The sequence below is a fragment of the Centropristis striata genome, chromosome 15, assembly GCF_030273125.1.
Source record: "Centropristis striata isolate RG_2023a ecotype Rhode Island chromosome 15, C.striata_1.0, whole genome shotgun sequence".
Classification (NCBI taxonomy): domain Eukaryota; kingdom Metazoa; phylum Chordata; class Actinopteri; order Perciformes; family Serranidae; genus Centropristis; species Centropristis striata.
Genome location: NC_081531.1, coordinates 25,290,533 through 25,362,621, shown reverse-complemented (window position 1 = coordinate 25,362,621; position 72,089 = coordinate 25,290,533). Strand labels below are relative to the sequence as shown.

The window sequence follows — 72,089 nt, the reverse complement described above, 5'->3', positions numbered from 1 at the left end:
TGTTCATAATTTATTCTTAGTATTTAACAAAATACAAAGTGAGTGAAAAGAAGAAAACCTTGATCAACTCAATATTTGGTGTGACCATCCTTTGCCTTCAAACCAGCATCAATTCTTCTTGGGGTTTTTTCACACCTGCCTAAGACTTTTACACTCTGTCTACTTTGTGTATAATGTTCCTAAAAATAATTTAGTTTTAGTTTTTATTGTTAATACTTTTTATATTTCTCCTTTTTTCATATTGTGAATTGTTAATACTTGATTTTATTTTTGATTTGCTTATATTTCTAGTTTATACTGCTGTTCACTATTTATTGTTTTTTGCTATCCACTTTGCTGCTGTAACTCTTGAGATTCTCCCGTTGTGGGACGAATAAAGGTAATCTTAATCTTAAATACTGTATATTCAAATGAAATTTTGCTGAAAGAGTCAGAGAGAAGCAAAACACAACTGGGGAGACATTAAAGTTCAACAAGTCAAACAAACACAAGAATAAATGTTACTGTAGAGAAGAAGAAACATAGTGGCCCTCATTTATCAAACAAGCGTACGACAGAAAGTGAGCGCAAAGTGGGCGTACGATCATTTCTACTCAAGGCTCGGCATTTATCAATGTGGACGTGATCGGAGAGTACGATCAGATCTCAGTCTGCTCTCAGCTCGTGTACGCAAATTGGAGTCAATATTCACCGAACTTGTTTGAGTATATAACTATATATACTATATAATATAAGTACTTTTTGTTTTATAAACCTCCGTCACTGCGTATTTCTGTAATATGTCTATTTCCCCCTGGTGCACTTTGCTAATAAAGCGACTTTAGGGTGAAAAATCCTCTTTTTGTCCGTATTGTGTCCTTCGGTGTCGTAAACTCTGGAGGCGAACCTTCTGAATCAGGTATATATTATAAATATATTATATATATTAGGGCGTGACATTTAGATGACGCTTGTTTCGAGCCACCACATTTATCAACAGCCGATCATTCTCACGATGTGATTGGAGAGATACGATCGTTTGATAAATCACACATGAAAAAATGATATTGTAAGAAATATAAAAAGTATACGCTCAGATTTGCGCTGGTTTCTACGCTCCTTTGATAAATGAGGGCCAAGAAGAGGAAGAAAAGACCGGAAAGAAGTGGAGTGAAGATGACAGAGTCAGACTGCGGATCAGTTTCCATCCTCTGTCTGTTTATTGAAGTGTAATCATGAATAATACCCCCCGTATGCAACACGTTGCTGGATTTCCTCCAGAACGCTGCAGCAGCCGGGAGTCTGCCTTCGCTCAAGCCCTCGCTGTGTTGAGGTTAATAAACATGTCTGCCTGTACATCCTGGAGAATCACACAGAGTGTTTGGATGGGAGAGATCACTCGGTTGCCAGCCGACGATCTGAAACAACACACACGTGGATAAAGTGTGCCAAGAAGAAGAGGGGCTCAGTGGTGGGCACAGAGCTGGACTCTGGTGACAGTGTCAGAAAGAAGGAGCCTGGACAGCTGTCCATACTGGACAACAGCCTCCACCCTCTGCACCACACCTTCACAAGGCAGAGGAGTGTGTTCATGGTAGACTCTTGTTCTAATCCAGCTCCACCAATACACTCTAGAACTCTGGTCCCCCTGGCCATCAGACTGTACAACAGCTCTCAGTCAGTCAGGACAGGAGGACAGTAGACAATGGAAAATTTCATTCTCTGATTTGCACTGTTTCCCTGCCTCCAATCCCATTCCCAATTCTCTGCAAATTTCTAAATATTGGACCAATGGTTTTAATTTTAATTCATTTATTTTCTAGTTCTAGTATCTACTTTAATTTTAATGTATGTACAGTGTGTTCAATGTATGTTTCATTGCTGCTACTACTGCTACTATCTACTATCTATCTATCTATCTATCTATCTATCTATCTATCTATCTATCTATCTATCTATCTATCTATCTATCTATCTATCTATCTATCTATCTATCTATCATCCATCCATCCATCCATCCATCCATCCATCTACCCACCCTTCCTTCCTTCATCCATCCATCCATTTATCTATCTATCTATCTATCTATCTATCTATCTATCTATCTATCTATCTATCTATCTATCTATCTATCTATCTATCTATCTATCTATCTATCTATCTATCTATCTATCTATCTATTTATTTAAATCACTGTGGCACATATTTTCCTGTTGAACACACTGCTGCTTAGAATCAACTATTAAACCTGTATAACTTGTACTTCAACTGAGTACCAAGGTCTAAATAATGAAAGTGAATGGGATGACTGAATTTTTAACAAACTTTTACCCAGGAGACCCTTTTATAAACAGACACTGTCCTGCCCCGAAAATGACCTTACGTACCATTTGTCACCATTGTTATTTGGAATTAACCTGTAAATAAATAACTAATGTAGGTAGATACATCATTTTCTGTGTTGTCAACCCCAACACTCTTCATTTTTCTTTCCTAAAGATAAGATAAGATTTCCCTTCATTTGTCCCACAACAGAGAAATTTCCAGTAGTAAAGCAGCAAAGTGGATAGCAAGACAGAGAAAAAAATTAAAGCTGCAAGCAGCAGCAGAGATAAGAAAAAGATAAAAAAGATTAAAGTGTGAGATAATTTATCTTGTTTTAAGAGTTAACTTTCTTATTTTAAGCGTTCAACATGCTTATTTCTAGATTTAATCATCTTAATTTAAGAAATCTTGTCAAGTGAAATGATCTGTCCATGCAGCAAGATCATTTCTCTCAGATTTAGTGTTTTTATCTGGTTTTAGACACACCTTTTTTACAGTGTAGGCCTCACTGGGAAATGTAGGGCCACTGAGCAGGCAGAATTAGTATACACTGCAAAAAACATGAAGCTTACCAAGTACTTTCTTCTTATATCTATCAAAAGTATCTTAATTATCTTGTTTTGACTTTATAATTTAGCTACAGACCATAGCTTCATGCGCTTATTTTGAGAACATGTGTCTTTTTTGTCTTGTATAATTAACAATTGTAACAAAAATGAGTGAATAACCCTTCACAGGGATTTCAGTCTTGTTCTGCTTTTTCATGTTTTTCAATCTATTCAACTGTTTAATATGGTGAGTTGTAACCTAAAATATTGTTCAAATTCAGAGTTTTAGTTGCATGTAGTTTAAATGCTATTTCAAAATTTGCATTTTCTACCACCAGCATCTACCCACAGATACTGGAATGAGAAAAAAACATGCTAGTTTCAAGTATTGCTGGCTTATTTTAATGTCACTACAGTTGGGCTATTCAAGCCATAATTGCTCAAAATAAGTATTTTTGGACTTATTTTTAAGACATCATTGTTTTTTTACATTGCTTAATTCTAGTTATTTATTTCTTATTTTTTGTCAGTTGATTTTTGCTGTAGAACCTGAGAGTATACAAGTATCCATTCAGAAACAGCTGACTGGACCCAATCAAGCTTTCGTGGCAGCAGATTCCAAACATTTCAACTTTTAATGTACATGCAATTAAAAAGTGACGTCACAGAGAAGAACAAGAGGGAATCCTCCTCCTCCTCCTCCTCTGCTCGAGGTTATCATCAGTGCCGGGGTTGTTTCAGCCGTGGCATACGTCCCAAATACTTCAAAGAGGGACGTGTTCACACACACACACACACACACACACACACACACACACACACATACACACACACATACAGGCAGTCAGCCAGCCAAACAAATAATTAACAAAGTCAGTGAGATTAATTAAAGCAGCGGGGTTCAGGCAGGGTTCAGCCTTCTGTGTGTGTGAGGGGGGACAGGGACTCCCCTGCTGGATGTGATTAGAGATCCAAAGAAGAAAGGGAGAAGAGGCGAGGGAAAACACTGGCTGTCATTGATATCCATCTTCATGTAAACAGCTGTGTGTGTGTGTGTGTGTGTGTGTGTGTGTGTGTAGGTGTAGGTGTGTGTGTGTGGGAGTTACTTCATGTCCTACTGAGCTTCGAATAAGAGTTAAGTGACAAAAATTAAAATCAATACAGCCAGCAGTTGAAGAAGTATTCAGATCCTTTCATTCAGTAAAAGTACTAATTGATGATTGATTAATATTACTGCTGCATTGACGTTTATGTTGCATTTTACAACTGTAGATGTTTAAGGTTCTGCTCATTTTAACTCCTTTATATACTGTTGGGCAGCTTAATCTAAGGCAACCAGTGGTGAAAGAAGTATTCAGATCCTTTACTTCAGTAAAAGTACTAATACCACATTGTGAAATGACTCCACTCCAAGTTAAAGTCCTGTATTCAACACTATCAGAACAAAAGCATCACGATGTACCAAAGTATCAAAAGTAAAAGTAGTTGTTATGCAGAATGGCCCCATTCAGATTGTTTTATATATTCTAAATATATTATTAGATTGTTATTATTGATGCATTTATGTAAGCTTTTATAAACTGCTGTCAATGTAGGGCTCATTTTAACTACTTAATATACTGTTAGGTGGTTTATTTTTATAAACATGCATAATCACTTTAAATTGATCATGTTTTTATTTTAAATCTTGAACTGAAAAGTAACTAAAGCTGTCAGATAAATGGAGTTAACCCTCTGGGGTCTGAGCCTATTTACCCTTTATATACCACATACAAAATGTTTACGATACCCATGTTTGGTATCCATTTTTTCAGCACAAATTCACCACAATCTGACTTTTTTTCTCCACTTTAACCTACTTTATTAGCATATTGAACCCAAAAATACACAAAAATCATGAAATCTGAAATAAAATTATACTATTAATCACAATAAAAACCTCAAATATACTCAATGAACTGTTTTGGACCTGTAAATGTAAATGTAGGTTGCAAATATGAACATATAAAGATGACATTCAAATATAATACAACTATATACAATAAATTCCCATAAAAACATGTATATTTATAGGAATAGTGTTAGCTGATTCAACCACTTTTTTTCCATTTTCTCATCCCATCCTACTTTTACGCTTGAATAAATATTTTTGTACTATCAGATTTAAACTATCATATCTTTGGTTTTACATGACTGAGAAGCATCAAACAAAAACTGATGAAAGTTTCAAGTCTCCACGTGACTTTTTTTTCTTTCTTTTTTTACAGCGCTTTGAAAGTACCTCAAAATTGTACTTAAGTACAGTACTTGAGTAAATGTACTTAGTTAGTACTATGGTTACATTCCACCACTGACGGCAACACATCATATTATATGAGGTCATCATATGTTTGTAGTGTGGCTGTCTAAAAAAGTCAGAAAAACAGCCCTGTTTTCAGCTCTGTGGCATTGCATTTTCTTTAGCTTAAGAAGTAGGAGAGTTTTCTCGAAACATAAAGGAACACTTCCTCCTACAGTTTTTCACAAACTTTAGAATAAACACATGTGGAGATACATGGTTTTCTCTGGACAGGACCAGGATAAAGGAAATCTGTCCTCTGGAATGAAACTGAAGCTGTTAGACAAATGTAGAGCAGTAAAAGGTACAAAATTTACCTCTGAGATGTGATAGAGTAAAAGTATAAAGTTGCATAAAATGTGAATAATCAAGTAAAGTAAAAGTACCTTGAATCTGACCCGTGCAGTACTTGATGAAATGTACCACTGTGGGAAAAAATTACCATACTCTTAAGTCATTAGAGACAAAAAAGCACAATTCCAAAAATCTGCTATTAAAACTGGCGCTGACTTAAGATAGTAGTTAAATCTGATGCTACTGATGTCAATATTTTGACTCATCTTTGACATATCCAAGACTGTTTTATGGAAAATAACTACTTTTATATATTTTAACAAAAGTGACATGTTGTGCTGAAGTTGTTTAAGAGGTGTATGCAGAAAAAATATGAATCTATAAAGTTTTGATAGCAGTTTATTGGAAGTGGACATTTTTGTCCCTAATGACTTCAGAGGGTAATAAATGAAAGTGATGCCTGAGGGTTAAGCAGCTTTAACTCTATGGAGTTTTGGGCTATTTTGTCCATTTTTGAATCCTTTTCATCCTGCCTGTATACACCACTTAAAAATGTTTAAATGCCATGTTGGTATTTTTTTTCCAGCACAACCTCACCTATATGACCTGATAATAATTGATTTTTTATTCTGACCTACTGGATCAGCATTTTGAACCAAAAAGAAACAAAAAAAAACCCCAACATAAATGTGATCTTGTGATTGTGTGTGATCCTGTCATCCAACTCTGGTTTTTATTCTAGTGGGACTCTATTTTATTTGTGTCTTGTGTGTTTAGCGTAACAATTTTGGTTATTTTGTGTATTTTTTTGTCATTTTGTGTCTTTGTGAGTCGTTTGTGTCTTTTTTGTTGTGTTTTTGGGGCATTTTGTGTCTTTTGTTGACTCTTTTTTAGTTATTTTTTGTCTTTTTTTTTAATCATTTTGTGTCTTTTTGTATCTTTTTTGGTCATTTTGTGTCTTTTTTTGGACATTTTGTGTCTTTTTTTGGTCATTTTGTGTCTTTTTTTAGTCCTTTAGTCCAACATAAAATGTGATTTTGAAATTTTTTTTACTTTCAAAACACTATCATGCTCAATAAAGAATTTTAAATGTTGCAAATTTGAACAAATGTTGCAAATCTAACATATAAGAGGGTTACATCCAGTTCTATCATTTGATACTAAATATATTTGAGCTTGTCTCCAGTTTTACTTGGTATATCATCATCAAACTGAAACTGGCCTCATGGAGTTTACAGCCAGAACTTTAGAGGTAAATTTACAGTAGGGCTCCACGCTGCTTTGTTTTCTAGTCTAGATGTCATCAAGAAGTCTGGATTTGGAGCTTTTGGAGACTCAGACAGTGTCATGTATACATTATTTCTGACTTATCTTATCTTATTAATAATGTTCCAACTCTTTGCACCAAAGCTTTACAATGAAACTAAACTAATTTTGTAAATTTTTTCAAACTTATTCAAACCTTATCAGACATTTTTGGTATATTTGCACACTTTGTGATCTACAATGCAACAACTGAGAATAAAGTCTGGCTGCCCAGCATGTGTGGTAGTGACAGGAGCAGCAGTACGTCAGATGACATGTTTTAATAGCAGGCGTCTTGCTGTGGAGCCTCCTCCTCTCTCTCTGTTCCTTTCTCTCCCCCCTCCCTCCCCCCTCTCCCTCTCGGCTCTCTGTCTCTTTCAGCTCAGTGTTTTGGCAGCAGCGCTCTCCTGCATCACAAAGCCTGCACTCCCAGCTTGTTACATTGTGTTGCGAACATCGCAGGTAATGATTAACACAAACACACAACAATGGGAGCTTCAGCAGCCAGCCAGTGTGGGAGTGGATGGGCCTGAAGGTTCAGGACGAGCAGACGGAGCTGCTGACCTGAAGCGACAACATGCCACGGATACTTACCACTTTCCTCCTCCGTCTGGTTCACCTTGCAAAGGAGACTCGTAGTGCATTGACACCTAACTAAGAGGCCTGTAGAACCTGATAATGTAATAAATTCCCGATAATGTAATAACCCCGATAATGTAATAACCCCGATAATGTAATAAAAATCTGCACTTGAGTCCTTTAAAAATGTAATAAACAACCTGGTCTCACAGGAATCCGTGAAATAGCCACGGATTTGCTTAACTCAAAATCCGTGGAATAGCCACGGAATCACTCAAATACAACTACAATGCAAGTTAATGACAGTCATATCACGTGGCTATTCCAACATACAAAGTGATTATGTACATTCACTGAGTGAATATTTAGAAAATAAAACATATATTTCTCGCTAGAAATATGATCAAAATCCATTTTTATGCAGAAACTAAGTCAATATATTGAACTGTCCGCCATGTTTTTTGTTCTGACCTGATATATACATATATATATATATATATACATATATATATATATATATATATATATATATATATATATATATACAGCTGACGTTTTTTTACCATAAAAACAACAGGGTTTTTTTCCACAGTGTACATAATCTAACACTGATCAGTAATTTGAAATATTTAACGCAATTAGCGCAAATTAAAAGGTTTATTTACCACAACACTGCCAGTGAATGGCAGGAGATCAGGCTCAAACACGCCACAAATTCTGACCTCCACTTTATCTGATGGGATTTGTGGCTCCTGGCAGATAAACACATGAGAGAGACTATGCTTTAAATTAAGATGCACTGAAATTAAAATTTAAATGGGACCTGATGTTTCAAGATTGTACCCCTGCTGTGAAGTGGACTAATGAGGGAATGGCCACACCTCGCACATTCCTCTGACCTTTATTCCACCTCACTTTCCCTCCACACACACACACACACACACACACACACCGATCATTATCATTCACCCCAACATCACCCCTCCTCCTCCCCAATCTGTTATCAGCTGTCAGGCACCAACCAGCCCTGCTCTCCTCCCCATTAGCATTAGCATCAGTATGCAGCAGGCTATCAATGCTATCTGGAGCTCGGGGCAGCGGGAGGGTCAGGAGGAACCACCATATCACTGATGTCATCAGATAAAGATGTGGGAGGGATGGAGGGTCTGGTCCTGGTCCAGGAGGGCTCTCAGGTTTAGGTCATTGATTCTATCATGCATCTGTAGTAATAGTAGTAATATCTGGAATTTGAATACAGATTGGAAACACTCCATTTTATTAAGTCTTCTTTTCGAACCGAAAAAATAAATAACATAAACTACAACAGCGTAGGCTAGATGCATATACATATTCATACACATACTCACATTAAACAGATGTACATAAATATATAACTAACATTTACACACATACAGTATATATAGCCCTATACAGATACATGCATCTGCCCCGTCTAAGTAATAAGATAGAAATAAGAACCAGTTAACTTAATATTCAATACGCATTTCCGTACATCATTTTGGTCCGAAAAAAAAGGGACTAGGCTGAAGTAAAAAATACTTATCTAGGCCTATCCCCTGATACTCAACACTTCAAATCAGGAAATTTCTCTTCAAATGAGAAAATTTCTCTTCAAATAAGAACATTTCTCTAAGTGATCTACAATGTTGTAATTGATGTAATTTGCCCAAACTTTGTCTGTTTCCTTTACCTCAATAGGCCTCAGACCCCTGCTTATTTAGCTACTTTATTGACTCTATTGTGACACTGTAGCAAAAAACATTTTAGACACCTAAAAGATCAATATCAGTTTATAAGTTTACATTATAATTAGAATATTTTTATGACAGCATTTCCAGACACCAGGCCCTTCACTGCAAAAAAGGTGTGTCTAAAAACAAGATAAAAACACTAAATCTTAGTGAGATTTCTTAAATTAAGATTGTTAAATCTAGAAGTATTATGTTGAACACTTAAAATAAGAAAATAACTCTTAAAACAAAAATAAATAAATTATGTAACACTTCGAAATCTAAAGTTTTTTTTTTTTATCTAGGTAAGAAACAAATAATTGTCAGGTCACTCTGCTCGGGCCAGTTCATCGCTGCTTTCAGCTTTAATTTATCTTGTTTTAAGAGTTAATTTATTATTTTAAGCGTTCAACGTGCTTATTTCTAGATTTAATAAATTTTAATCTAAGAAATCTTGTCAAGTGAAATGATCTGTCAATGCAGCAAGATCATTTCCCTCAGATTTGTGTTTTTATCTGGTTTTTAACAACACTTTTTTGCAGTGTTCATTTTAAGTCACAGAACACAGGAGTCGCTAGTTTACCGCTGCCTCGATCAGTTAGTGTGTTTGTTTGTTACCCACCCTTTAAAAACACAAAAGTCACAAAGTAACACAAAACTAACAGATTGAGACAGCAGTAGAACAGCAAGTGCTGTGTTCTGTGGGTTACAATCACTGATTTTGTCAATGAAGTCTGGTGCCTTTGAAGGACAGCTGGAAAGTAGTGAAAACATACTAAATACTAGTGTTGGTTGTCCTTCCTTAATTTCCAGTAGGTAACACACTGACTATGGATAAAGAGCCCTCACAACCCAATTCAAAATTCAAACAACCCATTTATATACATGTTAAAAAAACAGTATTTGCTAAATTCAAGGCGAATTGCTTTCCCCATTGGGCAGTTAGGCACCATGGTCAGCCACTGTGACTCACTGGAAGTTACACCCATAAAAGACTCTACAGTAGCACCCTGAGAACAAGGTGGACACAGTCTGGGTCTGAGATTTTGGATATTAGTTGATGACACACTCACGTAAAGTTGGCTCCTAAAAACATGGTCTTTTTTTCTTTTAGTGCTCAATGGGCTTTGAATATAAAGTGTGTGTGTGTGTGTGTGTGTGTGTGTGTGTATGTGTGTTTGTGTGTGTGTGTGTGTGTGTGTGTGTGTGTGTGTGTGTGTGTGTGAAGCAATTGAGGTGGCTGCAATCCCACCTGTATCTCATTAGCACAACAACAAGCTGTAATAACATTAACACTGCTGTCCCCTCCCCAAAACACAGGTATCTTAGGCCGCGTTCAGACTGCAGGCGAATCTGATTCAAACCAGATTCCTACTCAAATCCAATTTTAAGGGCTGACTGTCCACACTGTTTTTAGCAAGTGTCCAAATCGGATATGGCTCTGTTCAGACTGGGTCACATTATTGACGGATCTGACAGGTTGCTGTAGTAACGGCGTCAGAGCGTCTGACATCATATAATTGCGACAGCGACAAGAACAACAACAACAAACATGATGGCGGCAGGTCACCTCAGTATATTGGCCTTATTACTGTCCAGTAGAGCTGCAGAACATCTCAGACGTCTCCGTGCCACGTAGAGTGACGTCACGGACAGTCAAAACCGATCTGAGTGTTTGGAGCGGTTCAGACTGAGACGCATCTGTCCAAATGCGGTTTGAAACTACCTCCCGATGGTGGTTCGGATTTCATTTGATTTGTGACTGTTCAGACTTCAAAAGAGCCATCCAGTTCCAATCTGGATGGGCTAAAAATGGGATTTTGGCTGGCAGTCTGAACGCGGCCTATATAAACTAAATCTATCAGGCCAAACACACACACACACACACCACACACACACACACACACACACACACACACACACACACACACACACACACACACACACACACACACACACACACACATTCTTGTACTTCTATCTTTGTGAGGGCCCTCATTGTAATAGTGAATTCCCTTGCAAGGTGAACACACACACACACACACACACACACACACACACACACACACACACACACACACACACACCTATACCTACACACATACACACACACGCAAGCCAACACTTACACACACACACACACACACGCTCAGGTATGACTCACACACACACTGGCTGGCCAGCAGTCCAGCAGGCAGCGCCGGCTGGCATTAGCCCAGCTCTTATCTGCTTTATGACTTCCACTCTGCCTCGTTTATTTGTGTACTTTGCCTTTCGCTGTAAAGCCCAGTCTGACCCGCAGTAGCACCGCAAAGTGTCAAAGGTCAAATCTGGAATTTATTTCAACACATAAATTTCATGTAAACACACTCACGCTGACAGGAGTCTGACCCACAGGTAAAAGTAAACGGAGCAAGCAGCTTCTTTGCCTGATTTATTTGGAACTCCTATTTTGACGTTGGCAGAGCTTTTTTTTGCTATCGTCAAACATTTCTCGCTCGTTAACGCAGGTATCACGTAGCCATGACTGAATCCGGGCCAGGACCTTTGTGGCTTGTGATTACCCTCTTGCTCCACAGCGCTTCCTGTCTCTCTTCACAATAAAAACTGTCCTGTAGAGGAAAAAACGATCCTCCTGAGGGATTTCTCAGAGGCTGAAATTAATTTACTGGCGGAGTTTAACCATTAGGGCATTTATAGCAAGTTAACTGGTAAACCTGAATGGCTTCAGATCAACTCTGGTTTAAATATGTTTGTATATATATATATTAGAGCTGCAACAATTTTTCAATAAATCGAATAATAATCGATTATTAAATTAATCGTCAACTACTTTGATAATCAATAATTGGTTTGAGCAGTTTTTTTTAAAGACAAAAAGTCCAAATTCTCTGATTTCAGCTTCTTCAATGTGAATATTTTTAGTTTCTTTGTTCCTATATGACAATAAACTGAATATCTCTTTGGTTTGTGGACAAAACAAGAGATTTGAGGACGTCATCTTGTGGTTTGGGAAACACTGATTGATATTTTTCAACATTTTATTGACCAAACAACTAATCGACTAATCGTTTAAATAATCTACAGATGAATCGATAATGAAAATAATCGTTAGTTGCAGCCCTAAGGATAACCAAATTTAATTTTAACCATATATTATCGTTGTATTAGTCAAATGTAGCCTGGTTTATATTACATATCCTAAAATTGTATGAGTTATTTTGTTGTTTTACAACAATATTGTAGAAAAAAAAGAATATATGTAGCCAGTCATATGACCTGAGAAATGTAGAGCTGGAATTATGGAGCTGACTTGCACTGGGACTTCTTTAGACTAAAATGCTTGTAAGACTTCCCTTCATTAGACATCTACAAGCCAACCCTATCCCCCCAAAAATGACATTCCCATACAACAAAACTGCACTCTCAGTCATGTTTCGAGGAAAACATTACTTGCTTTTTTGGGGATATGGTTGCAGTTTCAAATACATTGTCACAGTTTCTATAAAAGACCTCCTGTATGTCTCTGATTTGCTCATTGTTGCAAAGTGGAGATATGGATTCAATTATCCTCTGAATGTCAAAATAACATGTGACCAGCCTAAATTAAATGAATGCACACCAAATCCTTTAACCCTTTGATGCACAACATGGGTCTAAAGTGACCCGACTAAGTTTGTATATTCTATATCTTTGCAATAAATTAATTTCATCATTCAGTAATCCAGGTTTTCCTCAATCAACTTGTTTTTGATCATCATACATCCTAATTTTTTGTTTTCATTTCTTACTTTTTGAATAAAAACCCTTTTTGTATCATTACGCTTCTAATGCACAAGGTCATTTTTGACCCATGTGTGTAAACTTGATGTAATAATACAAAAACTATTTTTCTTCATAAAGTTTGAAAGGAAAAATGGATATAATGATCTGTTGTAATTAAAAAAAAGGATCTGAATACTTCTTCTATTGCTGGCTGTATTGTACTCACACACACACACACACACACACATACACACACACACACACACACACACACACACACACACACAGCTGTCTACATGAAGATAGATGGATATAATGATCTGTTGCAATAAAAAAAAGATATTCAAACACACAGCCAGCATGAAGATGGGAAATTAATTTTTGACCAATGTTCGTGCATTAGAAGGTGTTTATATGTTGTGCATCAAAGGGTTAAAAAAAGTGAAGACAGTAAAGAAGTTTAAAAGCATAGATAGGTCGCCCCGTTTCAACAGAAACCTGTAATGTTGCTGATGTAGAACCTAAATTCTTTACTCTTCTCTTAAAGATCACAGTTCATGCTAAAGAGATTTATTTCTTCTGCATTTGTTTCTTGCTTCTCTGTGAGATACAGACACATTCCTTTTTCTTTCAACTGTACAGATAAAACACCAGCAGACTGAAGTTAATGACTTAGTGAGTGAATTCATGTGATCTCATGGTCACATTTTTTATCACTTTATTGTCTGAATCCTGATCACAAGCGATACGTCTAGCTCTTATTTACCATAATAAACTGCTTTTCATATTCCTTTTTTGTGGCTTGTAGTGTTAAGCTGATAAATTCAAACAGGGCTGATCTTGATTCTGTGCTGCAGCTAATGGGATTACTCCTGTTCTTTTACTGATGCAATTAAAACATTCACAACATTCACTCACTAAAAGACCCCGTAATGCTCTGTTTGCATAAAGGACAATTAACCCGCAATAAATTATGAGCCAAGGGAAAAGGTGATTTATGTGCTTCATTTGGCACGTGCTTGGTGGCTGAAGGAGACGATTTAAAATGTGGATTTTGCGCACAAAATAAAAAAGCGTTAGGTTAGTTGTGTGAGCGAGCTGTGCCCTGTGGAGAGAAGGGAGAGGCTGAGGGGTTTATTTGCCAGCTTTGTGGAGGGATGGGGGGGCTGTTATTTAGTGTGGGGGTAACAGAAGCGCCCCCCCTCCCCTCTTTCTCTCTCCCCCCCCCTCGTCCCTCTGCGCCCTCCCTCCTCCTCCTCCTGCTCTCCTGGCCGCTCTCTCGGACCATTGTTGTTGTGACTGCCGTCCGGAGAGCAGCAGAGTGTTGGTGGACGACGCAGTCTCTCTCTTGAGTAGCAGAGAAACGGACCGACGAGACTTGAGCTCCGATCTGAGCTGGATACACTCACACAGCAGCGGAGAGCTCACAGAAGCGCTGCGTAAAGACGCGCGTAAAGACCTCAGATCAACCAAGAGGACACGTTTTATTTATTGATCACACTATCATTCTCTTTCTGTCGCCACAAAGGGATCTTTTCAAACGTTTTCACCTCGCTCCGTGTTTGGTTTTCTTCCTCTTCGTGGATTTAGCCCTCTGAGCCGCGGTGGACTTTGCCCAGGAGGGATCGCAGCTCCTTCCCCCGGTCACCAGCAGAGCCCGACAGCTGTCGTTCATGTTTCAGGGGGCTGTTTTTGATGGATTTATAAGCTCGACTTGTTTTTCAGTCGGATACACAGCACTAAAGAGCCGCTCACAGACTGCTTTTTGGAAAGGATACAGCGGCGACACCACAGCTCCAAATGAGGATTTCAATATTGAGTCATATCGACCGGGACAAGGAGTGATTTCCCCCCTGGTGCCAGTCATCCCTGCGCGGACACACCGGTAGAAAAGGTATGTGCTGTTGTTTCATTCATTCCAGCGGCGCAAAGTTGGTCCACAAGTCTCAAATCTCGATATTAGACTGAGTTCACTGTACTTTTTCAATCGTTTTCATAAAACAGAGAACAGATCTTGGAGTAAGACAGAAGCACTGGTTCTCATGGGACCAGGATCATTTGCATTGTAAATCCACGTTTTGTCATTTTAAACAGGGACTTAGGAAAGAAACTGTAGCATTCATATTGAGGTGAGGTTGTTTTGCAACGCAAAGCCAAACAAGTTAGTAGACATTGAACCTTCCACACGGACTATTTTTCTCAGAGCGGAGTTTGAACCCTGTCACATCACAAATCCGCCACGCTGAAGTGTTAAAACTGACACTTTTAATTACGTTTTCATCAAGTTAATACATTCACGCCATGCATGGTGACAGTCCCAATGAGACACATCTGCAAGAAAACATTATTTTCTGCGACTTTTTAAATGAAAAATCTTTTATTGATCTCAGAATGACTTGATCAAACTCTTTGACTGACAGCACTGCAACACAAATAGTAACACGTCTAATGTAAATGTTAACAGTGCATATGACGGATTTATTAAGTGTGATTTATGCGACATATAGATGCAGCACATTCAAAGTGTTCCAGGGCTGAAAAGCAGAATACAGTACAAGTGTTTTGCTTGCAACAGCAGCGTGCCAGCGGAGGAAAAACTTTTTTTCCAATCCTTAATTGAGAAAGAATACGTTTCATTCAGCAGGCTGGTTCTTTAAACGGTTTGTGTGTGTGTGTGTGTGTGTGCGTGTGTGTGTGTGTGTGTGTGTGTGTGTGTGTGTGTGTGTACGTGTGTGTGTGGGCGCGGCCTGCATGCATGGAGCGCACGCACCAGGGTCTGGCGCCTGTGCGCAGTTGGCCCGACTCGCAGCAGAAAAATCACTGCATTATTCCTTTAGTGTTCTTGTTGTAGGCTGCTGGAGTTTACAGTTTGTGTGCAGAATGTGTTAATGTAAGCATTTCTGTACTTATGTAGTGTTTTATTGTAACATTTTCAGCACTAACAAGAGTGGAATCATATTTTGAGGTATTCGATGCATCGTGGAGCTTTTTTAAAAGGTGCACATTTGTGGAATTTGGAAGTTTGCATATTATTTTTGCTTTTAATATTTTATTTGGGAAACTAAACATTGATGCGTTGCAGCAGTGGAGAATGTTTTGTGAAGTTTAAAAGTCTGAGTGGTGTTAGAGCTGAAATAGAAAAGGATTTTGAGGGTTTTTTTCTGGCAAAAATGTAAAAATTTACCCATGTCTTGGTTCTAACTTCATTATTGTGAGAAATCAAGTGTTTGTCTTTGTCTTCCTTAATATTAAATACAAATATTGGGGGTTTTGATAGTTGGTGAGACAGAAGTAGAACAGCTGAGGGGCTTCTGGACACTGTGATGGGCATTTATTTGACTATTTTCTGACAATTATGGACTAGATAGGAACTCATAATATCATAAAATATAATTTGATATTTGTTAGAGCTGAAATAGAAAAGGATTTTGAGGGTTTTTTTCTGGCAAAAATGTAAAAATTTACCCATGTCTTGGTTCTAACTTCATTATTGTGAGAAATCAAGTGTTTGTCTTTGTCTTCCTTAATATTAAATACAAATATTGGGGGTTTTGATAGTTGGTGAGACAGAAGTAGAACAGCTGAGGGGCTTCTGGACACTGTGATGGGCATTTATTTGACTATTTTCTGACAATTATGGACTAGATAGGAACTCATAATATCATAAAATATAATTTGATATAATATACTGTATGTATAATTTTATTATTTTTTTTATTAAATAATTTGTTTAAGAAAGCAGTGATTTTCCTCTCAAAAGCTCTCAAGTTTTTATCTATGTTTTTTTAATTATTCATTACAATTTTTGAGTCATTTGAGTGAGAGTACAAACAGAAAGCGACACTTTTAATTGTAACTATCTGGTGCCTCTGCAGAAAGGCAGAACAGATAATATGGCAAAGTTCAGCAAAGTTATGACATATTTTCCTCATTGTGCAGTGATCCTTCAGAATTATAATGTTAGTGCTCAGATTTGAAGATGCCAGAGTCAGAGTCACCTGTTTCACCTGAAGTCTCATCAACTGCCAGTCGAGTCTCTGCTGCTCCTTCACATCCTGCAGCTTCCTGGCAAGTTTCAAGTGTTTTTTCCCAGAGAGGGCCCATTATCCCGGTGCAAACCGAGCCGGGCCGTCCACTGACAAACAACAGGCGCTAACAGCCCTGCTCCTTATTCATGACACAGGAGAGCCTGGACAATGTAAGGCAGACGAGCAGGACAGTCAGGAGGACATCTGGTTAAGAATACAGCTGCTCACAGTCACAACACTCTCTGACAACAACAGTCTTTAACTAATTGTTTGTGTTTTTTTGCCACCTGGTTTAAAACGGAGCAGAGAAGTTTGTTCTGCTCTCCAGACAGCAAGTCTGATCAGCAAATAACCCTCTCCCATTGTGTTTGTTTGTGTCTACAGGGTCCAGATTTAGAGACTTTGTGGGTTTTCTGAAGTTTCCAATGCCAGGGGCCGGAGTGTAAGGCCAACTCCAGGCTTACATTTCTACCTTTTAACCAAAAGACACACAAAAAGATGGCGAGGATCTGCACACTCTGCATTCTGCTACTCTGTTTGATGCACAGAGTGTCAGCCAGGGCTTTGGATGAAGGAAGGACTAAAGGTAAGACATGATCTGTTTTTTTCTGTAAGTGATGATGCCTGAAACATATCACATCATTTTAACCCTTTATCGGGCAACTTCAGTAGGTACCAAAATGGGGTCCCCATCTCTCTGTTTGGTTGTAGAACTACATGGATTTCTTCCAGCTAATCAGCAATATTAATAGTAATATTTCGAGAAAAAAGTTAAATTACTAGATTAAAGTGGCAAATCTACAAGAAAAAAGTTGCAGATTTAAGAGATTTAAAGTGGCAAATCTGCGTGAAAAAAGTCACAGATTTACGAGAAAAAAGTGGGGGGGAAAGCAACTTTTTTCTTGCAGATTCACCACTTTAAATCTCATAAATCTGCACATTATTTTTTAGATTTGCCACTTTAATCTTGTAAACTTATTTCTCAAAATATTACCCCCCTCCCCCGGGTCTGTATGTTTTTTTACACATTCTGGCTGTATGTAATATCCTCCAATATTCTCTAGGCTTGAAATTTGGAATTTGCAAGTATTTAAATGAGTGCCTTATTAAGGGTTAAGATGCTTGACAGTTGGTTCCCTTCCTTACTTTTGGGGGTTTGGGCCACATAAAGCGTGTGTCTGAAAGGTCAGATCGTAACACAGTTTAGTCAGAAAAAGTGTCTAAACGTAGACAGTGTGAATGAATCTGTAAAGGTTTCGATCAGCACACTTTCCCTTCTTAGAAAGCGTCAGTTTCTTGGCAGCTATGACCACAGAGGAAGTCAAGGTGACAGGAAAAATGACAGAGGCTGCAGTCGAGTCTTGGAGAGAGGAAAAAAAAAAGCTCTCAGTATTTTTGCTGCCGTAAACGAAGCTACCTGATCCGTCCTAGGCCCCAGGGCTCGGAAGTGTAAATCTGCCTGGCTGTGTGCCAGCTGTAGAGGATGAGGAGGGGTGCAGGGCCTTTTTCATTCATGCTTTACAAACAGAAGTCAATGCAATAAGTCAGCCATTGCAGCTCCGTTTAAAATGTTTCTACTGAGTGGTAATCAGTAGAAAATCAGTTGTTTCTCATTTGTGTGAAGATGTTTTTAAGTCACATTTATGGACCAGGTGACATTTTTCTGTAGGTTGATGAAAGACAAAATGGGTTGTTGCCCCAGAGGCATCGAGAACAGAAGCTGTCTCTTCTCTGTCTCTGTGGCCCCCACTTTGTACTTCAGGGCCCCGCAAGGCCAGCCGGGGCTTGCTGGTTCAGACGACAATGTGCAGAAAAAAACCCCTCTCAGGTTTATTCATAAGATTGATGAGTGGAGCCAGGATTGATGATACAAAGATCTTTAGGTTGTTAAAACATGCAGGTTGCACCTGTGGAGGCAGAATCACAACTTTTATGTTGGAGTTGCAAACAGTTTTGAGTGACTGCAAGAATTAACTCAAATCAAACGGAAGAAATGTGTCTCAGTTCTCTACAGCTGTTCTACAATTATCAGTTAAAGTTCAGTTAAGGTACTTCAGTTCATTATGGTCTGTGTTTAAGACCTGCTAAGTTGAGACAAATCAGTCCACTGACACCTTTTGGAAAGTATGACCCATCGATCATCAACTTTTTGGAGATAAAATAATGTCCCCAGAATTAAATTTTGACTCTGATCCCTGCAGCTGAAATGCAATCAGTTCCTTAAAAGGGTCCTTGTTTTCTGGGGAAAGTCCTATCAGTTAAAATTTCAGACCGAATAATTGATTATAATTCTCAGAATGTAATTTAACAATTTAAGTTTGCTCTTTGCCGTCACTCTTTAGATAAGAGACAAGCCTCAAAGTGAAAAGTGTGAAGAAAGAAGATTATAAGAACTGACAGGAGAGGTGGCATCAAAAAGAAAAAGATAAACTCTCCCTTGATGTCAGTTAAAAAAGTGAAAAGAGACCCCCACCTCTGTAAAGAAGAGTCCAGCTGAGGAGAGGTGGCGAGGGATCAGAGCCTCCTGACAGGGTCCCTCTGATTTAGTCTCTCTGTGTCCGACACCAAGAGAATAGCTCAAATCTAGAATAAAAAACAAGGAAAATATCTTTTTAAAGTATCCTCAGCCCCCTAGGCGTTTTCTGCCATGATGCTAAATATAATTATACATCTAATGTTACTAACCACATGCTGCTAAACGCAGGGATCTGAATTTTCCAATGTTTTTTCTCCCCTCCCCCCGGAAAAAACTTATTTCAGTCATGTTGTCAGCCACATCATTACAGACTATAGAAAACTCTGAGTATAGCTTTTGTCTGGATTCTTTGGCTGCTCTTCATAGTTCCACCAACGTGGATTTAAAAGCTAGAAATGTACTAAGACAATGTTTACAGAATGGTTGGAAACTTAAATCCTTGGCTGTTTTTTATTTTTTATGTGAGACTGAAAAAAACATTTCCTGCAAAATAAAACAGAATAGCCATTCATTGTACTTTACAGGCACGTCTGTGAGCTAAGATACATGAGATAAAACCATAAATAAGAAAAAGCAGTGGCTGTTCTAGATAGATAGATAGATATACTTTATTTATCCCAAGCTGGGAAATTACAGACCAGTTTTACTGTGGGGGCCAAGCAGGGGCCAGTGTTTAAACAGGGGGGCACATTAAAAACAGCAAAGATGATATTTAAGCATTCAAAACCTTTATTTTAGCTTATTTAAAAATCTCATTTAAGTATATTTGGAAGATACAAACAAATTGATTGAAACAATGAGACTTTCCAACTATTTTTGTACGACAATGACATTTCTCATTTTTGTGCACAATTCCTTTTTTTAATTTGAAAGTGCAGTACAGTGAGAATGATCTTTTTTTATATATACACAAGCTTTTATTGCACAATTAAACTATTATACAATGTACACATTCTGGGTTCCTTTTGTGTACAATGAGATATTGTTTGAACAAAAAATAGGTCAGAATTGTTCCGTCTCTCATCTTTACAAATTGATCATTTTATCATTAATTTGACACAGGGGCCACAGCAGGGGCCAAGGGCTTCTTCACAGGGGCAATGGCCCCTGTAGGCCCCTGTGTAGAACCGCCACTGAGATGAAGTATGGCAAGGTTGCAATGAAAGTGCTAAAATATTAAAAGTTAATACAGTTAACAGTGTAGTTTCCACCACGAAACACTTTAAAAAGTCCTCAAATTTAAAGTGTATTTTCAATAGTGTGTTATTGTAATGTACTTCCTTTTAATAGTGATAAGGGGCTTGAAATGAAGCCAGCTCCTTAGAAATAAAGCTGAGTGGCTGATTCTCCAGCATCAGCATCAAAGCTGGGTGATGTTCACATGTCCTGCAGCCGTGCGGTTATAAAACCGGCTGCTGTGTCCCCGGGTCAGGCCATGAGACTCCTCATTGTCCCAACTGGTTTCCACAGAGGGCTCCGCTCTGCCAGCCCAGCCGGCCGGCTGGCTGATAGCTGGCTCGCACCAGCCGAGCGGTTTGTTTGTGTTGTGTTGTGTTTTGTTTGCCCCCTCGCCTCTGGGTGACAATTCACACTTTGCCGCGAGTTCAACTCCGGGGCACCGTCCCTGTCTCTGCAAGTTCATTAGCACGGCTGTTAGTGTGTGTGTGTGTGTGTTCATCTCTGTGATTTATTGTGTTCGCTCCATTAGATGAATATGGCTTGTTGGGCTCTCTTATTCTTAATATTGGAGTTAGCCATCAAGGTCCTTTAAATTTGACCAATCAGCGTTTCTGATTTTCCACGTACAAGCTTGTAGTGTGTGTTTGCTCCTGAAAGCTTTACCTCCACATGCACTCTGGCAGCACTTCACTCCTGACAAGGGAACAGATTGCCTTTTCACTAAGCGCTCGCAGGAAGCAATCAGACAGAAAATTGCCCCGGAAAATTGCTCGTTCTGAGTGACTGAGCAGTAAGTGAGGTCCCCGGCCAGGGCGCACATATGCTCCAACAAGTGAGTGGGCGAGCACATAAATGGGCGAGTGACCCAGTGAATGGATGGCACTGTGGCTGATGGTGACACGATAGTAGCCGGGTTATCAGGGCACTCTATCACCAGCTCCTGGTCGCATTAAATGACGGCGGCTGTTTAGAAACATGGTGTACTTCTGTTGCCGGAGCTTTCAGAGGTAAACTGAAACCACTAGGATGTGTTTTGACCATCTTGTTCACTCAGAGGGCGTTAAGAGCAGGAAGGTTTGTAGCAAAGGAATCTGGTATTTTAGGTATAAATGAAAATCATCCAGAGGAAAAGGATCCTCAGGATCTTAAGCAATGCATCATTCAGCTGCTTCTTAATCCAAGAAATACAAATTATCCCTTTAACCCATAAGAACCCACGGTGACATGGGTGTCACAAACATTTTAAATGTTCTAGTAATGTTCATGTATGTTTTCTGAAGTACATAAGTGTGTTTTCTAGTGTTCTAAAGCTACAGTAGCTTGTTGAGAAGCCGTCCAATAAGGCAGTGTTATTTATATTTATTTATTCTTGATTTATTATTATTTTGTTACTTAAAAACAAATCTGAAATGGAATTTGTTGTCTAACAGCACTATTAAAGTCACAATTTTGATATATGTGGTGGAGATGCAAAGAAAAAGGCAAATTTGTGTTTCTGTAAGCAGAAAAGGTGTCTAGTTTATTCATTTAAAAATAAGATATATCATAAGGTCCACTTGGTCTATGCTATATCCCCCCATAATTTTCCTTTTCTTATGGGTTAAAGGCAACCAAAAATGACTCTCACCTTGAAATTCCTTGAGGAAGTGAAAAATCTCCACAATATCATAACAATTTTCTATCTTCCCTGTTTTTGTCATCCAGATCTCCGGGTCCCCAGGCCTCTGATCTTGCCAGGTTACCCAGAAAACACCACAGGAGTGGTGGGTGGTCAGGCCAAGCTGGTGTGTAAAGTTCACCGGCCAGCGTCCACCAAGGTGCAGTGGCTGAAGACGGAGGTCAGCGAGGGGGGAATGCCTCGCCTCAGGGCTCTGACGGTGAGAACAGATCAGATACGACAAACATTTTATCATGTTTCAATCCTGTCCTCATCATATCAGGTATTCATCGAAGAAGGTAAAATGATCTCTCCTCCCTGCAGGCCCTGCAGAGCAACGCGTCCAAGGTGAACACTTTGCATCTGTCCAACATCACTCTGGAGGATGCAGGAGAGTACATCTGCATGGCTGAGAGCACCCACGCAGGACAGACGCTACAAGCCATGCAGTCAGCGTGGCTGGAGGTCCTGCCTGGTGAGACACACACTGCAAAAACCAACTGACAAAAAATGAGAAATAAATAACTAGAATTAAGCAAATACATGCTTGAAACAAGTAAAATTATCTGCGGGTGCAGTAAGTACATTTTTCTGTATGAGAATTCTTTAAGTAAAAATATCTAGGTACTGGAAAAACCAATGATGTCTTAAAATAAGTCCAAAAATACTTATTTCAAGCCACGGGATATGCGTTTCATTAACTTGCATTGTAACGAAATCCGTGTCAGTTTCACGGAAATTTGAGTGATTCCGTGGCTATTCCACGGATTTTGAGTTAAGCGAATCCGTGGCTATTTCACGGATTCCTGTGAGACCAGGTTCTTTACTTTATGTGCCAGCTTCATCCAAAGAGCCTGGTGTAACTTTTTTGTCCAATTATACAACAACTTAGCTTCCATCAAGACCAAGTATGAAATTATTCTCTGACCTCGACTCTCCTCTTCTGCAGGTACCATAATTTCTCAGACTGTGGAGCTGAGTGCTGCTGACATCCCATCAGGTAACTTCACATTCTCACTGGAGTTCATTCATTCATTCACCTTTATTTAACCAGGCAGGTCATTAAGAACAAATTCTTAATTACAATGGCAGCCTGGTTACTCATGTTCCTCCTTGGAGTCAGCACAAGCCCTTCAGAGGGCACACTAGCCAGCAGTAGAATCATAAAATTATAGATACAGTTCTCTTCTGAGTGCAGTTTCTTCCAGGAGCTTATGTTTACACTGGTGGAAAGAATAACTCCATAAACCCAGAAATAACAGCACAGACAGTTGGAGATGGTATGGCGGCCATGTGTGTGGACGCCTCCACCTCCTCCCCAGACTGGAATAAACCTCTCTCCTTTAGCCGCTCACTTAGATCTCCAGTGAACCTTCACCGCCCCTCAGATTTACTCTCCGTCCACTGTCACGCTGCAACATGTTCATTAGCTTCAGCTTCTCTTCTTCCTCCTCCTTTTCTTTTCTTTTCCTCTTTTTTTTTGGGAGGGAGTTTGCAGTGTTAGTGACATTGCTCTCAGTCCCACAATAATCCAGAGGGGAACAAAAAGATGAAGAGAAGAGGGAGGGGGGGTTGGGGGGGTCAGGCCTCCTGGTCTCCATGGTAATTTCATTGTGTGTGTGTGTGTGTGTGTGTGTGTGTGTGTGTGTGAGGATAGGAGATAATAGGGTTGAAGTGTTGAAGGTCATAGCTGAGGGGACGCTACGTGCTTTTGTGTGGAGATGAAGAAATAACCTGCTGACTGGCCTGAGTGGCCAATAAATGATAAAGAAATAAAAAGTGAAAATGAATATTTTTCATTTCATTTATCCTTTATTTATTTTCTTGAGGAATCATTGAGGGCAACCCCTCATTTGCAATGATGTCGAGAGTACAGAGAAAACACAAAACAGAGTACAGAGAAAACACAAAACAGAGTACAGAGAACACACAAAACAGCACATACAAAACACATGCAAAAACATTAAAAACAGTTACAGTAAAAGGCAGAGTTATTGGTTATCATAGATTTAAACAGGCCCATAGTTACAGTTGTGAATAATAAATAAAAAGTGAAGTTGGGTGTGCACCCAACTTCACTTTTGTCACTCTTGTGAGAGTCACTCTTGTTCTGATGTTTCAACAGATGTTCTTGAGGACCTGAGTGAGGACACGACAGAACATCTCCTGCTGGAGCCGGGGAACGTCCTCAAACTGCGCTGCGATACAAGAACTCGGCCCGGTATGGCGGTGAACTGGTACAAGGAGGGCATTCGGGTTCTGCCCACGCCCCGCATCCAGATCCGTGGCACCATCATGGAGATCACAGACGTAACATACGAGGACTCTGGTGTTTATGTTTGTGTTCTACGGGGAACCAAAGGGCCTGTGAGGAACTTCACCATCACTGTGGCAGGTAGGGACAGAAATGAATCAGTCACTTTGGGTTGGATTTGCAATGAATGCCTTTCTACACTCAACAAAATGTCTAGATAGCAATACTTTTTTCTGAAAAAGGAAACAAACAACTATAGTTTCAGTGCTTGAGACTATGAGGTCGCCCCACCAATTGTACATTGGACGTACAAGAAAGACTTGCAACAAAAGGTTGATCTAAGAAGTTTGGGGATTTGGTTGGGTTTTCAACAAAATGTTTTGTTGAATGAACATCATTTTATTATGACACATGGTTGCACGAAATAATTTTATTTGAATCTAGATATTTTTTATTATGTTGACTGGACTTATACATTTTAAGTAAATTTTAAAAAATTATATTATGTAATTATTTCTCAATTATTTTGAGTTCATTTTACTCAAATTTTCTTAGTAAATCCAATGAAACCCACTTTAAATGAACTTAAATAAAATGTGTATGTTTTTAAAATATATTGTACTCTTTCATATCAATTAAACTGTTTAAATTGTACCTTTTTTTATTAAATTGATTCTAATTTAATATTTTTTAGCTATCATGACATGACAGAGAACCACAAGATGTGTAGACCACCAACTTTAATATGATACAAACAATACAACACAAGAAAGCAGAAACACACTGCTCAGATTCTGTCACCCATAATCATAAGGATGGAATGAACAGTCTAAACCGACAAAAAAACTTGAAATTTGGATGAACTTAATTTTTTCGAGCTACATTTAATTAAATAAAATAAGATTGTCATAATGCTGATTAGTGGAGTTATTAGCTAATAAGCTGATAAGTGGAGTTAAATAACACATCATTTCTATTAAAATATGCTTAAATAATATATGGAACATTTACTAAGGGTCAAAATCAGTTTCTTTGGGTGTAATGTTGATGTATAGTGGTTTTTCATATTGTCTTTGTTTTTCCAGACTCGCTGGGGTCGGGGGACGATGATGAGGATAATGGCTTGGAGGACTCGTCGGCTGAGGTTGAGAATGACCAGGTTTACTTCTCCAGAGGTGTGTTATTGTTGTTTAGTACAACAAATTAGTACAACTCTGCTTCATCAGAGCAGTCTGACTCACTGCTCATTGGCTGCTCTTTGTCCTTACAGGTCCCTACTGGACCTACCCCCAGCGTATGGAGAAGAATCTGTATGCTGTCCCTGCAGGCAACACAGTGAAGTTTCGTTGCCCGGCCATGGGCAGCCCCATGCCCAGCATCCGCTGGCTCAAAAACGGACGGGAATTTCGAGGAGATCACCGCATCGGGGGCATCAAGGTGAGGATGATTTCTGATTCTTTGACGGCGAAATAAAGATGATGATCTAGCAGAGTCTTCAGTCATATACTTTTTCTTCTGTTTTTAGCTTTTTTATCCCTTTTTATAATTAGACTGTTATGCTTTTAACCTCTAGCACTTTGATATTTCCTCTAATGCATTACAAATAAAATGTATTATTATTCTTATTATTATTATATTTGTACAGCTCACTGATGGTTTTCTTTTATTTCTTTGGCTAGCTGAGACACCAGCATTGGAGCCTGGTAATGGAGAGTGTGGTGCCTTCAGACAGAGGAAACTACACCTGTGTGGTGGAGAACAAATACGGCTCCATCGCTCACAGCTACGTTCTCGATGTCCTGGGTAAGAAATGGATGGAGCCCTGGATTTGGGTTAAATTCTTGAATTTAGCTAGCCTGGGTATACCCATACTGCCTTGCGCGCTTGATTTCATTTCGAACTGCGAAAGACGATGACGCGTACTACTTGACAGATGGAAGCCTGTAGTTTTCTTACGGATCCAACATGGCTGCAGCAGACACAAAACTCTCTTTCGATCTATCTGTAGCTGTTTTAAATAGTTTAAAGCGAAAGTTCATTTTAAAAGAACATGTGGCTGAATGACATAAGGGGGAATAAGGCGTAAAAATAAATAGTCTTGCAGAACACGAGAAGTGGAGAAGCAAAGCAACAAGCAACACTCTCTCACAGACACACACACACACACACACACACACACCGACACTAGAAGCAGACAGCCAGAACCAGAACATGCTGCAGAAAAACGTTGCAGAAGCAGAAATCAGCATTTTAGTCTCAAAGTAGAGATGGGCTAGTCTGGCTAGGTCAACATCCATTTCTGTCGCTCTTCATACGTCATCTGGTATAACTGATACGATTGGCTAAGAGCTACCTACAGACGCTTTTGATAGACATTCGTATCGCCCAATAAACGGCTCCGGAGGATCGTAAACCACACCTCCTCTACGGAGAAATGAATGGCTGGTGTCCAGACTAGATCTCATTTGTGATTAGTCTGGCGTTAGCCAGGCTAGAATTTAGCAATGAGTAGTCATGAATATATAAAATAGCAAAAGTTATTAGACAACCCTTCATGCCATCAAATAAAAGCCTCCAGTCTGAGGGAGGGGATAAGTGGGGCGCCTGGGCAGGATGTGGACGGTCAGGCGTCCACACCAGTTTTCTACCTGACCTGTGACAGGAGATCGACGAGCGCTGCGGTTTGTTTGTTCATTTGTTCGCTGTCCGTCCACCGCGGGGTCAGTTTCCGTCCCCGTCGACGGGGGGAGAGGACTAACGAGACAACTAACGAGATCAGAGAGCGAGAGTAACCACAGATCAAAGAGAGCCCGGCGACCAGCTGACAAAGAGCCACACTAATGGAACCAATTTCCATCCCGAAATGACATTTCCTGCTCTTGTATGCCAGCATGCAAACACATTGTATGTGACAGTGACAACTGCCGGAATTTTTAGACGTTTGTTTACAAAGCAGTCATGTTTGCCGGCTGTTGAACGGCCAAATATCTGGATGTCTTTAGTCACAGCTCCCTATGATTCCCCCGCGTTTGGACTCCTGGTGAGACGGGAATTTCTGAAACCAAGCTTGACAGATCAGTTAAATCTCCTTCTCCATGTCCCCAAATCACCTTTGAACTGTTGCCGTGAGACGGACGAAATCCTTTCAGCTCAGACTGGTTTCTCTGGAGCTCAATGCTATCTTTCATCTTAGCTCATCGCTCCTTTTGATGTCTTCCCACATACAGAGCGTTCCCCACACAGGCCCATCCTGCAGGCCGGTCTGCCAGCCAACACCACAGCAGTGGTGGGCAGCGACGTCCAGTTCCACTGCAGGGTCTACAGTGACGCCCAGCCTCACATCCAATGGCTCAAACACATTGAAAGGAACGGCAGCCGATACGGGGATGATGGGACGCCCTACGTTCAGGTCCTTAAGGTGGGTCAAACTCCAGCTATGCTATGTACAAACTACTGGAACCTGCTTTTGATGTCTGTTGTGTACTAACCATGTTATGCCTTTTTCTGAATCCAGACTGGCAGTCTGAACATGTCCGAGGTGGAGGTGCTCTACCTGTCCAAAGTGACCATGGAGGATGCAGGAGAGTACACCTGTCTGGCTGGAAATTCAATCGGTTATGCGCACCAGTCTGCCTGGCTCACTGTCATCTCAGGTAAATAACAAAGCTAAAGTCTAAAACTTGATTTTTGTGGCTCTAAATTGGCCTTGAAATATTCAGCAGGTGATATCTCAGGTCTGACAAACTTTGAACCTCTTCCAACAGAGGAGGAAGCAGCAGTGTCTATGGACACCATGGAGACCAAGTACACTGACATCATCATCTACGCCTGTGGCTTCCTGGCTCTGATCATGGCCATAGTCATCGTGGTGTTGTGTCGGATGCAGGTCCACCCCAGTAGGGAGCCTTTCGACGCCCTCCCTGTCCAGAAGCTCTCCAAGTTCCCTCTTCGTAGACAGGTACCATCTTCTCTTCACTTTGAAGATTAGTTGAAAGTGATTTAAGGGTTTTATGGACCTTCCTGCCTGTTCCCGATAGCTGAATATTTCTTGTATCTCTTCATTCAGTATTCAGTGGAGTCTAACTCGTCAGGGAAGTCCAGTGCGTCACTGATGAGGGTGGCTCGCCTCTCGTCCAGCTGCTCTCCCATGCTGGCTGGAGTCATGGAGTTTGAGTTGCCTTACGACCCAGAATGGGAGTTCCCGAGAGAGAAGTAAGTTATCTGCATGTTAGAATCAGTTCGTCATCATCTTCAAAGAAATTACAGTTCGGCTTGAAATTCTTATGAGAGATCACCATTCCATGTGCTTTTGCTCTTGTTTTATCTCTTGCTCTTTCACAAAAACACTTATATACCCACAGCCCACACACACCAGACACCATACACTCCCTACACACTTAAAGATTTGATTGCACTCGTGTTAATAGTTTATTTTGATGTACATGCTGCGTTTTTGCAAATTGTGCACAATTTGCATTTTAGTTTTTGTTATAGTTTTTATCTCAACAAGTAAATTAAAAAATACACTCAAAATCAATTTCCCGTGGTTTTAAAGGATTTTGTGCAACTTTTTTCATTTTACACTTTGCAAGATACAGCTATGACATTTCTATATTTTAAAAATACAGTATTTAAAATTGTGGGATGTAAGGGTTGTATTGATGTATGGCATATTAAAATGCTCCAAAAAATGGCACTACAACATGTAAAAATGTAAAGGTCTGATCCAGCAGACCTGTTGGTGAAGTAACACTTGAAAGCAAAAAAACTTTTTCTATTGTGAGAGAGTATTTCTTCACTAGTTTGGCTTCTGGTACTCATTTAAACGTTACAGCTCATGTGGGGAGCTAAAAAGAAAAAAACCCGCAGCCCATTTTTGGCTCAACCCAACCTATGTTTTAAGAAACCAGAGCCCCAAATTATGGATATGTACAGTTTTCATTTGGACTGACTTATTTTCACAAACTTTCTCTCTCTAGTTTAACGCTGGGCAAACCTCTAGGGGAAGGCTGCTTCGGTCAGGTGGTCCGAGCCGAGGCCTACGGCATCAACAAGGACACCCCGGACCCCGCCTCCATTGTGGCTGTTAAGATGCTCAAAGGTAGGAAAGAAATGACATAAAAATACCTCTAGATCTCAGCTGGAGTGTGCTTTGTTTTCTAAATAAAGTGTATGTTTCCTAAAGATGATGCCACAGACAAAGATCTTGCAGACCTCATCTCGGAGATGGAGCTGATGAAGGTCATGGACAAACACAAGAACATCATCAACCTGCTTGGAGTCTGCACACAGGATGGTGAGCATCTGATGGAAACCTTTATTTGTTGTTTGATTTCTACCTAAGCAAAGTCCTCCTCCCAAACCTCTTTGTCAGTGTAAATCTCAACTAATTTAGGGAGTGTTTCACGGATGGTGGTCCCAAGCCTCCGGGCTAAAACAACAATAGAAACAGTCCTTCATCCTGTCTGTGTGTTCCCCCTCAGGTCCTCTGTATGTGCTGGTGGAGTACGCCTCCAAAGGCAGTCTGAGGGAGTATCTGCGGGCCCGGAGACCCCCAGGCATGGACTACACCTTTGATGTGACCAAGGTGCCTGAAGAGCAGCTCACCTTCAAAGACCTGCTGTCCTGTGCCTACCAGGTGGCCAGAGGGATGGAGTACCTGGCTTCTAAAAGGGTATGTCACTTTTAAAAGTGGAGATTAATCGGAACCTGGTCTCACAGGAATCCGTGAAATAGAAATTTCCGTGAAACTGACACGGATTTCGCTACAATGCAAGTTAATGACAGTCATATCCCGTGGCTATTCCACGGATTCCTGTGAGACCAGGTTGATTAATCGACTAACTAACTACTTTTTTGGGAACTTGGCCTTCAGTTGGATAACAGCACCAGCCTCCCCCTCTTCCTTTCACTTGCTCTTGTCCCCACCCCCACATGTTTCTATTCCTTTCATTCTCCCAGCATGCACTCTGTCTATGTTTCTTATCAACACGTCTCTTTGTCTGCCAGCCGGTGTCTCTGACAGGCATTCCTGAGCAGAAAGCTGCTGCAGCTTGAGTCCTGTTTACTCTTCTCCATCCATCTGTCCGTCCCCTCCGTCGCAGGGCTTTGTCCTTTTTAGCGCGGCCATAAATCTGTTAGCAAACAGGCAGCAGAGCCGTCGTCCGGGTGCAGGCGTCAGGTTTCGGGCTCTACGGCCTCCTAAGAATGCAGGAGCCTGAAACTAACCCTCCATTATGGGGAGACCCACAAACCAAGACCGGTTCATTTCGCACGTCCCCACAAATCCCACGTCTATTTCGAATGAAAACCAAAATAAACTTAATGACATCCATTCAATGTGGGCAAACACTGCCTTTCTTTTTTTCCTCCTAGAGGGTTTGTTTTTTCTTCAAACTCAGAGGTTTCTATATAGAGACATTTTAATTTTGTAGCATTCACGAAAAAGGGGAGCTGTGTTGACGCTCAGCAGTCTTTTAATTTCTGGAAGAAAATCTGCAGTGAATCATTTCTACCTCCATGTTTTTACACGTTCTTGCCAAACCACGGCCTGGAACAGACAAGAACGTGTCACATGTCTCTTCAAAACAGCTTTTCATAACTGTAAAAGCTTTGATAATGCTTGATGTCCACAGTGAACTTGTCAAAGTGACAAAACAAAACAAAAGACAACACATTCAGTCCACTTCACAAATTAGACATTGAATATCTCAGCGCATTAACTCTTTGATGCCCGTGTAATTGTTCCTATTCCTGACTGAATGCACACAAAAGTAATATATCCCAGCACCGCAGACTCTAACCTGCTTCAATGCAAAATCTTTGGTGGAAAATAGTATCAAGTGAACCTTTTTGCAAGTAAATATTTGGCCTGTACGTTTTTCCCCTTTTTTCTTAAGATTTTTAGTTATAAAAATGTAAAAAAAGGTATTATTTTCTTGCTTTGAGGGTTTTTAAAATTCAACATCAATGAACTCAATGTCTGGGTTAATGAGGACCATTTTAACTTCATGCTAATCTTCTAATCTGGAGACCCAGCAGTTGGCCTTAAGCTCGCTTTAGGGTTTTGTTTCAGTCTTTAATTCTCTCTCTTCTCTCTCTGCAGTGCATCCACAGAGATCTGGCAGCCAGAAATGTTCTGGTAACGGAGGACAACGTGATGAAGATTGCTGACTTTGGCCTGGCCAGAGGAGTCCACCAGATTGACTACTACAAGAAAACCACCAATGTGAGTGACGTTAGTTGCGTTATCTTTTCAGCAATCACCCCTTTTATTCGTTTTTTAACTTTCCAGAGTAAGAGCAGCTAAACTACTGCTGCCCTTTTCATTTCACACAGCTAAAATGTTTGTGCTTTTATGTTAAGTTAATATCATCCAATCAAATAAACTAAATGTCTTAAAGACATTTGGCTTGTTAAAGGTAAACACGTCTGCCCCACAGCCAGGTTCCTTTCACAGCTTTAATACTCCTTTAGGACAGATGTCTGATGTTTCCTTTTGATTGGCAGCGGGCTTAATGAAACTTAATTAGAAATAAGGGGAGACAAGGAGAGAGGAGGGGGAGGATTGTGAGAGTAATAAACTGAACAAACTTTTTACAGTGAGACAGGGAAAAAGCGTGCGACTTTATGTGGTGTTTCTTACATGTTCATGTCTACTCTGCAGGGACGGCTGCCAGTCAAGTGGATGGCACCAGAAGCTTTGTTTGACAGAGTCTACACACACCAGAGCGACGTGTAAGTCCAAACTTCTCTGCAGAAAACCATGAAGTGCCTTATCACAAAGACAGTTAAAATTGAGTTTTAACTAAAAATGAACTCCTCTGTGTCTGTTTCATCTTGTGACAAATTTTTAGATTTAAATTTTGCTTTATTTCAGAGAAATAGTAATATAAAAATTGCAGTAGCTACAAAATCCAACTAAAAACCAAAGCTTGCCACGGTCTGCTTTGGATATATATATATATATACTAATTTAAACATAAAAATAATAGAAATTATAAGTTTATTTGAAAGGGAAAGTGTGTTCAAGTAAAAAAAAATGAGTATATAAAATATAGCATTGCTTTATAATAGCAAGTCTAAAATACACAAATCTTTGAATATAGTTGTTAAACACTTTTAAATACACATAAAAAAAATCAATTTTGACAATGTTTATTCACTAAAAACAAAATATAAACGCTGAAAGAAGACAACAACATTACTATTAGAACCTTTTGCAGCAAAACCAGAATGCAGTAACTCCATTTTTGGGGTCAAAGGTAAAATACATCATCATGATTTTTGAGCATAAAAATGACATCATCAGTACATACAGAAATAAGTATCATATCACTTACCGACTATTTACCCATTTGGCTGGCCGGTTATAACAAGTTAAAAAACTCTAAAGCAGTTTTTCTTAGTTTTACCTTTTGCCTAGTTACTGCAGTTAGACTTTGTAAGACTGTGTGTAGAGCCACGTAATACAGCAGTAAACAAAAGGAAATGTGTTCTGATCCTTTCGTCTTTGCTCAGGTGGTCGTTTGGCGTCCTGATGTGGGAGATCTTCACACTGGGTGGCTCACCGTACCCTGGGATCCCTGTTGAGGAGCTTTTCAAGCTGCTGAAGGAGGGACACCGCATGGACAAACCCTCCAACTGCACACATGACCTGTAAGCATGTTTAATACAATATTAAGTACAGCAGAGTTATTAAAACATGCCTGGAGGGGGGCTCTAAACTCTCATGGAATTCCTAGATCATAAAAGTAATTTTTGCTTTGTGTTTTTTTTCCCTCCGTAGCTACATGATGATGCGTGAGTGCTGGCATGCTGTTCCCACCCAGAGGCCGACCTTCAAACAGCTGGTGGAGGAGCTGGACAAAGCGCTGCTGTCCATCTCTGACGAGGTAGGTTTCAAACACACATTCACCTTCTCCCTCCTGTAAAATGCACACACACAGGCCCACATATGCGCTTGTGGAAATGTACACACACACACACACACATACACATATATCCTTTCCTACACAATCTGCTGTCCAGATGTCTTCAGTACATGAGAATGAATGCACAGAGAGCAGAATCCAGAGTTAATAATCTCTACACAGCAAAAACAAAATGACATGTTTGGCTGTCCAAATTGTTGCAATTGATTGTCAGCAGCCTCAATTGTTTGTGTGATTGATTTTATTGGGTCTTACATGCAGTTTACATGCATTTTTTGCAAAACTTTGTCAGCAGCAATTAAGAGGGTTTGTACAAAACCTTGAAAGTTTAGAAAATGCTGATATGATGCGTTTTTCTCGATATAAAAGTGGAGTTCAATACACATTTAATACAGAATGAATGAAAAGGTTACAGAAACTGAAACTTCTTATGTAATGGTTGTGACATGATGCTAGTTCATTCTGGTACATTGAAGGTTGTTTAACATTGTGCTTACATGGTAAAGTTGTCAAAACATATTATATGTGTTTATGTGTGACCAGCTTATATGGTCAGCCTGCCATAGCTTAATGCAGTGGGCAGTGGAGACACAAGTCTCGTTCCTCAAATTAGGGCCAATGATTATTTTCATTATCGATTAATCTGTTGATTATTTAAACGATTAATTGATTAGTTGTTTGGTCAATAAAATGTATAAAAATATCAATCAGTGTTTCCCAAACCACAAGATGACGTCCTCAAATCTCTTGTTTTGTCCACAAACCAAAGAGATATTAAGTTTATTGTCATAAAGGAACAAAAGAAACCAGAAATATTCACATTGAAGAAGCTGAAATCAGAGAATTTGGACTTATTGTCTTTAAAAAAAATGGTCAAACCAATTATTCGATTACCAAAATAGTTGATGATTAATTTAATAATCGATTGTTGTTCGATTAATCAAATAATTGTTGCAGCTCTACCTCAAATACACACATACCTAAGTATAAGTTTAAGCTGAGCTCATGGATGCATGCTATGCAGAATTATAAAGAAACGCATCCTAACAAATGCCTAATCTTCAAGAGTTAATGCCTTAAAAATGCTTAATTTCCAACATAATCCAATCCCTCATTTAAATCAAAAACCTTTTGATATATATAAAGTGAAATGATCTGCATCAGACTGTTAACTGCCCATTTCTACCACAAACATTTGATTGTGGATTTGTTTCTTTTCCACCAACATTTCTCTTACATCTGCCCTCTCTCTGCCCTCAGTACTTGGACCTGTCGACCCCCTTCGAGCAGTACTCCCCGTCTTGTGAGGACACGTCCAGTTCCTGCTCCTCCGACAACGACTCTGTTTTTACCCACGATGCCTTGTCCACCGACCCCTGCCTGCTGGGCTACCAGGACGTGCGCCGGATAGACATAAAGACGGCGCTCCGATAAACTCTCAACTGAAGGCACCCACACATGTAACACATCCACTGGCAGCCATATTGGAGGTCCGCCGCTGCATTTCTGAAGTTAACTTAAAGTCTATATACATGAAGTTTTCCACTGGACCTCCATTATGGCACCAGAAGAAGCCTTTAGATATAGCTGGGCATTTATACACACATAAAAACACATGTATGCACGCGGAGCACTGAGGCCGCTGGGCTTCATCACATGGTGAACATTTGAAGAAAAACATTTCATCGTGGAGGACACAACATGTGGTACTGTGGACTATCAGCTCTGCCACTGTGCCCACGAACAGCTGTAAAACTGCGGCACTAAACACCACAGAAGAAGAAACCTGGTACTCTTAACTCCTCAAAATGCGATCCACTCTCCCTCAAGAGAGGTGACAGACAGTGATCTCCTCACACAACCCAAACCAAGGCGACAAACCTTGGTGATAAAGACATTTTTAACATAAAAAAAGATTTATTTTGCTATGATAAAAAAGAAGAAACTGATTGTTAAATATAAATCTCTCTATATAAGATTATTTTACTTTTGTGTTGCATATTTAAAAAAAGAAAAACAGTCTTAAATCTCAGGATTTCTTGTGCTAAGAAGTTGCTGTAGTGGCATCAAAGTGCCTGAATTTATGATTTCCTGTGAATATATTAGAATATTAAAATATTGTATGTACATATCAACAACAGAAAGACGATTGCCTTTTATAAATTATTCTGAATGACACGAAAATGAAGGTTACTGGAGGCGAAAGGGGAGGAGACGAGAGAGGAATTTAATCAAGTGCCAAACCTGTCGCAGCTGTCTTTATGTTCTGGTTTCATTTCAAAATATTCAGTTTAGAAGAAACATTAGAACCTAGTGATCTCTCAAATTAGTTTTTCCAAAAACATGGCTTACATTTTTGGAATGAAACTGTCCGTTTGTTATTTTGTAGTAAACTGCTTCGACCTCCAACCCAGCAGAACAATTTGTGGTTAAATACCAGAGGGACTTCCAGTTGTTGGACAAAAAACCACCAAACTGTTTTAGCACAAACACATTTCTTAAGTTTTGAAACAAGGTCATTAAACAACCATGTAGACTTTGAGACAACATAACGTGGTCTTCCTCTAACAACAGCTTTACTCATTCAGTTGTCAGAGACAGTGTGTCCGGGGTAGGACTCGACCTGAAAGGGGGTCTGACGATTCAGCATTGGGGTCTCTGTTGGAGAGCTGGCCCAAGCCCACTGTCACCGCTGACAAGGAGGGGGTCTGGGGGGGGGGGGGGGGGGCACTGAATGTGAAAGCCAGTGTGATTGATTTCAAATAGAGGAGAAGGGGGAGGGAACCTCCTTTGTCTGGCTGTAACCCTTCACCCAGCCCAATCTGTTGGCGAGGGGTCCTCAGGTCCGCAGCCTGGCTGGACAATGAAGGCTTTGCAGACTTAATGGGTGTGACTACGGACCTGAGGGAGTTTTCGGGGGGTGGTGGTGGTAGAGCTGGTGGTGGTGGTGTGGGGATAGCTTGGGCTTGTGTGCAAATGAAGAGGCTCTTATTATGTTAATGTCTCCTTTTTTTCTCTCAAACGCCCCTATCTTTATCCCCACAGCCACCACCTTTTAAATTACTAATCTTAATTCAGATTCACCACCAGGACCAGCTGCAGAAAATTCACACCTATGTCCCAGGCCACCTCCTCAATCTGACCACAGACACAACAATCAGGACGACAAACAAAACAACCATTAATAGTTTTTCAAAATTTGCTTGTCAAAATTCACCAAAGTTCATCGAACAAACATTGTGATTCCATTGAACTGAATCAGTTATCATGATTTCCTATGAAAAGTAATGCACTGAAATGTATTTTCTTGAAAAAAAGCCACATAGGTCCCTTGATCAATCATACAAACCTAGGCTGTCAACCAGGAGACCGCTGTTTGTGTCTAGTTGGAAAAGTTTTGGTGCCTAAACCTAAGAATATAGTAATATTTCACAACATTTTTAAACGTTTAAAGCTGTGATCAGAGGATGTTTTACGTGCATAACTTTTCATAGGTAGTCTTGCTTGCTTATGAGAATATGTTGTTTTTGGGGTCCAAAATGTGGTTTAGGGTTAAAAAATGGAGGGTTTTAATTCCAAAATGCTCTAAATGCATCGTGTGACCATCTTCCTGTTTGTGAAACCAGTCTGTTGAAGTCAATGAAGGATTAATGTAATTTCTATCCTCATTTGTTTGCTTTTCATGCTGTCAATCACCCAGTGACAGTTGGTGTCTCAGTTTGGAATGAAGCTCTTTACATTTACATAATGTTCAATGCATAAATACAAAGTGTCTGGTTACATTTGCATCTTTACATTCCAGTTATCTGCTCTTCTCCCAGATATAAACTGTAAACAATCACAGCGTTCTTAAACATTTCCTCAAGAGAATTATTTTAGAAATATCTAATTTATTTGTTTATTGTTTTGTTTTTATATGAAATAAAGTATAATTTAAAATAAAGCAGCTGTGTCCTTGTCTCTGTCTTTAAAATTGCATTAAAAATGGTAATTGGTAATACAGTGACACTTTCATTTGAAACCTACGAACCGCGTCGACCCACCAGCTGTGTGTGATTGAGGTAATTGGCAGTGGAATCTGGGAATTCGAATACCCAGAATGAGGCGGGTCTCCCGTCCCTAGCGGCGGTTTGACTCGCCGTTTTCTGGCCTTGTCAAAGAGCAGGACCATTTTCTCCCCTGAAAAAAGTCTGGTTGCTGATTTGATAGAACGTTAAACTGGATTTGACGTGCCAAGCGGGATGTGACGTAGTACTTCAGCCACAACAACACGCGGCATTGCATTCAGAGACTCTGGAGGTGACGTATGGTTTTCTATCTTCGCAACAGATTAAACAATGGAGACTTAACTGTGGCTGCCATTGCTTACTGTGCTACAACGTCAGCAGCTGATCATAAACAAAGCAGCATGGATAATTATGCACAACGTCAGCAGCTGATCATAAACATAGTGATAGTGAATTAACCGGCATCACTAACTGTGTACAGAGTGTCTGGTGCTTGTTGTAAACAAACAGAGATTGCTAAGTGAACACCTCCTGCAGCAGCAGCACATACATACTGTACTGCTACAGAGCTAACTGTTAGCCTATTAGCAATTTGCAGACTGGACGCTAAGGGGTTAACATCCCCTCTGGCTCTGCAGCTGGGAGAGACTGCTGCAGGAGGACTTTACCGCTTCGACTTGTTCTTACTCCTCTTAAGGAGCTGCGGGAGACAGCGGCTCGTTAAGAGGGAAGCGGCACATTCCTCCTGAGAGAGCCGAAATGTTGCTAATTATTGCAACAAAGTCGCTAAGTTGGGAACACTGCTTTGCTGGCTTTTTACAAATGGCGTGTGTTGTTGTGGCATCGAGTAATACGTCACATCCTGCTTAGTGATCTATCCAATCAGTAACCAGGCTGTTTTCAGGGGAGAAAAAAGACCCTGCTCTTCTACAGGGACTAAAAAAGTCTCTACAAAAGTCCGCTCCGGACGGCTCATATTCATGCCTTTTCATAGTGCAGTCCAGCATCGCAGAACAAGGTACACAGTAGCACAGTGCTATTAGGCTACACAGTTAACTCAGTAGCAGTAAGTGTATGTGCTGCAGCAGTATGTGTTCACTTATACACACCCGGTTTGTTTATGATCAGCGGCGAACACTTTGTGTACAGTTAGCATGCCCATTTGTTTACAATAAGCAGCAGGTGCTGTGCACAAGGGAGCGTGTCTATGTTCCCCGGGTCCTATGTTCTCCTCTTTGTATGAGACTGTGGAACATAAGACCCTTTTCCCCCGCTTTTCCCAAAAAGGGTCCTTTGTTCCCCGGTCTATTACTTTTTCCACCATTACTGCCAAATTTTTCAGAAAAGGGTCCTATGCCCTATGTATTTATTGCTACAGGGGGGATAGGGGATAGGACCTTTTTTCTAAAAAAGGGTCCCCAAGTGGGGAACATAGGACCCGGGGAACACAGGGATGACCCTATGCAAATTAGCGACGGCGACAGCAAATGCTGTTACAGCCAGCTCTGCTCCTTCCATCTCGGGTCTCCTTCCTTATTGTTTACGTTTGCCGTGTTAAATCCGTCGCGTTTGTGACGTCGCGGTCAAAACTGTCGATAAGCAATTACGTGACGATTGAAAACCATACGTCACCTTCGGAGTCTCTAAATCCCTCTGGGGCCTTTTTTTGTAATGGAGACACGCCGAAAGAGCGGACATTTGAGAGGGGCGTGGCCTGAAACTTTCCCAGCAGCCACTTTTTACCCTAATGGAAACGCGACTATTCATTCCTGAATCACACATCTTGTGTTTGCTTGACTTCAGCTTCAATATACCACATTCTTTTTAAAGGCAGGAAATCACTGTTTGAAATCACACCAGTCAGACTTGGCCCCTCCTCCCCAGCTCAAACTCCTGATTCCTTCTTGTTTTAGAACAAGCTTTGTCTGCCTTGATATACCTGCGACGCTGTATACGTTATAGAAAAAGAAAATACAGGCAGAGGGCAAGTTCTTTGCAGATACAGACACTGTTACACATTTCTAGTGGGTCATAAGTGATGATTGAGAGGGATTATTTTGTGTGATCTTGTACCTTGCTACTTTTAAGTAATGCTGGGTATTGCCACTGATTTTTTTTTCCAATTGATCCAATTCTGATTCACAAGGTCCTGATTTGATTTTGAATTCTGATTCAATTGCATATATTTCAGTTAAAATACCAATTTTTCTTATATATGAAATACTTTTTTAAGAGACTGTAAATGCTGTAAATTGTACAAGGAACCCTCTGCTTTATTAAAAAAAAATATATTAATTTGTACATTAAGAATAGTATTTAGAGATTTGTGGTAACCTCTTTGCTGTGTATTATTTTTTGCCATTATGGTGTTGACATTTAAAAAATGATTCCACGGTTGCGGTCAGTTTATCTTTTCTCCCTGTGCCTTTACAACTGTGTAGCATAGCCTGTAGTGTCAAGCCAGACTAATGGGGTTATGGATCATGCATCTACGGGAAGAAAGGTTGGCCAAAAAAGCTTCACATAGACGCTATACATATATTTATATAAGGATGAATCTCAGAATTTATGAATCGGAAAAATAAATTTAAATTAGATTTTAATCGATTTGAAAACACTTCTGACCCTATTTTATTATTATCATTACTTGAAAAATCCAGGACCTTTAGTATGGATGGGCAGAAATAGAGGGAAAACAATTCACTCATATTCGCTTCTTGATTTAGTGTTATCAGTCACAACGCATCAAGCCAAATCAAAAATCAAGACACAGGGCCTATAAACCTTTCATGATTTAATTTTTCTTTTGTGATTCTTTTGTGGCTTCCTCCAATAATGGAAAACGCTCCTGGTCCCACACTAATATGGCTAATATCGGCCATACGCTGATGACACACAACTATACATATCTGTTTCTGCCAACCAACTTAACCCAGTGAATGATCTCATCCAATGCATTACTGAGGTTAAACATTGGATGACTAAAAACTTCTTGCAGCTAAATGAGGACAAAACACAGATTCTTTTAGCAGGTCCGAAGGCTTTGAGGCACCAGATTAGCTCTTTGTTAACTACCCTATTAGTGGAACTATGTGAGCATGTCAAGAACTTGTGTGTGATCTTAGATACTGATCTTAACTTCCAGAAGCACATCTCTGGTATCTCTAAGATTGCTTTTTATCATCTGAGAAATATATCAAAAGTTAGATCGTTCCTGTCACAGTCGGACTCTGAAAAGTTGGTTCATGCATTTGTTTCTAGTCGACAAGACTATTGCAATGGACTCTTCCTTTATGGTGTCTTCCTTTAAAAGCAGACTAAAAACACATCTTTTTTTCTCAAGCTTTTAGATAGGTTAAGGGTAAATTGCTCTTTTAAAAGCAGTACTATTGTTGTTTCTTTTAACAATGATAATACCACTACCTCTTACCCTACTCTACCCTTGTTTTTTTTATGCTGTCTTATATGTTTTTATGTATGTCACGTTATTTTATGGTTAATTTTATCTGTTTTATATATATGCCTTCACTAGTTTATGCTCACATTTTACTTTCAGTAACTGTTCCACCTCATTGTTGGTCCAAGGCAAAAAAAAATAATCTCTGGTCTTACTTTTGTCATTTCTTTTTTTACTCTGTAGGATTTTCTGCAACTTGTGCTGCTTTACAGTCAAAGTCAATAGAGTTTCATTTTAAATAACAATGAGATGGTGCCTACAACAAGTTCCTTCAAAATAGCCAGTTTGAAGATTGTGTGTTGAAATAGTTCCCTGGTAAGCCAAAGTCAAGACATTTCATTGCATTGCTTTTCCTCTAAGACAAAGACTGTTACAGCTCAGTGTCTAGAGTTAAGAAATCAATGCATGCCCACCCAAAGATAGTATTGGACCACAAAAAGAAAATAAAAACTACTGCTTTGACTTTTGTGTGTTCTTGCAATATACTGAAAAGTGTGTCAGACATTTTTAAATCCAGCCATTTAAAATAAAACGAGAGAGAGCCGGAGACAGACAGACAGAGAGAGAGAGAAACAAATCCAAGAAAGATGAAAGACAGAGACGGCGAGACGGAAGAATGAAGAGATGGAGGTTAAAGGTCAAGAGGAGGGAGGAGAGGGCAGCAGTGATCCCAGTCAGCCCATGCCTTTGAAGTGTGTATATGTGTGCATGATTATGTGTCAGTGTGTGTGTGATATCTCCTGTGTACACGGTGTGTGGTCTGTACATGTGTGTATAAGTGTGTTATCTCTCATGTACAATAAATCTTGATCACCCAGATTGTCTCTCTCTCTCTCTCTCTCTCTCTCTCTCTCTGTCTCTCTCTGACCTCAGTCTGTGTCTGGGGGTGTGTGTATGTGTGTGTGTGTGTGTGTGTGTGTGCGTGTGTGTGTGTGTGTGTGTGTGTGTGTGTATGTGTGCACTGCAAAAAATGTGTGTCTAAAAACCAGATAAAAACACTAAATCTGAGGGAAATGATCTTGCCACATTGACAGATAATTTCACTTGACAAGATTTCTTAAATTAAGATTGTTAAATCTAGAAATAAGCACGTTGAACGCTTAAAATAAGAAATTAACTCTTAAAACAAGATAAATTAAAGCTGCAAGCAGCGATGAACTGGCCCGAGCAGAGTGCACTGCAAAATATTTGTTATAAAATAAAGATAAAAATATAAAAAAACCTTTAGATTTAGAAATGTTAAATCTAGAAATAAGCATGTTGAACACTTAAAATAAGAAATTAACTCTTAAAACAAGATAAGTGATCTTAAAATTAAAAGTTAAATTATCTGTCCATTCAGCAAGATAATTTCCCTCAGATTTAGTGTTTTTATCTTGTTTTTAGACACACCTTTTTTTGCAGTGTGTGTGTAAACATTATTTACTACCTGCATTATTTATTTATAGTGTCCTTTTAGACGTTCATGGTGGACAGGACTGAAAGGATCGACGGAGGAGGAGTAAATTATTCTTGTAAATAAAGTTCAGCTTGGCAGAAAGTCACATGGATTGTAGATTTTACATCTATTTTATCTCAAAAATATAACTGCACACCTTCTAAATTCAAGCTTAAACAATTGTGTTGTTAACTCATCTAACAGACAGTTAATTCAAACTGGACAGAATCAACACACTAAATCCCTATAAATAAAGTATTTCCAGTTTATTTTGAATTTTTTAGCTTGTTCGTTTGTAACTGGCACTGGCTGACACAGCATATAAAAATATTATTATTTTGAGTTTGAGACTGAGATTTTATATTTGTTTCTGGTTTTTTGAAATGGTGATGCGCCTAATGTAGCTATCTCTCTCTAGGAGACTATCTATCTAGAAGATGCCAAGCTATCCTGTGAAGAAGACTTGGCTGTAAACAATGCTGGATTTAAAATACCTTTTAAAATGGGCTTTGTAAATGTTTTATGGAGGAAGTAAATGCATTGGACACATTTGTTAGACCTCAAGGATACAAACTCTGAATGTATACATACCTTTGGTTTGTTTACAAGGAAACTCCACAGGGCGGCTTTAAGGTTTTAATCAGATTTAGTTTAGATAAAGGTGTTGAGGAATGAATGTCGTCAGCAACATGTGTTTTTTCATTACATCAATGTTTTTAACAGACGCACGTTTACACAGAGACCTCTTATCTCCACAGTACAGTGTGTTCAGCTTGCTGTAGTTGCTTAACTCTTTGATGCACAACATATTGACCCCCCTTCTAATGCACAACATGGGTCAAAAATGACCCACATTCATTTCCCATGTTATTTAATGCTGCTGTGTGTTTCTGTGCTCTATCTTTTGATATCAACTTATTTTATTATTGAATATTCCAAGTATTCTTTAAATATCTTTTTTTTTTATATAACAACAGATCATTATATCCATTTTGCCTCTCATACTTTATGAAGAAAACAAGTTTTTGCTAACTAATTTTTTAAGCTAACTAATTAGCCAAGAAGTTAGCTAAGTAGTTAGCTCAGCAAGCTACTTAGCTAAAAAAATGGATATGGGTCATTTTTGACCCATGTTGTGCATTAGAAGAGTAGTGACACAAAAAGGGATTTTATTAAAAAAGGAAAAAAGGAAAACATTTTATGTATTTCTGATGATATATAGTGGGGCACCTGTCTGCTGTTGCAATACATACAATTGTTTGTATGTACATCCTGTTATAATAAAGTTAATTAAATGAAAAAACAAAAAAACAAAATTAGGACGTATGATGACCAAAAACAAACTAATTGAGGAAAACCTGGAATACTGAATGATGAAAATAATTTATTGCAAAGATATAGAATATAAAAACTCATACATATTGGGTCACTTTAGACCCATGTTGTGCATTAAAGGGTTAACTGCATCATGTCTGGAAACAGTTGAGGTCATTACATGTTTGTCACTTTCAAGCCACCAAAAAACAAACCAGTAACGTACATTTACAAAAATATGTGATACTGCTGGTCTTGTGCTTTACTTGCATTTAACCAACATTAGAGTTTTTCCCGCCTTGGTTATTTAATGACAGTTTCCCACCAGTACGATGTGAACATGTGGAGGTCAAATATCCACACTAGGCCCAGTGCAAATAATCTACATTGCTATGTTCCATTTGTGGCTCCACACAACCAAAACCTATCCAGACATAAGCTACAATATATGGTTTAAGATCGCCCAGCAGCTGGGATATGTCAAAGATGATAATGTAGCTAATATGCACGTGCTAATGTTGGTCACATCCCGAGGCAGTAGCTAAATGTATTCAAGGAAAATTATCAGTTGAAATGTATGTTGTACTTAGGATATTTACACTGCTTTATCTTGCCATTAGACCAGGGGTGGACAATTAATTTCCCCAAGGGGCCACATGAGATACTGTAAAGGTTGCGGAGGGCCGGACTAAAACTCTGAACTAAGCAGTAAATTATCTGGTTTTGAGCTGCTAATGGTAGGAATACATGTTAAGATTAGACTATAACAATGTGGAGTAAGTCAAATAAAACTGTGTTTTTATCTTGTTTTTAGACACAACTTTTTTGCAGTGCAAACACTATCTCACCATTTATTTTAAACACAACCTGCATTCAAACCACAAAAACAATACAGAACATGTATGTTATGCAGTAAACCTGCAATATATTAACTTTATGCAAAAAGCAGTATGCACACAAGCACGTACATAAATCGCCTTCAAAATAAAAGCACTGCGGTTGTATTTCTAATTTCTGGGTAACCTCACGCGGGCCGGACAGGGACAGCAAACGGGTCAGATGTGGCCCTTGGGCCACCTAATGCCCAGGTCTGATCTTGCCATTAGACAGTCCTTTCTGACGGGGGAACTGAAGCCGTTATATCCACCTACATCCACCCTTCAAAGCCACCAAACTCCTTTGAGAAAACCAGTAATTTTACTCCACAGACTAGGGAGGCTGTTCATGAGAGTGGACCGTATTTCTCAAACTATAAAACAAGTTTTCTGAGGCAACTTTTTCCAGTTGTGCAGACCTGTTAAAAAAAAGATAAAAATGAATAATACCGTATTTCCTCAAATAGTAGCCGGGGCTTCTTTTAATAAAAAATCAGTTTGGGACCCGGCTAATAATAGGGGCAGGTTATTATTTGAAGGAGGCTTTTATTAAAAAAGAAAATCAGAGCAACTCTGACCGGCACTCTTAAGAGTGTTTTACACAGCGCATTGTAGCCAGTTACCCGGATGTCGGCCATATTGGGAGTACTTGGATGTAAACAAACAATGAACAGCACGCTGAATGTTCATTTGAAGCAGCATTTAAAATGTCTAAATTACTAAAAAGCCCAGAAGAACGTGCGTAAACGGCTCGACTTTACAGAGAATGACTAGGACAGCGGGAGAAACAACCATATTTACCTACAGGACTAACTTGTGTGGCCAAACTTCAAAATACAGGTGTTGTGTTGAGATCTGTTACCCGTCAAATGATGTTTCCTGAATGGTGTTCTCCGTAGCATCACCTCCGCGGTTGGAGTTAGTTATCTCTACAAGGCCTAACCTTAAACTTAAATCCTGTTTGGGGTTAAGGTAAACTTGGGCTCATGTTAACAACTTAAAGGAGGACTGGTTAAGGGGGACACATATCGACGGGGGAACAGACTTTGACATAACACCGGTAAGACACCCGGCTTATAAAAGAGGCCGGCTTTTATTGATTACAATTTTTTTTTATTTTTACACCCAGTTACTAAATGAGGCCGGTCATTAATAGGGGCCCGGCTTTAAATTGAGGAAATACGGTAAATTACATGTTGTTGATTTTTTTCCCTCCACAATAACCACAGGTGTTCAGAAAAATAGATTTAAGTTCAGCATGTCACTTCAAATCTTTTTACCCATTTAACAAACAATCACTGAGCATGTGTGTGTTAGCAAAGAGTGCTGATGGATGCACAGATGGTTTTCAACCAACACCAAAGTCTGGGGTGCTGCTGGTTTTTCGCTGGATGTGTAAATGTATCAGAGTGCAGTGTTCAGTGTATCTGCTGACTTGTTTCCTCCTCGACTTGTCTGATTAGTCAGCGAGGGTCCAGCCTGTATTGTGGGACTCTATTTGACGAGTAATCCAGCTCCCATTCAGTCAAATGAACTGCTGCTGCTGCTGGGAAACCCCCCCAGACTCCAGTTTTACTGACTTTCATGATGTTTCAGGATGCTGATGAGCAAGTTCAGCTACAGTAGAAACCACCACACCACTTCCTCTTCAAAAGAAATAAATAGCTAGTCCAAGCTGGACTGTGTTTTGGCCTTATGTTCACACTAACTTTCACTGCGGGGCTCAAATATTTTTCCTGATTTCATTTTCCACTGCAGATACACCTCCTCTATGTCAATAGGTATAATAGTTTTGGATTTTTCATTAGTTTTAGTTTTAATTTCGTTGTGATTTTTTGTTTTCAAATTCGGTTAGTTTAAATGTGTTTTTAGAGTGAGTTTGCTAGTTTTAATTCGTTTTTATTTTTTGGAAAATGCTTAGTTTTAGTTTAGTTTTTATTAGTTTTAGTTTTTTAGTAATGGGGTATCTGTTGGGTGCGATATTCAAAAAAGTCACAATAAATGTTTCCGTTATTTCCTTTGTCTGATCCATCTCAGCCCCAATAAGGTTATTAAGTCATAAAACCAGATAGATGAATTAGATTTCATATCAACCAAAAAGGTTTACGTATGAAAAAAGTTGACAAAGACGAAAACGAAGGACATTTTCACTATATTTTTAGTTAGTTTTGTAACCACAAAATACTGTTTCAGTTGGGGTTTTTTTAACTCAATTTTATTTTCATTTCAGTAAACGAAAATGTTTTTTCAATTCTAGTTTTCATTATTTCCTTAGTTTTCGTTAACTATAATAACCTTGCACATGTGTAGTGGGATTCTAATCTGATCTCCATAGACTCCAGTGAGATCATTTTCATCTGCAAATAAATGTCCCCCTGTCCCAGGCCGAGTCCACCTACACACAAGACACAGGTTTCTTAGAAACCTGTGTCAGAGATCTTCACTTTAAGGAGCAGTTATTTCCTATGTCATGTGAGTTCATGTGGTGTTTTCCCGCACCTGCAAAAAAATCCCAAACAAGGAGAGAAAATCCAGAGTTTGAGTGAGATGCAGGTCACGGTAACTGACTGTTTGAGGGTTTAAACCCACATCCTCAGACTCACTTGAGGCTGTCAGCCTTAACCCTTTATAGGGCACTCCTGGAAATTGAAAGTGTCAACCCTGAAGTGTTATTGGAGGATATTACAAGACTTTTTGCAAAATGTTTCATTTTTATATTGCAAATCAAGGTCAACTGAGTCATGATTATTATTATTATATTTATTATAGTCTCTTTCCCACAGCAACCCTAAATAGACAATATCACATCATTTGCATCCATCACCACGTTATATTTTACCTTTAAACTGTTTTATTGTCTTTTTAGACTACTTATTACATATGTGTAATGTCTGAATGTCTTTTTTAAAGCAGCTTATATATGAGAAGCACACGTAAATTTAGTTGTATACTTTTTTAATACAATGACAATAAAGGAAAGCTTGAATTTTGTATGATTTACTGAAGCTCAAGTTACCAAATATGGTTCTTTGCCTGATAAAGGGTTAAACAGAGAGCAAAACATACTCCAGATCAATTCTCAGAAATTCCGGAGTGTATTTTTTGAAACAACAACTGTTATCATCACTTGGCGAAATTCAATAATCAAAGGATCATATTTGCTATGAAGGCACTGAGACGAGATGCTTTGATCCCTAAAAAGGCAAGAAAAATGTCTCTCAGAGGCAAAATAAACTATGCTGCTGACAATATCTGCCTCGTCTTTCTCGACTTGTCATCCTTATAACATCATAGAAATTCCGACATCTCCAGCAGGCTAAATATTTAAGGTTAGCTGTGCCAAAAATGGTATTGAACCAAATCCAAACAGCTTTTTCACTGCTCAAAATCGCTGGTTACCTGGAGGCATTAAACTCATGAAGAGTTTGTTTGAGGGAAAGAAAGATCGGATTTTCAAACTCTTTCAAACTGTCTCCACAACTGATTCATTCAAGTAAACTGAAAAGATTTTTACACCGCCTTGATTCCTGTAATGGCTGCTGGCCATTTTTAAAAATCTAAACAGCAAGTAAACACAATAAGGAGATGGACTGGAGACTCCTCTATTTATCACTGTTTAAAGTTTAACTGCTTGGCTACAGCACACTGAACCCTGGACCATCAGCACACACACAGTTTACAGTCCTGCACACTGTGTGTGTGTGTGTGTGTGTCAGGTCCAATGTTTGTTGGTCTTCTTTATCTATTGACCTCCGGAAGTATTTGTGATTCTGTCTACACACACAGTGAGTGATAAGGCCAGGAAGAGCGTGTGGACACAGGATGTTGAGTTAACACTGGGACAACATGAGAGCAGCTTATCACACAGAGGAGCAGCCATAACACAACAGCCAGCCATGTCCATACTGGTGTCTGCTGGAGGAAACACCACTTACATTAAAGACTTCATTCTGTGCACTGTACTATAGCAACATAGTCCATGGGCCAGAGCCCAAATTTTCGTTTGTCGGTACCACTCAAGGTGGCAAAACTTAGTAACAACTTTTGAAAATGTCCATGTTTGTAGATGATATTTTGGTATGGTAGACATTCCTGAGTGTCAGCTGAGTCGCAGTAACCAGCTCATGAAGTGAACCACCCCCTAAAGTAAAATGCACTTAGACCATAGACTGTATATAAATAATGGACACAGTGACCATGACGTCACCCATTGGTTTGTGGCCTGTTGGAAGCATCGACTTCAGCGTTACACTCATCAACATCTTGTGTCGCCATCTTGCGTCGCCATCTTGTTTCCGATACTGGACTGTGGAGGAGCGAGAGGGATCTGATCACTAACTACAGCCTCTCAACACCTCAACCTGACAGAGAGAAGCTGCTGCTAATTCATGTTAGCATTAACTGGGATGTTCATTTTGGCTAGCAAAAAACAAAAACTAAACCCAGCAACCTCCAGGTCTGAGCAGGGAGGCAAACCAGGAAGTGCCTTGAGATGCATTCCACCAAAAATTCCAGCAGGGGGTGCTGAGTCTGGCAAAAAAAAAAAATTCTGTCCATTAATTTGAGTGCAAAATGAGAAAACTTCTCACTTGATTTATTACCTCAGAATTCTTTTTTAGGAAAATACTATAGTCTCAATCGCTAGTAAAAAATCTTCTTCAAGACAATTTAATGTTAATAGTGTAAATAATGGCCCCATTTAGAAGAAAATAGAAGATAAAGAATCATATTATTTGGGCCGTGGCTATCTTTGATTCACAGGTGGCTAACAGAGCCAGTCGTCTCATCAGGAGAGAAGCAGAACAATGCGTAACCACGGCAACATGTCAATAAAGTTATAAATTGCGTTATATAAATATAAAAAAGGACGTTTAGCGGTTTGGTCTCATAACTTTGACCCTTTCACTGTATTTTCACTTAATGACAGTTTATTTGAACGTTTTGTTCAGTAAAAATATCTTCAGCGTTCAGCGTTTGGTTTGACTAACAGACACTCCAAGGAGTCGCTGGTCAGTTTTCTGAGGTAAGTAACAAACATTTTGTTTTTGTTTTTTGCTAGCCAAAACTAACGTCCCAGTTAATGCTCCAGTTAATGCTAACATGAATTAGCAGTGACTTCTCTCAGTCGGGTTGAGGTGTAGAGAGGCTGTAGTCAGTGATCAGATCTCTCTCGCTCCTCCACAGTCCAGATATGGTCTGCTCCCCGTATCGGAAACAAGATGGCGACGAGTGTTGATGCCAACGGGCAGTCCACGAACCAATGGGTGACGCCACGGTGACTACGTCCATTATTTATATACAGTCTATGAAGGTAATATTAACATTTCCATTTATAAATGAAATTGACCCTACTATTGTATTACTCAGTCCAGTTTGACTGCAGTGAGGGGTCAGGTGTAAGGCAACCATTGGACATAGTAAATAGGTGTACATTCGCCAGTCTATTTACTTACAGTATGATATTAAGCCTGTGTAAATGGACACATTGTAATATATCAATGTGTGTGTATGTGTTGGAGACAGAGTAATGCTTTGACTGAGACAGTCTGAAACAGGCAGGATCAGGTAACATCAGAGGACAGCACAAGATCACAGGTTAGGCAGCAACCCCCTGCCTGGTTTCTACGGTTACCCACAGGCAGTGGTGGAATGTAACTGAGTACATTTACTCAAGTACTGCACTTAAGTACAATTTTGAGGTACTTTTTGCCTTACTTGAGAATTTCCACATTTGTAACTTCATACTTCTACTTAACTACATTTTAAGGGCAAATATTGCACTTCTTACTCCACTACATTTATCTGACAGCTTTAGTTACTTTTCAGGTAGAGATTTGACATAAAAAAAACATGATACATTTAAAGTGATTACGCATGTTTATAAATTAAACCACAGTATATTAAATAGTTAAAATGAGCCCCACATTGACAGCAGTAAACACTGCTTACATAAATGCATCAATAATAACAATTCAATAATATATTTAAAACGTATAAAACAATCTGAGTGGGACCATTCTGCATAATGAGTACTTTTACTTTTGATACTTTTAGAACATTTTGTTGCTGGCACGTACTTTTGTACTTTTACTTCAGTGAGTTTTGAATGCAGGACTTTTACTTGTAGTGGAGTCATTAGTACTTTGACTGAAGTAAAGGATCTGAATACTTTTTACACCACTGCCCACAGGGCCAAAATACAGGCAGATGATAGTAATATATATATATATATATATAAGACATCTGTTTCTTTTTCTCTAACTATCCGAACTAACCAATTATTCCCTCACGATGCACAAGTTGACAGAAAATTTGTTCTCTCCCTACGGCAATACATAATGCAACGAAGCACATGAAAAGCTCATATTGGGATCCTGTTAGAGGCTTGAGCTGCACATGCAGACAGGAGGGGCCCCATAACTCTGACTTCCCCCTCCGCCCGTCTCCGCTGCTGCCGACTGGCCCTCGTTATTTATTGCTCTGTAATTTGCAGACTAATTGATTTGGCTCAGCTTTCAGGCTATACAGGGAGACAGGAAGTCAGGCACCAAGGGGTTAAGAAGTGTTTCTGTGTGTGTGTGTGTGTGTGTGTGTGTGTGTGTGTGTGTGTGTGTGTCACATGCTGGTTTGTGTTTGTCTACTGGTTGTAAATAAAGTTAAAAATGTATTTATTGTGTCAGATCTCACACCCCATAAGCCTGCATGTGTTTTGTTATGCATATACATATTTTGTCAGTATGGTTTGAGAGATAAAAAGTAGTTTTATTGATGCTTCATATCAGTGGTGGAAGAACTATTCCGGTCCGTTTGCCAAGGTGCTATTACCACACTGTGAAAACACCAAACAACAAGTAAAGGTCCTGCATTCAAAACCTTGCTTAAAGCTAAAGTTGGTAACTTTTATATATATATATATATGAGATGTTATAGTCATATGTGTGGTAGCTTATTATACAGCCATTACCACATTTTCATTTCAAAAAACGTGAATTATGAGAGAAACAAACTTAAGATTTACAGCAGACATTAGATCCAATATGACCTCTCATGCAAACATTACTTCTAGTTATCAGATTTTGAAAACTTTATAAAGGGTTTCTAATGGACAAAACTAGAAAAAACAAGATGCCAGCTGTAATTAACTGCAGTTCTGTAACTACATAGTAAGATTACCTGAACTGAAAGCATGTTTCAGCCTCCAAACAGATCTTTATCGAGCAATGAAATGAAATGAAAACAACAGCTATCTGGATTGTAGGAGAACACATTTAAAACGGCCCCAAATCACCACATTGCGCTTGAGAAAATGGTCATCAGGAATGCAAATTAAACATTAAGTATATGTAATTAGTAGTAAATGGGGTGAAACATAAAAAACAAGTATGGTCCTTTAAGCCAAAAAGCTTTTCAGTCACGGCTTTCAGTCAGCATTAGATTTCTTCAATTTATGGCTCCGCGCTAAGTGGTTTCAGGTCTGAAAATGAGGGTTCAATGAAATTATCCCCAAGACAACAATCAGTAAAGGTCAGCAGCTCACTGAGATCAGCCTGCGACATGTAAAGAGCATCAGTGAACTGCAGTCCAGCTGTTCAGTCAACAGAAGGCTTTCAGGGGACACAATCACACCCAGCAGCCTCAACTGTCCCCCCAGGCCTCACATTAGACACTCCATGGACAGCAGGTGGAAGAAGACAAGAATATAAGAACAAGATATAAACTCGCCCAGCTCCCTCAAAACACCCAGTAGAAAACTTCTTATTCTTTACAGCTGAATGCAAACAGGAATGTTTATATGTGGAATAATGATTTTAATGAACCATGTAAACAGCTTCATAGGCAATTTATTTTTTATGGAATAATATTTTGAGCATGTTGTTGCAACAATCATCCAGAGCTAGCTTGACTGTAGTTACATGTTTTACTCTCATTATAATGTCCATACTGGTGACCAAAAGCATCTTTATTACTAGCAGCTATGTCTATAAATATAGACATATAGTTCATATCTCGACTGACCTCAGGTTTCGTATGTGGCTTGCGCATGGCACGAAGGTGTGCATCCTCGACTTTGACGATTTTTGAATTCATTTTTCAAAATATCAATATTTACGTAGGATGTGTTGCAGCATTGCACTGTTTCTGATTGGACGCCTTTTAGGGGAGCTCCGCCCCATTGTTTGATAGGCCTACACCTGGTCAGTAACACAATTCACTCTGAATTTACACCCTGACTCATCTCATCTGGACGTCTAGTTAGCCTACCTATCTTTAGGAGATTTAAAGCTACAAGGTTCGATTTTCCAATAATATTCAAATAGTTTCCAGCGAAAATCAATGTTCAATGTGTATGTGCTGGATGGTGATGTACCTTATGAAAAGTAAGTGTTTTATGTAGTTGCAGATGTTGTAGTGGTCTGCATGTAATGTGTGAATACATACTTCCTACAGGTACTGCACTAGTGACTAAAAGCAGTGATTGTGACCTCAGTCTGCCAAGTTCCAGACGGAGATTCAGAGCTGGACTGGCTCTCCAAATTCAAACACAATGATTTTCACTACACTACTGCTAAACAAAGCATGCAAACAATAAATTCCTTCACGGCAATGGATGGACAAAACATTAACCATGTTTCAGATTTGAACAGGCCCTTTGACACTAAGACAGATACCTGCTGCTATACCAGGGGTGGGCAATTCATTTTCCGGAGGGGCCACATGAGATACTGTGAAGGTTGCGGAGGGCCGGATCAAAACTCTGAACTAAATTCTGCTCAATATTAATTTCAGTGCTTTATAAAATGCAGTAAATTATCTGGTTTTAAGCTGCTACTGGTACATACAGTACAGGCCAAAAGTTTGGACACACCCATCTCATTCAATGCGTTTTTCTTTATTTTCATGACTATTTACATTGTAGATTCTCACTGAAGGCATCAAAACTATGAATAAACACATATGGAATTATGTACTTAACAAAAAAAGTGTGAAATAACTGAAAACATGTCTTGTATTTTAGATTCCTCAAAGTAACCACCCTTTGCTTACTAGAATATAAGACATGTTTTCAGTTATTTCACACTTTTTTGTTAAGTACATAATTCCACATGTGTTCATTAATAGTTCTGATGAATTTACAATGTCAATAGTCATGAAAATAAAGGAAAAACATTGAATGAGAAGGTGTGTCCAAACTTTTGGCCTGTACTGTACATACATTCAAACCACAAAAACAATAAAAAGCATGGATATTATGCAGCAATAAGACAAGTAACTCTTTTTCTGTGGAGTGCATTACTGTGCGGGTGCGTATGCATGCACGCACATATGTAAATCGGCTTCAAAATAAAATCACTGTGTAGATTTCTAATTTCAGGGTAATCTCAGACAGGCCGCCTTATGCCCAGGTCAGTGCTATACAATGGGATCCCACCAGAAAAATTAAGGTGAAAATAATTCGGATGAAGCCCAAATCCTATCTGACCTCCAAACAAATCTTGTTTCGTGGACTCCTTTGTCAAAAGAAAACACCAAACGTTTAGCAGAGACAGTCAGTGTGAGAAAAGAGACAGAGTCAGACAGACACAGCGAGAGGTAATAAGTCATCTGGATGGGAAGGGATGAGACGGACCCCCTGCCAGGATGACATCTGCTGTCTGTTTTTCTTTCACACCTTTGAGAAATGGCATCACTGCTCTCTTCTTCTCTGTCTTCTCCGTCCCCGCCACCACAAAAAACAAGGCTTTCAGCTGAACACCTCCTGAACAATATTATGGTTTATCCAGGTTTTCAAAAAGTTTCTTTAAGTCAAAGGGGAGGTGGAAGTTTCTTAAACCACTGATCATGATATTTATGTTGGAGCAAAACACTGACCAGATCTGAGGTTACAGGGTTTTCACAGAACAATAAACAGGATCATGTATTTACATTTGAAAGATTCCTAGCTTTATTTGATAGTGACACTGAGGCCCCGTTTACACGAGGACACTTGCGGATAAAAACGACAAAATATTTTATCAGAAGTGCCTTTAGTTTAGACGGTGACGGCGTTTTTGGGGCTTAAAAACACAAAAATGTGAAACCAGCCTCCAGAGTGGAAATCTGTAATCCGCTCCGCCGTAGCGTGTCCGTCTACACTGACAAGACACAAAACTCTGCTCAGATCTGCTCACGTCACGTACGCGTTTACGTCACATACATGCTCCAGTACAGGGAAATAAACAAACATGTGGGATTATTTCCATGCGTCGGACCTTCAAGCTGCTCTGGCAGCTCTAATAAACTTACAGGAGTCTTTCCACCAAATGTACAGGATATTTACAGATAGTATTAGTGAACAGAGAAGGATCTGGAATTACCTCTATCACATTTTGGATGCACCAATTAGTCGGAGGCGAGCCAGACGGCTTTGGACGAGACCTGGGAGATCTAGTGGATGGTGGAGAACTTTGTGGAAGGAGTAGCTGATGAAAATGCGTGGTGTGAAAATTTCCACATGCCTAAAGATGCTCTTATCGCTTTAAGTGATGCCGCCTGGCTGCATACCCAATCCAATTAAACACACTTTAGCGTCACCGTATGCAGCAGATTTCCTCCTGAAAACGCTCGTCTAAACGAATAAAAAGTGAAGACGCAACGCCACTTTTGCGTCTTCTGTTCAGACCGTCATCATGTAAACGTAGCCTGAATGTTTACACATGAGTTCATACAAAGCGACGCCCAACCATATAGTACTAAATAGCTACATTTGAAAGTGAGGTTAAACCTCTGAACCTCTGAGATTTTGGTTCTAATTTGTTACCTTCCTATGCATTCATTTCTGTCTCTGTTCAGCATCTTTCAGCCTGTCCTTACATCACATGGCTCATTTTTCTCCACACAAACTTGTCTATCAGTCAGATTTTTCTTTTTATTTTAATTAACAAAGTATAAAGATGCCAGGAACCCAAAATACAAACACAGGCTTCTATGGAAATGTACCATTTTTTTTTTACCATTTATACACAAAAAACAGCAGAATAAATAATAAATAATAAAACTACAAAACAGTCTATTTGCATTTAAATTAAAAATAGTAATAGTTTTCATTGTAGAAAGAAAATTCACATTTTAAAAATGGTCTAGAAACATAAATGGTACACTTTGAAAGCTCTTATGATGCACTTTCAACTGGCTTTCTCAGCTTGTCTACATATCATATATAAATAAAGTTAATACTGGAAATAAAACATGTCTATTTTCAATAAATAGACGGACTCAAGAGGGTTAAAAGACTGAGGGAAGAGACACTTTTGGACAGTCCCAATTAAAAACACAAACAAACCGGGACTAGTTTCACACCTCTGCATATTTGGCCATCCAGTGCATGTAGGTGGGGGGGCGTGTTGATGTTAACACTACTACTGTATCATTAAATAAATGACAGAAAATAAGGAAACGCAAACAGGTCCCCTTTAACTCATGCGGGGTTGTTCAAACCAATTAGTAAAATAGTCTGACTCTTATTGGGTGGAAGCCAGCGACAGATCATGCCCTTCACACTGCGACAGTAACTCAAACTGGTAAGTCTGGAAGCAAGTGGGTCCAGTCACATTATGCAATTTCCCACAAAAAGAAATATCTTGATATCAACAGAATCAGAGCTTTCATTCACAAAATACTCCACTTAGCCAAGCAGTTTTCACTTACGCTATTAAATCCTTTATTTTTCCACCTAAAGAGACTTTGGCTTGAGTGTTGGTGAAGTCTCGCCAGTTCCAGCGTGTCTGGGTTCAGATCCAGAAATCTTTCCCCATTAAAAAGAGGCAGCCGTGCAGTTCTGGGTTGGATTGGATTATTCACACATTTTTCTGACCCCTTCTCAGGAACACAACCTTTTTTTCTCCTCCCTCCCCTCCGTTATAAACTGCCTCCCTCACTTTCTTTTAATACATGTCATCTCGATATCTGTAACACAACGCACACATGCAGCAGATGCTGAGACTAAAACAGTTTTACAAATGTTTGTGTGACCTCTTCGCCGCAGTTGACAACAAAGCATCACGGACAGCTCTCATTAGGAAGTACATATCAAAGCTCCTGGGAGACTTCAGGCTTAGAAGCTTTACTTTTCTTCATCAAATCCAAGTTAAGCTCTGCAACAGCCTGAAGGTAAACACTTTCACTCCACTGGGAGCTTTGCTGAGTGATTTGTCATGCAGCACTTAAAAAAAAAAAAAAAAAATTTGCTTTCATGCTTAGAGTGAGATGTGAAGACTGATACTCACATACCGGTTTATTAAATATGCTGCTGGAGCAGGGGCGGAGCAGGTGTGTGGCTTCAGGGGCCCCGGGCCCGAATGTTTTCTCAAAAGCCCCTAATCCTTAAGGTTTCTAAGGGCACTTTCATAATCCATAGTTTAGTCAGTTTTAATAGAACTCTGGTGGTTAAATCCTTGCTACTGTTTGTTTGGTTGCTTGTGAACGCTCCAATGATACTGGTGGGTCAAAACAACTGGTCCCAGACCACTTGCGAGAGTCTTGTCTGCACTATGGAAGTGCCAGAGACAGGATGGGGGATCAAGTGATTCCACCTCTGTGACACCTTCAGAGGTAGTCACAGAGGTGTAAAATTGGTGGGAATGTTGCGGGATCACTATGAATCATCCAAGCCGGCAAGGCTTAAAATATGTGACGTAACATCAGAAACATGCCTCCCACTGAATCCAACAGTCATCAAATACAACCTATATTGTTATAGAAAAGGTGTTGACATGGACTATAATGTGAGCATAGTCACTAAGGGGTGGGGGTGGGGGGGCTTTAGGATATGCTGAACAAATAAAAAAATCCCCCATTGAACAAGACAATATTTAAAGTATGATGCCAAAAATGTGATTGCCATCCCCTCAAACCCCTGGAAAGCCACTTATTAAGTGTTTCCAACTTCCAATTTTAGGGGAAGCCCTGTTTTATTACCGTTTTACTCTCTTCAGTACTCATGTTGACATCAGCACCATGTTGTAGTTCTTCCATTTTAGGGTTGTCCTAGGGTTGTGAAAACATATTTCTACCCAATATATCGAATATCACACACTGTCTAATGAATAATTATACTGCATGCAGATTATCTATGCTTAAAAAAGACAACGTTTGTTTAATGAAGATATTTTAACTAAAACAGGAGAGCAGCACCGACTGCTCTGCTCACAGAATGGAAGGGAGCCCGAGGCATTTTCAGTGAAGCGCAATTCAATGAGATCACACCACATCCAGTAGATTACAAAATAAAACAGCGGACAAATCTGATCGTAAGTTGTCACTTTGTCAACATTAGTGTCTCCCGCTGCAACAGAATAATATGTTGATCAGCAAATCAACCTCAGACACAAGGCATGTAATGGGCAAAGGTTTGATCTGTTAAATGCCCAGAGGATCAAGGAGATTTCAATTCACTGAGTGAATATTTAGAAAATAAAACATATACAGTATTTCTCGCTAGAAATTTAATCAAAATCCATTTTTAAGTCAAAATATTGATTTTTTTCACTAAAAATGAGACAACTGTCCGCCATGTTTTTTGTTCTGACCGCCGGAACCTTGAAAGTCACGTGACTTGGACACAAACCAATAGGAAATACCGGTGAGACCATGTTGCCAAATAATGTTTCGCTTGAGTCTGTAGAAACTCTACAGCCAGAAACAACACTGCAGCAGTGCATTCAAACACTAATGGAGGAGGAACTGCTGTTGCCGTCGCTAACTGTACACAAATTGTCTGTTGATTATTGTAAACAAAGGACATCACTAATTGTATGGATAGTGTCTGGTGCTTGTTGTTTCTTACTGTGCACGTACCGCTGCAGCACATACACACTGTACTGCTACAGTGCTAACTGTACAGTCTATTAGCACTGTGCTACTGTGCAGCACTGCTGCTGCTACTCTGTTTCACTTCACTATCGTCTCCTCCCACCTCGTTCCGTGACCCCGGACTGCACTATGAATTGACATGAATATCGCCCCTTCGCGAGATCATTATTAATGCCCTAAGGCGAAAAGCCGGCGCAGATCTTTACAGCAATATAGCGACTTTTGCGGGAACGCACTGTGAAAGGGCCTATAGTAAAGCAATTATCTCTCCATGTACACATCACACCCTCCAAATAAAATATTATTTGTGAAGCGGACTGATAAATTCACACATGGCTCTTTGGTCTGCTGAGCCATCGTGACGCCCTTTTTGCATTTTTTTTTTTTTTAGGAACTCTGCTTCATGTGTGTTAGTGCTTCAGCAACCACATCACAGGTCGATCCACACATGGCGGAGAGGTTTCAGAGCCGCGGCCATGTGTGAGCTGCAGTAATTGGTAGTGGGTGGTAATTGGCCAGGCGTCGCCAAGCAGGCTGGTTGTATGTATATAGAATGTGTGTGTGTGTGTGTGTGTGTGTGTGTGTGTGTGTGTGTGTGTGTGTGTGTGTGTGAGAGTGTGTACTGTGTCTCCACAGTGTCTAGAGGTCTCCGGTCTCACTGAGCTGCTGACAGTTTCCCATTAGACACTTCATTATTACTGTCAAAGCAGCAGAAACAAACAATCCAGCATTCTCCTTTCTCTCTCCCAAACACAACTGGACATCTAAAATGTGATCTTTATGTCGTGAGGTGTTTTCAGACTCGAGGAACTTCTTCTCAGTTTTCATTACTTTTTCAGAGGAGGTACAAGAGAAACAGTGAGCAACATGATTGGTTGAACTCAGATCTCCTCTAATCTGGCGCTGAAATGAACCTGTCAGCAGTGTAAAGAACTGACAACAAAAATAAATCAAATCACAATACTTGTAATATTGCACTACATACTGAATCAGAAACATATATAACACTTGACTTGTATATTTAATTCCTGTTGTTAGTCAGTGGTGATTTTATGTATATTTATATACTGGTATGTATTTATATATACACCTTTTTGTCCACATACTTGTGTAAACAATAGTCCTGTCAATTATTCACCTTTATTTAATCATTTTTGTTGTCCTTGTTGTTTACTGTTGTGTCTATTTCTCTGTAAGTACATTGAAATGAAAAACAAAACAAAAAAACAGACAGATAATTTCTAATATATTTGAATATAAATGATCTATTAAACTTTATTTACTACACTTTCACAACCAGAAAACTCATGACTGTGTCACTTATGAACACATTAATGGAAGCACATAAAAAGCAAAATCAAGTAAAACTAAATAAATAATAAAGGAAAAAGTTTAATTTGCTTCTTTTGCTTTCTGCCTAAGTTATTTTTGCCGCTTTAAATAAACTTTGTTTTGGACACTCGTGCTAAACACATGTAGCTTTCAAAATAAGAGCACACGGATGTGTTAACAGAGTCCAACACAGAATTTACGAGAAGACTAAAAATATGTTGCCTTAAATAAAACAGAAGAACCCTAAACAACAATTCATTAAAATATGCAATGATTAAAATGGAATAGTGCCATTAGAATGTGCGAGAGGCACCAAATTTGGGCTTTTAGGAAAAAAAATGATCTGGCGGAGCATCCACCTGGACCCTACTTGGTTCAGGTCCCCCCACCATAGTCCCATTAAATCCTGTGGGAAACACTGGTTCTAAAGCTTTTTTATACTATCTAAATTGTTGATTGGTATTTACACGTTCTCACCATCCAGGGGACAGAACCCTTTACCCCCGCTACTTGTAACATCTCAGCCTGTTTAATACAAAAAAGAAAAACAAGAAAAACAATTGGATCTTGGATGAACTGATCAGTTTTGTTTCAGTTATTGTTTCTCAGTTTCCGCTGTGTTTTGCATACTTTCAGGGAAAAGTGAAAACAAAGACATGATCTTGCCAATATTTTACTGCAGCCACAAACAGTCACACAACCACAAAAGGCTCCGTCTACTTGGGGAACGCAGCAGGAGAGGAGGTTGTGGGGGACGAATATTTCAACTCTCAGGAAATCCAAAACCACTAAAACGGCTCGTCAGTAAGATCACGCAAGGTCAAAGTAATTTATTCAATAAATATGTTTCTGTGACTTATTTAGTGCATACTTCCATCCCTCACAAGCATTTTTTTGGCTTTAAGGAAACATAATATTGATTTCTGCTATTTCCTTTCACTGTTTCTAACTCAATAGACAATAATTCAATCAATAACATTCAGAGCTCCAGCTGCAGTTTGGCAAAATACAATCCGGACTTTCAGAGGCTGTGGTGAGCTCAGTTTAAAGCTACTGAGATGAGAAATACAATACTGGTTTCATATGAAACTAGGAGGTCTAAATGATCTAGGGGAAGTAGGCAAAATAAACTTATAGCCCAAAGTTTTAAAAAGGGGTCACTTGACCTCAAGATTTCTGAAAGAAAATGGGATCCATGGATACTCACGAGTCTCACCTTTACAGAAATGTCCACATAATGCTAAACCCATGCAGTCAGACACAAAAAGCATTCTGTTTTTCTCATGCAAAACAAGGTTGTTACTTTCTGTTTTTTTTAGAACAGAACATCAAATTGCAGAAAAAAAGCAATTTTTGCAGAAATCTCCATGTTATCTCTATTAAAGGAGGCCAAATGTAAAGGAGTAAAGCAACTTCAGTCACTTTGCAGATTCTGATTTGAAGACAAATAAAAAACCAACCAATAAATTATGATAGATTGAGATAAAACTTTATAGATCCATGGGGGATAAATTCACAAGTCCCCGAGCTGCAACATTAAAGTGATGACCACATCAATCCATTAATTATTCTCATCCAATAATATATATCATTCTTAAAAGGGGCCATTCTGCATATTGAACACTTGCCAATTTAAGTATTTTTTATGCTAAAACTTGATGTGAAAAGCGTATTTCTACACGTTTACTGTGTGTCTAACTTTGCAAGATCTTGATGTAATCATGCTTTACTAGCACAAGGAGAAATGCTGCCCCTAATTTTTTTGTAGCATTGTCACTATAGACATACAGTATATACATAGACGCCGCATCTACTGTGGAGGGACGTGGCTAAAGCACTGCCATCTTGGTACAGAGCTAGCAGAGGCAGCGGTGCATCAATTTATGAAGGATGGAGGTACTGCTCAATCTCAAAGTAGAATTATTCTCTGAATTTTGGACTAATTTCCAAACGTATTGATTTGTTAAAAACATTACTATGATACAGGGTGCTTGGATATTTTAAAAATGCTGGTTTTACTACCCAAATACAAAATCTACTTAATGTTATCAGCAGACGAGCTTCTGACGGAAGATGCCAGTGTTGTGCCGAGTTATGGCTATCCGCCGAGATCTGCATGACCCTCGCAGGAGCACGCACAGCAAAAACTAAATTGGAATGATTTCTCCAGTAAAGTCTGAATTAAAATCCATATCCAAATCCACACTCTTTGTGTTTCGACTCATCAATGTTTCATTAGACTCGTGTTTTGTTAAAAAATGTTTTTGTTTTTTTCAAAGTCAGTCAAATATGTGCTGATAACACCATTTGATTCCTTTCGCAGTTTTATTTATTTGATATGCATCATCCCTGAATCCTCTGACCTTTTTATTAAATGAATGTGACTCATGCTATCAATCAAGAATGGCTCAATATATGTGCTGAAATAAAGTTACAATGTGGAAGAAATTTGCAGAGGTGGGACTCTATTTTATAACTTTCCAAGATCAGCATTGTTCCTCTCTCAGACCAGGTAAGTATGAATGCATGAACTGTCCACTCAAAACAGTGTAAGAAATGAACTGGTAAACCCATTTCACTCCTAATTATCCAGAGACAAAGTTAGGGGTGTATGCATTATTTGGGAAGATTTATATTTTACTTTCTGAGATCTGCATCCCCCAGTTATTTTAGTTATAGATGATGATATAATAATAATGATAATACTATAATATAATAATAATACCGTAATGAGGAAAATAGCATGATAATACACAACAATAAAATATAACACATCTTATTTTGTATATATATATATATATATATATATATATATATATATATATATATATACTTCTTATATGCTTCCATATATATATATATATATATATGGAAGTATATAAGAAGTATATATATATATATATGTAGATGCATATAAAATAAATAAAACTTATTGTTCTATCTCTGTCTGTCTGTCTGTCATGTCTGACGTTTGGCAAACAATAGTGAAAATAGCTTGAACAACTGAACGGTTTATTACAACTTTTATTGCTAGAAACACCATTCCTCCATAGACGGCCCTCTTTCCAGCCCTGTTCCAAGATGGCCGCCCTATAGGCCTATAGGCCACATCTTATATGCCAGACACAGCACACAGAAATAGGGAGTATCAAAAGAAAGGACATACTGACAACGTTTTGCACATAACCACATATTTTAGGGCAAGCGGATGAAACACTGAAGCATTCTTTGTGCTCCAGTTCAAGGTCACAGAAGCCAGAAGTAGCCCGCGGGCCGTAGTTTGGGAAACCCTGACTTACATAATAGGGTTAATAAAAATGTAAATGTTGCAGTGTGACCCTGTCCATTAACTTTCTCCTTGCTCTCTTGCAGGTTAAGTGGCCGTGGCTCTTATCAGGCTAATTATCAGATCTTCTCTTCCTTTCCGCCTCACTTCTTCTCCTGCAGGAAAACAGGAAGGCAGGATTAGAGCTACGCGCTGCGCTGAGATCCGTAGAGGCCGGACGAGTCGCTGGTTGGAATGCGCGCGCACACACACACACACACACACACACACATTCTATGAATATCTACCACACACACACATCCTCATTAAATCCATTAAGTGATCATGAGCAAACAAATAGCACAAACAGCTCGGGGAAAACTCGTCGGATTGTGGAGCTAATAAAAAAGTCATGGGGCTAGGACAGCGAGGAGAGAGCCAAGAAACAATGAGGGCCTCAGACTGCAGCCACAGTAACGTTTACGACCTGCATTAGGCTTCAGACCCAGTTATTATGAGGAAGAGGTGCTCATTATAGCCTTTTATGGGAGGAAACAAATAGTCTCCTGTGACTCACATTTAAGTTGAAATGCAAAGATGCAAAACAACGTGTAAAAGAGAAAAAAAGAAGAACATTGTGGCTGCAGTTGGTGGAGAAAGCACGCAAAAGTTATCTTGGACAGATATCTGTGACCTTGAGAGGCGGTAATTGAGCGGAAAGGGGAAGTAAAACATCCGCTGGTGGGTTTTAGTGTGACTGTACACACACACACACACACACACACACACACACACTCAGCAGCAGCAGCAGTGTTAGTCCCAGCCTGGCCTCTCTCTGGCATTATCTCATAGCCTGAGCACTCCCGCTGCCTCTGAAGCCGGCAGCTCCGCACACAGAAGCGTTACGTGCATCTGCCTCGCATTAATCGGCAAATTATGGAAAAACTGAGCGTCAAAAGACATTACTGAGGGTGGTGGGATCCTCACACACTAACACACTTCCTTATGTGCAATCAAAACAATGAAAGCACTAGTTTTATTATTTTATTCTTCTTTTAATTGGTGTTAATGCCAAATTATTTTTCTTGTTACAGTTGTAGTTATTTGGGGTTTATTTATTTTATTGTTTATATCTGCAGTCACACAGCAGAACATTATATACATTACATTATATATAACATACGAATACCAATACTTTTATTTTTGGATAGGGACAGTGCACATTAATGAACATCGATAAACATCTTGCATCCGTAGTCCGTAGTAATAAAAAAAAAATACAAATATAAAAGACAGCAAGTACATAGGTAAGATACAGATAGAGGAGACAACACACACAACACATACCAGACCCAGACAGGATATAACAATGCAATAAAAAGTAATGTTCAAGTCGTCTCAAGTCCAGTTAGAGGTCACACTTTTGATGTGATTTGAGCCATTGTTTCAGATTTCCTTTAAAAGAAGAGTAAGTGGGACATTCCCCCCCCCCAAACGTAGTGTGCCTGTGGGGAATCTCACAGTCTCCTCTAACACAGACCCTGGTGCTAACCCCTCCCAGAGTCCTTTTCTTTATAAATTCATTCAGCGGCGGTGGAGCTAGACCATGGAGACTCTTGTATACAAAACAAGCAAATCAGAAAGTTTTAAAATTATGGAAACTTAAAAAATTATGTTTTTTAAGGGTCTTGCAGATATGGAAGGAGAAGGGTTTTTTTTTTATCCAGAGTCTTTTAATAGAGAGATTCTCTGGGTTTGAGTGCTGTACATTCATTTAAATGCATCAAATTTATTTTACAACTACACACTGATGAATAATTATATAAATAGGTCATAAGGGCCCCACTTAAGCCTACTAGATGCCTTGCTGGGGGGCCCCCCATCCGTGACGCCTGTTGCCATGGTTACCATTCTAAGCCACAACCACCACATGCACGGGCAGCTAATAACAAATTCACATGACCTCATCCCAGTGCAGGTGGTTTCTGTGCCATTTCTGTACACCGAGTTAAGCTAATGTCGACAGATGGATCAATTCTGCATTATGTCATTGTAACAGAAGGATCAAACGTTATGCAGTGCCACATGAATCAGTTGTGCAAAAAGTCAGAATTTAATGCTTTTGTCAGGCTGGGCTCAAGTCAGGACTTAGATGCAGAGCAGGTGAACTTAAACATTTCTTTATTCAGAAAGCAGCAGGGTGAATCCTCACAAAATCAAAGAAAAGGGCTATGAAACACCTGACTCTGAGTAATAACTAAACAAAGAAAAGTCGCTCCAAAGGAGGAAAAACACTGCACCTATCTACAATAAATATATACATCCTAATCTAAGATAAGGGTGGAAACTAACTAAACTCTACAGGGGAAAACAATAAAATAATAACACCTACAAACAATTCTACTAACGATTCTACTAAAACACTATGAAAAACTGGATCAGGACTAAAGGGGGAAAAATAATAAAGAACACAAAATCGCTCCAAAAGGAGGAAAAGCAAAATGACTGACTCAAAAAACTATGAAACTAAGAACTGCGCTTAACTAATAAATTACAAAAAAATCTCTCTTGACCCCAAAAGGGTGAAAAACAAGACAAGCTGTGGCAAGAAGGAGATAAGTGTCTGGTATGGTGACGGGGTCAAACACACTGGACCAAGACAAGGGAAAACACAGACTATTGGAACACATGGAGGGAAGGGAGCACCAGGTGAACACAGAGAGTTACTATTTCAAAATAAAACAGGAAATAACAAGACCAGAACACAAAATAAAACACCACCTCACCGAGTTGTGACAGCTTTGTCAGGTCTGTCTGTAAGATGACAAGCAAGCAACTTTTAAGATGTTTGGTTTTTTTGAGTGGAGTTTGGATCAATGTTGTGCAGAGATTTCTACTTTATCCCTTCATTGCTGCTGATGATTCAAAGTTCTAATTCTGTCAGTTGGACCCATCTCAGCTGTGCAGAAACCAGCGTGAGGACAAACATCCAATGTCTCTGGCTAACCGCTGAATGTTCTCCGTGGTCAGATCTCCCCCTCCCCTCCCATATCTCAGATATTTCTGTAATGAATAAACTTTCGCCTCTGACATTCACTCTTTGAGTTTGTCAGCACTTACGGTTTACCCAGCATCCCCAGGGTCGTGACTCATTCTCTGAATCTCTCACTCTCATTTAGGTTTGGAAACATTAACTTGATTGCTTAATGTTTCAGATGATACTAACTGACCAAAAAGAGGCGCCACATTGTTTGTTTGATGCTTCATCAGTGTGTCAGAGTTTAGATATCGCTGATTGGAGCTGGAGGACATACCTGAGTTGTCAGCCCTTCTTTTCATTTTCCTGTTTATTATATCTACTTTATGCACTGCAAAAAAGTGTTGTCTAAAAACAAGATAAAAACGATAAAAAAAGGTTTCTTAAATTAAGATTGTTAAATCTAGAAATAACATGTTGAACGCTTAAAATAAGAAATTAACTCTAACAACAAGATAAATTATGTAACTCCCAAATCTAATGTTTTTTTCTCTTGGTAAGAAACAAATAATTTGCAGTGCACTCTGCTCGGGCCAGTTCATTGCTGCTTGCAGCTTTAATTTATCTTGTTTTAAGTGAGTTAATTTCTTATTTTATGCATTCAACATGCTTATTTTTCTAGATTTAACAATCTTAATTTAAGAAATCTTGTCAAGTGCAATTATCTGTCCATGCAGCAAGATAATTTCCCTCAGATTTAGTGTTTTTATCTTGTTTTTAGACACACCTTTTTGCAGTGTGAACATTCAGTTTAAAACACAGTAGTCAAAGCTGAGAATTACTGGTAAAGTTGTCTTGTTGTAATTATTATTTTTATGCAAAGTAGCCACAGACACGGCTGAAATGTTCCTGAAAGTTTCAATGAGACTATGAAGAACCATTTTGCAGCAGCAGAGCCACAGAATCGCAGCCAACAGCGTACAGTGAGGCTTTAGTTTTATTACTAAAACTATATAAGCCGACCATCTCTGGCTTCATCTCTCACCATCTCATTTACTTCCCAACAACACAACACTCGTTGCTCATTTCCTGTGGAATCAAAAACAATTTAATTTGCCTTGTTAAGGCTGAATGTGGAATGTATGCAATGTGTATGTGTGTTTGCATGCCATCCCAGAACCACAATGAACACAAGCAGCAATAAGAGGAGAATGAGAGAGAGACAGATGTGGAGTGAGACAGAAAGCGAGAAAGAAAGCTGGAGAGCAGCCACACCAACATTTCATTTCACACTTTTCCTGATGGTGTTTACGCTGGCAGGGAAATACCTGATTAGTAAGGTTTTTATAGGAATATTTAACCTAAAAATACAATATAAATTGTATATATTGCTCTCCTCCCTATGTTCTTTAGGGGCCCAGAAAAGGTTTTGTGAATGGCAAAAAAAGAATATCAGTGCAAACAGACTTTGCAGGCTAAGCAGGGCATTCCAGACGTCCCTCTCCCCAGCCACAACATCCAGCTCCTCCTGGGGGACCCCGGGGCGCTCCCAGGCCAGGAGAGAGATATAATCCCTCCACCGTGTTCTGGGTCCTCTCCAGGGCCTCCTACCAGTTGGCTAGCCGCTGGAGCCGGGGGTCAGCACGCCCAGGTACCTGCCTTCGCCTGCTGCCCGACTCACACTGCACCCGACCCCTATGCCCTACTATCCATGTGGTTTGTGCCCAGCCGGGCCCCATGGACAAAAGCCCGCCACCAGACGCTTGCCTGCGTGCTACCTCCCGGGTCTGGCTCCAGGAGGGGGGCCCCGGTTTACCCGCGCTGGGTGAGGTGCACCGGTGTACTAGAATCCGCTTCATAGGGGTCTTTGCATCGCTCTTAGGGAGGGAGGTGAGTACTATCCATCCATCCATTTTCCTCCGCTTATCCGTGGCTGGGTCGCAGGGGCAGCAGGCTAAGCAGGGCATTCCAGGCGTCCCTCTCCCCAGCCACAACGTCCAGCTCCTCCTGGGGGACACCGAGGCATTCCCAGGCCAGGCCACCGTGTTCTGGGTCTTCTCCGGGGCCTCCTACCAGTTGGCTAGCCGCTGGAGCAGGGGGTCAGCACGCCCAGGTACCTCTCTTCGCCTGCTGCCCGACTCACACTGCCGCTCCAGTTCCAAGCCAACTGGGAGGAGGCCTCAGAGAAGACCCAGAACATGGTGGAGGGATTATATCTCTTGCCGCTGTACTAGATTCCGCTTCATAGAGGTCTTTGAATCGCTCTTAGTCGGGCCCCTCCCCTGGGACCACTTTGCCATTGGAGACCCAACCAGGAGCTACTGCTCCTGACAACACAGCTCCCAGGATCACTGGAGCACACAAACCCCTCCATCACGATAAGGTGGCGATTCTTGGAGGAAGGTGAGTACTATATATACTATAAATAGTACTTTATATGTACTATATATATACAGTTTAGATGAACAAATCGTGTGTCACCAGTGCATCAGATGCTAACCAATAAAGTCTGATCAGTTTCATACAGACACTGTAGGATGCCATGTGCATTGCCTGTGCAAAATGTAATTTTCTCCATGTACAAAACAAACATTTATACAAAATAACTTATATTTGTAAAGAGGGCTTTCTCAGACCTGAAAGCATCACAGACCATTCAAACATATAGGTAAGTCCTCTCAGACCGACTGGAAACAATCCAATTTCTGTAGCAGGAGACTACACTTTTAAACGCTGCTGTATATTAAAATCTTTGCCCTCAGTCCTGAGGGATGCATGCAGACAAACACACACACAGTCCCACACACACCATCTTTCATGAAAAGAATCTCTTGGTGGCGTAAACTGATTCCCACCCAGATACAGTCAGCCTTTCAGCCACGCAGAAGAAATCTGACGGGAGTGTGAAAGTGGCTGTGTGAGGTTTAATGTCGGATGAAGAAGATTACTCAGGGGGAAAAGAATTAAATAAGCAATGAAACACACACTGTGTACAACAGTACTTGTGTGTGTGTGTGTATGGGTATGTGTGTGGCGGTACTCTCCATGATTTCTCCTCCCTCTGAGGGTCTGATGTGCTAATGACCAAGGTTCTTATAGTTAATGAAAACTTCTGAAATAAAAATAAAAACGAGTAACTAACTGAAACTGTATTTTGTGGTTACAAAACTAACAAAAATTATAGTGAAAATGTCCATCATTTTCGTCTTTGTTAACTTTTCTCAAGTGAGTCTGAGGATGTGGGTTTAAACCCTCAAACAGTCAGTTACCGTGACCTACATCTCACTCAAACTCTGGATTTTCTCTCCTTGTTTGGGATTTTTTGCAGGTGCGGGAAAACACCACGTGAACTCACATAACATAGGAAATAACTGCTCCTTAAAGTGAAGATCTCTGATTTTCTAAGAAACCTGTGTCTTGTGTGTAGGTGGACTCGGCCTGGGACAGGGGGACGTTTATTTGCAGATGAAAATGATCTCACTGGAGTCTATGGAGATCAGATTAGAATCCAACTACACATAGAGCAGGGTTATTATAGTTAACAAAAACTAAGGAAATAACGAAAACTAGAATTGAAAAAAACATTTTTGTTAACTGAAATAAAAATAAAAACGAATTAAAAAAAACCCAACTGAAACTGTATTGTGTGGTTACAAAACTAACAAAAATTAACAAAAATAAATAAAAATTATAGTGAAAATGTCCTTCGTTTTCGTCTTATTTTCGTCAACTTTTTTCATACGTAAACCTTTTTGGTTGATATGAAATCTATTTCATCTATCTGGTTTTATGACTTAATAAACTTATTGGGGCTGAGATGGATCAGACAAAGGAGATAAAGGCAACATTTATTGTGATTTTATTGAATCTGGCACCCAACAAATACCCCATTACAAAAAACTAAAACTAACACTAAAACTAATAAAAACTAAACTAAACTAAGCATTTTCCAAAACAAAAATTAACAACGAAATGAAAACTAGAACTAATGAAAAATCCAAAACTATTAGAACCTTGCTAATGACACAATGTACAATGTATGATGTACAATGATAACATTTAAAATGTAGATCTGTGTTGTGTTTACTTCACCTAACTTTGTCACCCAACAAGAAGGGCAGTGTGGTGGGCCTTGCTCTGTCTGATCTGGCTCTTATTAAAATACTCCACAATCAATAACGTACTTTGGTAAAAGTAGGTATCAGCAAAATGTACTTAAGTGCATAAAGTTAAAGTGTTGATTGTGCAGTAAAATGTTTTGTTTTTTACTATTATGTATGATTTTTTGGATTAATATTGCTGCTGTAGAAGTTTTGTGGTTATGCATATTTTAACTGTGAAAGAGTGGAGCGGAAGTATAAAGTAGAATAAAATGGAGATTCAAACATCAATCGTTTGTCGTATATCGTTTGTTTTATCAACAACTATTTTGATACTCAATTTCATTTCATCATTTTCTAGACCAGTGGTTCCCAACCTTTTTCTTGAGGGACACACATTTTTACCATTGTAAACTTTGGCGACCCCCCCATTGTCAATTGTTTCTATGAAGCCGAACTCAATGTGACTTTCATGGTACCCTCTCTTTTTCTTTTTGAGATATTCAGCATTTTCATCTCCCTGATGCCATTTTTCCATTAGCTCTGTGTGTCTGTTGTTAGGTGAGGTTACCACTAGGTGAGGTTACCACTAGGCGAGGTTACCACTAGGCGAGGTTACCACTAGGCGAGGTTACCGCTAGGTGAGGTTACCGCTAGGCGAGGTTGCCGCTAGGCGAGGTTACCGCTAGGCGAGGTTACCGCTAGGCGAGGTTACCACTAGGTGAGGTTGCCGCTAGGCGAGGTTACCGCTAGGCGAGGTTACCTGTGTAAGGGGACTGCAGAAGGGATGTTACAGATGTCCTTATTCTCACGATAAAGCCTTTATTTTTAAACTTTTCTGGAGTGATTTTTCTATTTAAATAAATGAATAAATGTTTAATGTAGCCCTTATTTAGTTGTTTTTGTCCCACTAATGAATTAAATGCTGACTCATCTATATTTAACACATTAGATTTATTACATCCCTTAAAATCAAGAGGGCTTCGCGACCCCCCATGGATCTTTGGCGCCCCCCTTGGGGGGTCTTGCCCCCCCTGTTGGGAATCACTGCTCTAGACCAAACAACAAATTGATTAATCAGCAAAGTAATCGACAGATGAATCAACAACGATCAAACAAATAATCGTAAAGTTGTAGATTCACTACTCATAGTTCTTTAGAAAATGTACTTTGTTACATTCTACCACCTTTTTTACGAATCAGAAAAGATGTCCCTTTCTCAGCTGACAAAACTTTAAAATGCAGTTTCATTATGAGTGTGCTTACTTTATGACTGAATCTGTGTTGTGAGTTGGAATGAAACAAGCCTGACTCAACTTGTTCCTGAAGGTTTAATTGTGATTTGACTGCTTTATTACCTCCTGAGCTCCAGGTACTTGGCTCCCCTTAATTCTCTCAAGTGGTGTGTTGACAGTGAAAACAAGCCGGGGGAACAAACGCCAGGAGGGATCCAAGGATCTGATTGCACTACCTCCAGCCCCCTACTCGGCTCGGCCTACAATAAGGGTTTGGAGGGAAAGATGGACTGTCATACAAAGAGTTTGGAGTTTTGCCAATGTGAAAGTGCGCCTGAGGTTTCTTTAAATATGCCTGCTGGAATGTCAGAGCATTTTCTCTTTTATGAGGAAGTGCAGTTTTTTTTGTTGTGACCCAGAAGTTATTACAGACCGCCAGGGCGTCGTCGCCAAGGGCCATTCAAAATGCAGTTTGATGTTGGGTTATAATTTTGACACATTTGTAGCATTTTCATGAAACTTATTGGAAGGGAGTAGCATGGGCCAAGACAGAACCCATTCAATTATTTTTCATTTTGTTAACATTGACGGAAATCGCACAGCCTCGGCCCAAAAATCAGTCTGATCATAGTGAGTCCTGGGCCAAAACAAGGTCACATTTTACCCATTAAATCATCTTTTAATTTGTAAAGGAACTCCAAAGAACCATAAAACATGAGCCAGATGGAGGACTGGTAACACCAAAACCTGCAGGGAAATCACATGACCGCTTAGCGAAGACATTTTATTTTGACAAAGGGGAGGAGATGGAGGAGGGGAGGAAATAGGTG

At 39.5% G+C, this 72,089-nt stretch overlaps 1 protein-coding gene across 1 annotated transcript; it reads left to right on the top strand.

Moving 5' to 3' along the window:
• Positions 1 to 14,193: 14,193 nt before the first annotated feature.
• Positions 14,194 to 35,342, top strand: fgfr4 (fibroblast growth factor receptor 4). The gene is made up of 21 exons (XM_059351865.1): positions 14,194 to 14,778; positions 17,297 to 17,498; positions 22,272 to 22,444; positions 22,549 to 22,699; positions 23,174 to 23,224; positions 24,350 to 24,619; positions 25,564 to 25,653; positions 25,749 to 25,915; positions 26,158 to 26,281; positions 27,706 to 27,896; positions 27,993 to 28,131; positions 28,243 to 28,436; positions 28,545 to 28,690; positions 29,458 to 29,579; positions 29,664 to 29,774; positions 29,962 to 30,152; positions 31,584 to 31,706; positions 32,145 to 32,215; positions 32,999 to 33,136; positions 33,267 to 33,372; positions 34,672 to 35,342. Exons 2-21 carry the CDS (start codon positions 17,411 to 17,413, stop codon positions 34,843 to 34,845), a joined length of 2,820 nt encoding a protein of 939 aa, XP_059207848.1. The 5' UTR covers positions 14,194 to 14,778; positions 17,297 to 17,410; the 3' UTR covers positions 34,846 to 35,342.
• Positions 35,343 to 72,089: the final 36,747 nt, after the last annotated feature.

Coding starts and splice junctions, on each gene's coding strand:
- fgfr4 (XM_059351865.1), top strand. CDS start 17,411: ATGGCGAGGATCTGCACACTCTGCATTCTGCTACTCTGTTTGATGCAC. Junction 25,654..25,748: donor CCAGGTTTACTTCTCCAGAG/GTGTGTTATTGT, acceptor TTGTCCTTACAG/GTCCCTACTGGACCTACCCC. Junction 29,775..29,961: donor TGGAGTCTGCACACAGGATG/GTGAGCATCTGA, acceptor GTTCCCCCTCAG/GTCCTCTGTATGTGCTGGTG.